This window comes from Lissotriton vulgaris, unplaced genomic scaffold (genome assembly GCF_964263255.1).
Source record: "Lissotriton vulgaris unplaced genomic scaffold, aLisVul1.2 SCAFFOLD_2376, whole genome shotgun sequence".
NCBI classification, from domain to species: Eukaryota; Metazoa; Chordata; class Amphibia; order Caudata; family Salamandridae; genus Lissotriton; species Lissotriton vulgaris.
The window spans coordinates 260,421-332,509 of record NW_028246622.1 but is presented as its reverse complement, the minus strand read 5'-3'; the positions used below and the strand labels follow the sequence as shown (position 1 = coordinate 332,509).

The window sequence follows — 72,089 nt, the reverse complement described above, 5'->3', positions numbered from 1 at the left end:
TTGTGGATGTCGGAGATCTTGCGGTGGAAGTACGAGGCGAGGGAGTCGCAGAGGTCCTGTGAGGGGGTGATGTCGTTGTTGCCGGTGCTGGGGTTGGAGAATTCCTTGACGATGTTGAAGAGCTCCTTGCTGTCATGGGCGTTCTTGTCCAGTCGTTCCTTCAGAGATTTCTTCTTTGTGGTGCGGATGAGCTGGTGATGTCTGCGGGTGGCGAGTTTGAGGGCGGTCATGTTGTCGGTGGTCTTGTTGAGGAGCCAGGTCTTCTCGAAGGTGCGGCAGGCCTTCTTGGAGTCCTTGAGTTCGTCGGTGAACCAGGGAGCCTTCTTGCTTCTGGGTCTGGTTAGTGGGTCCTTCAGTGGGGCGAGGTCGTCAGCACTTGTGGTCAGCCACTGCGTGAGGTTGCAGGCTGCTGTGTTAGGGTCCGTTGTTCTGACGGGTGGGTTCTGGCTGAGGGAGGTGGCGAGCTGGTCGGCGGTGATCTTGCTCCAGTTCCTGTGGGGAACCTGCTTCGGGTGGTGGTGGACCGTGTTCGTCGCGAAGCTGAAATGGACGCAGCTGTGGTCTGTCCAGTTGAGTACGGTGGAGTGACTGAAGGAGACGTGCTTGCTGGAGGAGAAGATAGGATCGAGCGTGTGGCCGGCGTAGTGGGTGGGGGTGTTGACCAGCTGCTTGAGTCCGAGGTTGGCGAGGTTGTCCAGCAGGGTGGTGGTGTTGCGGTCGTTGTTGCCTAACCACACATCTGATCTGATTGGCTGTCAGCACTTCATCCAAGAAGTGTTGGCAGCCATCTTGGGACCAATATACATGATAGCACCTCATTAAAAAGCATTGTAGTTAATAGAGGGTTTTAGGACTTTAGTTACATTATAAATCATTTGTTGATGGTACCATAATCGTTTTAGGAATTGTGGTGGGTTCCAAGGTGATTTTACCATGTGAAAAAACCTTCTGCTGTGATATCATGAATATTGTTTGAAAGAAAACTAATATCTCATGATTTTCCCACAGTGGTTTGGAAGGGGATCTATAAGCTAAACTGAAAGCATATTTTCTGTAAATTCACATTATCTTTCTCAGTCATGTGAAAATGAAGTCTGACATTCTCAGTAAAACATGTACATCCAACAAGGACAGAGACTGTCAGTTGATTCCTTTGTGTTCTACTGCAGCCTCCTAGAGTGTTCTAAAGAACAACTAGAGCGCTAACAGTCCTACTTATTACAAAGGTATGGCACACCTGAAGCCATCTTGATTGGAATAAAGTGGTAACTCTTAAAACATTTAATTTAAAAAGAAACAACATGATGGGGTATATTTTGCCATAGAAAGTATGATTAGTGCTGCAGAATGAAAAATTAGGGCACATTTTGAGTGACTTCTCAAATCCTTTTCTATTTCATTAAAACATTCTGACATGCAGTCTCCCAAAATGGCCACCAGAGACAAAAGAGCCCAAATGTAGCCCAAATATCACCCAGATGTAGCCCAAGTATAGCCCAATGACAGAATGTCCCAGAGTGTTCTAAAGAACAACTAGAGCGCTAACAGTCCTACTTATTACAAAGGTATGGCACACCTGAAGCCATCTTGATTGGAATAAAGTGGTAACTCTTAAAACATTTAATTTAAAAAGAAACAACATGAGGGGGTATATGTTGCCATAGAAAGTATGATTAGTGCTGCAGAATGAAAAATTAGGGCACATTTTGAGTGACTTCTCAAATCCTTTTCTATTTCATTAAAACATTCTGACATGCAGTCTCCCAAAATGGCTACCAGAGACAAAAGAGCCCAAATGTAGCCCAAATATCACCCAGATGTAGCCCAAGTATAGCCCAATGACAGAATGTCCCAGAGTGTTCTAAAGAACAACTAGATCGCTAACAGTCCTACTTATTACAAAGGTATAGCACGCCTGGAGCCATCGTGATGGGAATAAAGTGGTAACTCTTAAAACATTTAATTTAAAAAGGAACAAAATGAGGGGGTATATTATGCAATAGAAGGTATTATTAGTGCTGCGGAAAGAAAAATTAGGGCACATTTTGAGTGACTTTTCAAATCCTCTTCTATTTCATTAAAAAATTCTGACATGCAGTCTCCCAAAATGGCCACCAGAGACAAAAGAGCCCAAATGTAGCCCAAATATCACCCAGATGTAGCCCAAGTATAGCCCAATGACAGAATGTCCCAGAGTGTTCTAAAGAACAACTAGAGCGCTAACAGTCCTACTTATTACAAAGGTATGGCACACCTGAAGCCATCTTGATTGGAATAAAGTGGTAACTCTTAAAACATTTAATTTAAAAAGGAACAAAATGAGGGGGTATATTTTGCCATATGAATTATGATTAGTGCTGCAGAAAGAAAAATTAGGGCACATTTTGAGTGACTTCTCAAACCCTCTTCAATTTCATTAAAAAATTCTGACATACAGTCTCCCAAGATGGCCACCAGAGACAAAAGAGCCTAAATGTAGCCCAAATATCACCCAGATGTACCCCAAGTATAGCCCAATGACAGAATGTCCCAGAGTGTTCTAAAGAACAACTAGAGCGCTAACAGTCTTACTTATGACAAAAGTATGGCACACCAGAAGCCATCTTGATTGGAATGAAGTGGTAAGTCTGAAAACACTCAATTTAAAAAGGAACAACATGAGGGGGTTAATTTTGCCATAGAAAGTATGATTAGTGCTTCAGAAAGAAAAATTAGGGATCATTTTGAGTGACTTCTCAAATCCTCTTCTATTTCATTAAAAAAATTCTGACATGCAGACTGAAACATGCACTTTGAATACCAGCAGCAGACGTCCCTGGTGAGCAGTAGCTTTACTACAGTGATCTAATGTGCAACTAGAGTGATAACATTCAGAATTTATGGCAAATGTGTGACACATCTGAATGCCTTCTTGATGGAACCAAAGTAAACAAGCATTGAAAATGCAATAGATCTCGCCCTCGTTTAAGTTAAAGCCATTCTGTTTGTAATGAGGTGGCTTTTTAGCTTTGCTTTTATTAGTGTTTTTTCAACTTTCATGTAAATAACATGCATCTGTATGCATATAAGTATATGTATGCATGCATTTATGTTTGTATTTATATAGATATACAGATGATATATGTTTATATATGTATGTATATATATATATTCACTGAAAAAACCATAGGCTATAGACCATATATAGTTAGGAATTAGCATTTACAAAACCTTGAAAATTCACTGAAAAAACCATAGGTTATAGACCATATATAGTTAGGAATTAGCATTTACAAAACCTTGAAAATTCACTGAAAAAACCATAGGTTATAGACCATATATAGTTAGGAATTCGCATTTACAAAACCTTATTTTACTCACACAAAACCATTGAAATTCCATATATAGTTAGTTGCACTAACTATATATCGCGCACCCGCAATCCACTGCTGATGATGTCACATATTACATCATTCATGACATGGTCAGTGACATCACTGATGACATCACTGATGACATCTCAAATGACATCACTGATGATATCTCAAATGACATCACTGATGACATCATTGATGACATCTCATTTGACATTACTGATCACATCACTGATGATATCATTCATGTGATAATACGATGAACCTCTTCAGACTCTAATATAACCTTAGATACAATCAGTGTAAACAGACACTCACAGACTGTCACTCATCCATGGAGTTACTCACACACCTAGTCAGTCATGCAAAGAATAAATCACACCTCCATTTCCTCAACTATACAGTTATACAAACTTTACTTATTCAAACATATACTAACACATATTTACTCTCTTATACAATCCCTGATACAAGTTCACAATGATCCATACAGCCACTCACACATTCACTGGCTCTTATGCACAGTTATTTATATATGTCAACTCTCACATGTACTGTGTTTTACATATGTACTTACTTTGACATGTAGCACTGAGATATCCATTCACTCACCAATACACTCATGCACACAGTCAACCGCCCATACAGCTGTTTCCACATGCACTTTTGAAACCATACATCTAGTGAATCAACTGCTCACACATCTATGCACAGAGTCATACACCTCCCAGCCACCCACACACACACTCAGTCTCCCATACAAATACTTGGGCAACCAATCAATAACCCATATAGTTACTCATATAGCTACTTATCAACACATGCAACAGTTTACAGAACAACAGACATAATGATGCACAAATTAAGACAGTTTAATCACTAACCCATGCACTCAGTGAGACACATTTAATCACTCACTCATACAGTCAGTCATGCACCTACTAAATCCTTCATCCAGACACTTATACATCCACTCATTCTTCAATATGTAAGACATATTTTAACTTTACAGAAACATACAGTCACTGGATGTTGTCATCAGTGATGTCATCAGTGATGTCATTTGAGATGTCATCAGTGATGTCACTGACCATGTCATGAATGATGTAATATGTGACATCATCAGCAGTGGATTGCGGGTGCGCGATATATAGTTAGTGCAACTAACTATATATGGAATTTCAATGGTTTTGTGTGAGTAAAATAAGGTTTTGTAAATGCGAATTCCTAACTATATATGGTCTATAACCTATGGTTTTTTCAGTGAATATATATAAATATATATATACGCCGGAGTGGCTCGTCGTTCCTACCGAACTATGGTAGGATCCTCACCTCATCTTTATATATATACATGTGATCAAGTGCTCTGTGTAGCGCGAAACGCGTCGTGATGACTGGGAAAACCTTTTGCTGAATAAACCACCATTTGCACTTATATTTGGGTTCGAATCCGTATTTGCAGCTCTTTGGAACTCTGCGCCGTACGGGATTATCCCTGGAATATATATATATATATATATATATACATATATATATATATATATATATATATATATATATATATATATATATATATATATATATATATATATATATATATATATATATATATATATATATATATATGTATATATATATATATATATATATATATATCTTAGGTACAGGTAGGTATAGTTAGGACCTAGTTTCCTTTTTTTAACTCTTTATTTGAATGTTAACACATGTCATGACAAGCACAATATACAGAGATGCAGAAAGAAGAAAAAAATAAGCAAGGAGCGATAATACAAAAACTTGTCCAGAATAAACAAAATATACACTTATAAATCAATTGTGGAGCCTAATGAGCAAGACGACAACAACAAAAACAAACAAGGTATAGTGAGTATCTATATAGCAATACACCCTGCAATTAGTCCAACTCATCTATATCCATTATCCCTTGGACCACTCCTTGATAGGGGCCCACATTCTGGTGCCCATCTCCCGCCTCCTTTTCCCCCTTAAAAGATAAACAGAGGGCTCCAAATTTTACAATGTGAGCATCCTAGCTCTCAAATTAAACAAGCATTTGCAATGCAATAGATCTCGCATTAGGAAAGTTTGAGCTATTGGTATTGTAAATTACAAATTTTTAATTTATGTGTTGGTTTTGATAATAGGTAAATTAATGGCTTTGTCATTTACAATGCCAATAGTTTTAACTTTTGCAAATGTGACACCTGTAGCATTTGTAATGCAATATGTGTTGTATTTACGTGACTTAGATGTATTGATATTACAAATAAAAATGGCTTTTAATTTTTTTAAATAATTGATACTTAAAAGTTATTGAAATTTATAATGGCAATAGCTTAAAATTTTGTAAATAACTTTTGTAAATAATATGTTCAGTGTATTTTATTGTGACGAAAATCCAAAAACAGAAGTGAAATATTAACATCTATTTGTGACATTTGTAATAAAGCTTGAAACATTGAGAGGACATATTTGAACAAGTTGTTGTTGAATGGTTGCACAGAATGATGCTGTGGTGGCGCTGAGTGATGTTGTGGTGGCGACGAGTGATGCTGTGGCGTTCAGTGATGCTGTGGTAGCGCATAGTGATGTTGTTTTGCCCCTGAGTGGTGATGCTGTGGTGGGGCTGAGTGATGCTGTGGTGATGCGATAGATTGACAGAGTGAGTGCGATAGATAGATAGAGGGAGGGCGATAGATAGATAGAGTGAGGGTGATAGATAGGTAGATAGATAGATAGATAGATAGATAGATAGATAGATAGATAGATAGATAGATAGATAGATAGATAGATAGATAGATAGATAGATAGATAGATAGATAGATAGATAGATAGATAGATAGATAGATAGATAGATAGATAGATAGATAGATAGATAGATAGATAGATAGATAGATAGATAGATAGATAGATAGATAGATAGAGGGCGACAGTAAACATCCCGTATTCAAGGAATTTACTGTGTGCAATTTTAATTTTGAATCAACGTTTCGATGCGTCTACTCGAGCACCTATGTTATGCTACTAATATAAATGAATTTGCAGATGTTAATCACTGTAACCAAACAAAAGGAGGCGGACATGTGGCCTCTGGCTTCAAAGGCACAAAACCTGAGTTCAGATCTTAGTTCCTGCACATAGGCAAAGCGTCTTATCTGACAGTTTTGTGCTTTCTGAGCGGGCAGCCACAGTGAGTGCTGAGAAGCCAGACTACCAGTGTGCTCATTGTTTTGACTGCCTCCTAACAGTTGCTTTTCTATCCAGCCATGAAGTGAAGGCACCTCAGCAAGTTAACTACACCACATATTTCTGCGTGCAACGAGAAGTATCTCGGGTTTGATTCCAGTCGGGGCGAGTTAGACGTTTATCCTTTTTTGACCAACAAAGTCAGTTTGAAATGGACAGTAAAATAAATAAAACACACTGCACGCCTTCTGCTGTGGGCTCAGAGACGAGAATGGACAGGGAAGGAAGGCCCGGCAAAAGAGCTGTTATGTCTGATGCTTGTGGATGTCTGACGCTTGTGGATGTCTAATGCCTGATGTTTGTGGATGTCTGACGCTTGTGGATGCCTGACGCTTGTGGATGGCTGACGCTTGTGGATGGCTGACGCTTGTGGATGGCTGACGCTTGTGGATACCTGACGCTTGTGGATACCTGAAGCGTGTGAATGCCTGAAGCTTGTGAATGCCTGAAGCTTGTGAATGCCTGATGCTTGTGCATGCCAGACCCTTTTTGGATGCCTGACGCTTGTGGATGTCTGATGGGTGCTGCTTGTGGATGCCTGATGCTTGTTGATGTCTGATGCGTGATGCTTGTGGATGCCTGATGCTTGTGGATGTCTGATGCCTGATGCTTGTGGATGCCTGATGCTTGTGGATGCCTGATGCTTGTGGATGTCTGACGCTTGTGGATGTCTGACGATTGAGGATGTCTGATGCCTGATGCTTCTGGATGTTTGATGTTTGTGGATGTCTGATGCTTGTGGATGTCTGATGCTTGTGGATGTCTGATGCTTGTGGATGTCTGACGCTTGTGGATGTCTGACGCTTGTGGATGTCTGACGCTTGTGGATGTCTGATGTTTGTGAATGCTTGACGCTTGTGGATGTCTGACGTTTGTGAATGCTTGACGCTTGTGCATGCATGATGCTTGTGGATGCCTGATGCTTGAGGATGCCTGATCAATCAATCAATCAATCAATCATGGCATTTATATCGCGCACTACTCACCCGGAAGGGTCTCAAGGCGCGTGGGGAGGGGGGTCTGCTACTGCTCGAACAGCCAGGTCTTGAGCTGTTTCCTGAAGGCGAGGTGGTCCTGGGTCAGTCGCAGGTGGACGGGCAGGGAGTTCCATGTCTTAGCCGCTAGGTAGGAGAAGGATCTTCCTCCGGCGGTGGCTCTCTGGATACGAGGCACGACGGCGAGGGCGAGGTTCGCCGATCGCAGCTGGCGGGTGGGCGTGTAGAAGGTCAGGCGGTCGTTGAGGTACCTAGGGCCCAGGTCGTGGAGGGATTTGTGTGCGTGGGTGAGTAGTCTGAACGTGATCCTCTTGTTGACAGGGAGCCAGTGTAGGTCTCTCAGGTGGCTCGAGATGTGGCTGCGTCGGGGGACGTCCAGGATGAGTCAGGCGGAGGCGTTCTGGATGCGCTGGAGTCTCTTCTGAAGCTTGGCTGTTGTTCCGGCGTAGAGGGTGTTTCCATAGTCCAGTCTGCTGGTGATGAGGGCCTGGGTGACCGTCTTCCTTGTCTCGGTGGGAATCCATTGGAAGATCTTGTGGAGCATGCAGAGTGTGTGGAAGCAAGATGAGGAGACGGCGTTGACTTGCCTGGTCATCGATAGGGAGGAGTCCAGGATGATGCCCAAGTTGCGTGCGTGGTCTGTTGGCTTGGGTGCGGTGGCTAGGGCTGGGGGCCACCAGGAGTCGTCCCATGCGGAGGGGGATGTTCCCAGGATGAGGACTTCTGTCTTGTCCGTGTTCAACTTTAGGCGGCTGCTGTTCATCCATTCGGCGACGTCTTTCATCCCTTCGTGAAGGTTCGCTTTGGCGGTGTCGGGGTCTTTGGTGAGGGAGAGGATCAGCTGGGTGTCATCGGCGTGGAAATGATGTTCAGGTTGTGGTTGCGAGCGATGGCAGCTAGTGGTTTCATGTAGATGTTGAAGAGAATGGGGCTGAGCGAAGATCCTTGCGGGACACCGCAGATGACTTCGGTGGCCTCCGAGCGGAACGGCGGGAGGCGTACTCTCTGTGTTCTTCCGGAGAGGAATGAGGTGATCCAGTCCAGGGCCTTCCCCTGGATGCCGGTGTCGTTGAGTCGTTGGACTAGGGTGCGGTGGCAAACAGTATCGAATGCAGCGGAGAGGTCAAGGAGGTTGAGTGCCGCTGTTTCATCGTTGTCGAGCAGGGCTCGGATGTCGTCAGTGGCTGCGATGAGGGCGGTCTCGGTGCTGTGATTGGCTCTGAATCCGGACTGCGATGGGTCGAGGGATCCGTTCGTCTCGAGGAAGGCGGCCAGTTGCTTGTTGACGACCTTTTCGATGACTTTGGCCGGGAAGGGAAGGAGCGAGATGGGGCGAAAGTTCTTGAGGTCGGTCGGGTCCGCTGTTGGTTTCTTCAGTAGTGCGCTGAGCTCGGCGTGCTTCCAGCTCTCAGGGAAGGTGGCTGTGTTGAAGGAGGTGTTGATGGTGTCTCGGAGATGGGGTGCGATGGTGGGGGCCGCTTTGTTGAAGATGTGGTGGGGGCACGGGTCGGTCGGCGATCCGGAGTGGATGGTGTTCATCATGCTTGTCGTGTCTTCGGGGGTCACCTGGGTCCATGTCTGGAGGATGGCGGCTGGGTGCATAGGTTCGACCAGTGGGTGCGGGGGTTGAGCGCTGAAACTGTTGTGGATGTCGGAGATCTTGCGGTGGAAGTACGAGGCGAGGGAGTCGCAGAGGTCCTGTGAGGGGGTGATGTCGTTGTTGCCGGTGCTGGGGTTGGAGAATTCCTTGACGATGTTGAAGAGCTCCTTGCTGTCATGGGCGTTCTTGTCCAGTCGTTCCTTCAGAGATTTCTTCTTTGTGGTGCGGATGAGCTGGTGATGTCTGCGGGTGGCGAGTTTGAGGGCGGTCATGTTGTCGGTGGTCTTGTTGAGGAGCCAGGTCTTCTCGAGGGTGCGGCAGGCCTTCTTGGAGTCCTTGAGTTCGTCGGTGAACCAGGGAGCCTTCTTGCTTCTGGGTCTGGTTAGTGGGTCCTTCAGTGGGGCGAGGTCGTCAGCACTTGTGGTCAGCCACTGCGTGAGGTTGCAGGCTGCTGTGTTAGGGTCCGTTGTTCTGACGGGTGGGTTCTGGCTGAGGGAGGTGGCGAGCTGGTCGGCGGTGATCTTGCTCCAGTTCCTGTGGGGAACCTGCTTCGGGTGGTGGTGGACCGTGTTCGTCGCGAAGCTGAAATGGACGCAGCTGTGGTCTGTCCAGTTGAGTATGGTGGAGTGACTGAAGGAGACGTGCTTGCTGGAGGAGAAGATAGGATCGAGCGTGTGGCCGGCGTAGTGGGTGGGGGTGTTGACCAGCTGCTTGAGTCCGAGGTTGGCGAGGTTGTCCAGCAGGGTGGTGGTGTTGCGGTCGTTGTTGTTCTCCAGGTGGAAGTTGAGTACCCGAGGAGGATGTAATCGGTGGAGGGGAGGGCGTGTAGGCTGATGAAGTCCGTGATGTCATCGCAGAAATGTGAACGCGGTCCCGGGGGTCTGTAGAAGAGGGTGCCTCTGAGGGTCGCCTTGGGGTCGGTGTGGATGCCTTTGGATGTCTGATGCTTGTGGATGCCTGACGTTTGTGGAGTCTGATACCTGATGTGAGGGTGAGGGGGTGTGAGGGTGGGGGTGTGTGAGGGTGAGAGTGTTGTGAGGGTGAGTGAGGGTGTGTGAGGGTGAGGGGGTGTGAGGGGGTGAGGGGGTGTGGGGGTGAGGGGTGTGAAAGTGAGGGTGTGAGGGTGAGGGAGGATGTGTGAGGGTGAGGGGGGGTGAGGGGGTGTGAGGGTGAGGGGGTGAGGGTGAGGAGAGTGAGGGAGTGAGGGGGTGTGAGGGTGAGGGGGTTGTGAGGGTGAGGGGGTGTGAGGGTGAAGGGATGTGAGGGTGAGGGGGGTGAGGGGGTGTGAGGATGTGTGAGGGTGAGGGGGTGTGTGAGGGTGAGGGGATGTGAGTGTTAGGGTGAGGGGGTGTGAGGGTGAGGGGGTGTGGGGGTGTGAGGGTGAGGGGGTGTGAGGGTGAGGGTGTGTGAGGGTGTGGGGTTGTGAGGGTGAGGTTGTGAGGGTGTGTGAGGGTGAGGAGGGTGAGGGGGGTTTGAGGGTGAGGGTGACGGGGTGAGGGTAACGGGGCAAGGGTGAGGGTGTGTGAGGGGTTGTGAGGGTGTGTGTGAGTGTGAGGGTGTGAGGGTGAGGGTGTGTGAGGGGGTGTGTGAGGGTGAGGGGGTGTGGGAGGGTGAGAGGGTGTGTGAGGGTGAGGGGGTGTGGAGGGGGTGTGAGGGTGAGGGGGTTGGTGAGGGTGTGACGGTGAGGGGGTGTGAGGGTAAGGGGTGTGAGTGAGGGGGGTGAGGGTGAGGGGGTGGGTGAGTGGGTGTGAGGGTGAGGGGGTGTGAGGGTGAGGGGTTGTGAGGGTGAGGGGGTGTGAGGGTGAGGGGGGTGTGAGGGTGAGGGTGGGTGAGAGGGTGTTTGATGTTGAAAGGGTGCGCGAGGGTGGGTGTCTGTGGGTGAGAGGGTGACAGTGGATGAGAGGGTGAGTGAGGGTGAGGGGATGAGTGAGGGTGAGAGGGTGAGTGATGGTGTGTGTGAGGGTGAGGGTGAGGGGGTGTGAGGGTGAGGGGATGTGAGGGTTAGGGGATGTGAGGGTGAGGGGATGTGAGGGTGAGGGGGTGTGAGGGTGAAGGGGTGTGAGGGTGAGGGGGTGTGAGGGTTTTTAGGGTGAGTGTGTGAGGCGAGTGAGGGTGTGAGGGCGAGTGAGGTTGAGAGGGCGAGTGAGGGTGAGTGAGAAGGTGTGTGAGGGTGAGTGAGAGTGTGTGTGAGGGTGTTTGAGAGGGTGTGTGAGGGGGGTGAGGGTGAGGGTTTGTGAGGGTGAGTGAGGGTGAGAGTGTGTGAGGAGGTGTGAGGGTGAGGAGGTGTGAGGGTGAAGGGGTGTGAGGGTGAGGGGGTGTGAGGGTGTGAGGGCGATTGAGGGTGAGAGGGTGAGTAAGGGTGAGTGAGAGGGTGTGTGAAGGTGAGTGAGAGGGTATGTGAGGGTGAGTGAGAGGGTGTGTGAGGGGTTGAGGGTGAGGGTGTGTGAGGGTGAGTGAGGGTGAGAGTGTGTGAGGGTGAGAGGGTGTGTGAGGGTGAGGAGGTGTGAGGGTGAGGAGGTGTGTGGGTGAGGAGGTGTGAGGGTGTGTGAGGGTGAGGGTGTGTGAGGGTCCGAAGTAAATGGTAGCAGGGCAGGCATCATAAGACAGAGAGAAACACAATTGTTAGGATAACAGTGGTGGAAGGGGTTGTGAGAAGGTGGAAATGGGATTAAAGGAGAAAGGATGAAAAGTAGGAAGAGGCCAGAAAGGAGACACAAAGGAGTGGATATTGCAGCATGGGGAAGCAGCTTGGAGTGCAGCACTGCACAGCAGCTTACAATGGAGCACTGCGCACGTGGCATACTGGGCAGCAGCGTAGATTGGAACACTGGACACAGGGCAGCTTATAGTGCTGTGCCGCACACAAGGCAGCAGCTTGGAGTGCAGCACCGCACATGGGGCTACAGCTTAAGAGTGGAGCGTAGCGCACAGGAATTGCTTGAGGACCTTGGCAGGGAGAGAGCCGCAGTAGCCTCACATGCTGCTCTCTAGGGTCAGCCTCATTGATGCACTACTCTTTATGAGAGGCGTGGCATGCCCGAAAGCTGCTGGGTGACACCAGTCTAACAGAAACACTCAAGTGCGCAGCTTCCAAGGAACGCATGTTAGTCTCCCAACAAAGTGTCAGACTCTAGCGGCCATTTGCTATCTTTTCTGCTGCCATTGTCGTGCTCTGTTGCTCGCGCAATAAACAGACCACGCAGTGTGTCAGCGTAAAAGGCCATTTTATTAGACCAGGCTGCGTAATCTATACATAACAGTAAACATCAACAGGTAAATAACATCAAACCCCCACTCACACTCCCCTCTCATTCATTTCACCCATTCCACCTCATCACAAACCCCTACAAGCCCATTACCATACCTTATTCATGCCCAGCAATCACTTGTCATCCAGCCCGCTCCTTGCGTCCTTCCAGTCATGCCTCTATCCGCCATTCAAACTCCCCCCCCAAGGGATGGGTGTGCCCGCTCTTGACCCCCCGGTCCCTTCAAAGCACCGCCTAAAGCAGCTCTGGCCTAAACTGGCAACGCCATAGACCGACCCAAAACCACACCTCCAACTGCCGGGTGGGTGGGTGGCCTTTCTTTCTACCCTCCCGATGGTGCCAGGTGCAGGAAGAGGAAGTTCCCTTACTCCCCTGCGCCTATATACCCACCCCCTAAACTCCTCCCCTTCCCCTGCCTGTCCTATCCTGCGCGAAAGACCCCGGGGGAAGACTAGTCTGCGACTGTGCTTCCACGGGGCCCGGCATCACGCAATAAACAGACCATGCAGTGTGTAAGCGTAAAAGGCCATTTTATTGGACCAGGCTGCGTAATCTATACATAACAGTAAACATCAACAGGTAAATAACATCAAACCCCCACTCACACTCCCCTCTCATTCGTTTCACCCATTCCACCTCATCACAAACCCCTACAAGCCCATTACCATACCTTATTCATGCCCAGCAATCACTTGTCATCCAGCCCGCTCCTTACGTCCTTCCAGTCATGCCTCTATCCGCCATTCGAACTCCCCCCCCCCCAAGGGATGGGTGTGCCCGCTCTTGACCCCCCGGTCCCTTCAAAGTACCGCCAACCAGGGAACCCCCTGTAGGGCGGTTCCCTGCCCCACCCCTCCCACCCAGGTTTGTCAGCCCGCACCAAGCACACCCGCACTGACTCCCTGCAACACCAGATGGCCTCATTCCATAACTTGCTCACGACATCTCTCATCTCCATCATGTAATATGCATTGCCCAGCTGTGACAAGTGTACTCCATCGTCCCTAAAGACTAAAGGTTCCTCCAGTCGAATCCCTCCATGTGCAATCACTTTGATGTCCTTGTCACCACAGTATAGTCTCATTGCCCTATTGAGCTTCCTTCATGCCTTTTCGATTGCCCCATCCTTCATTGCCCCTCTCCACACTTTCCTGGGGACCAACTCGGTCCAGGCAATGCAGGTCCCTGCAAGCCTAGACTTCAGCACCTCCAGGTCCCTCTGCATAAGCTGTAAAAGCGCCAAACCTGACAGCTGCACCAAGTCATTTTCCCCCAGGTGTATTATCAACAAATCAGGGCATCCTCTTTGCGGGATCATCTTCGCGAGCCAGGGCAGTAGTGCCCCCCATCGCATGCCACCTTTGCCCCACCATTGTACCTCGTGCAAGTGTCCTTTCAGTCCCAGGTTACGGCTGTAAACCTGTTGCTCCGCATATTTGGATGCCCAATGCACGAAGGACTGCCCAACAATCTATGTCACCGTCTTATTTCCCTGGTCCACCCTCGCAACCTAGGAAGAAAAAGATGTTAGAACAAGAACAGCAAATCATGAGTCAACCAACAGCCTACCTGAGACCATCTCATTTCCTCACATACCTCTCACAACAACGTGACTTCCACCGCCCAATTCGCCGAATCCTGTCCCAGGACCACCCCAACCTGGCCGCAGCTGTCGCAGCCCCAATTCTGAAGGAGTGAGTCCTGTAACCAGATGCATCCAGCCTCAATCGTCGCAAAGCCTTGCGCAACACCGCCAATAATTGTCCCGCCATCATTCTCGCGACTGATGCATGACAAAAAATTTCCCCACACGCCACACTCGCCGTCCCCAGGAAAGTCCGCCATTCAACCACAGGGCACACTGTCCCACCCTCCGTCTCATTCAGCCACAGATAGTCAGATGGCAATAGAGGCACTGTGAGAGCTGGGGTTGGCGATTAGTTAGGTGATGGGGGAGGGGTTAATTTGCAAAGTGTGATGGTTTTGGAAGTCGGAACGGGGGCCCCCAGAAAACAGCGTGGTGCCTACACAAATGCACAACTAGTATTGTCTGAAGCTGCACTGGCAAAATATAACTCACACCACGTGACTGGCAGCTGGAAGAACAGAGTTGACATGTTACAGGGGACCGTACAGTGGACTAGACGATAAACAAGCCGTCTTAATGTCTGTGGATATGGGAAAAATAATTTTAAAAACGCATGTGAACATCTTCAAAATTATGTCACATTTCGAGCGTAAAAAGGAAGCAGGAAGAAATAAACAACGTTAAACACAGGGAATTGTGGAACTGTTAGCCTACACTCCAGCTCCATGAAGTCCTGTCCGGCGTATTTTTCACCCAAATGTGTGAATTAGTTGATACTCCCAAAATAATAATGTTAAAAAACACATGAAATTGTACGAAAACAAAAGAATTTACAACGCGCATTAGATATAAATGATTGACAGTCATGATCACGGAAGGCCTACCAAATCGAGGGAGCACTTTTTGCTGCACATTCGCTCAAAGGGATTACTCGACCAATTGATGAAACTATCCCATTTCAGACTACTTTACACTTGGAACATGCTTCTCTTTGATCTTTCGACTCACTGTTTACTATTTTCAGCGTAAGGATGAAACGCAACGTCTTCACGATGGAAATACTGTATAAATCGTATTTGTGCAGAGTGACTGAATATTATCACTATGAGGAAAGACGAAAACGTGTTTGAGAAGGCAACAGGAAAGAAGAATTATTGAATGGAGGGAAGGAAGGAATGCAGCAGGGGACTGAAGATATAGAAGAAGGATTTAAAGAACAAGGGTGTGCATTTTAGGGCCTGAATTAAAGGGGGAGCTGCCAAATCCCTACAAGCTGAGACTGCAGGATACTGTTGTAACATTAGGAATACATTAAGGTTGTTGCATTTAGCTATATTACAGCTAACATTAAATTATATGAAAAAGTATCGTCTCTGGACACAGTTAAACTTGTTTTCTATAAAGTGCTCAGATAACCTTCGTGTGTAACACAACTCTATCAAAACAAGCATTGGCGCCGCACTGCTGTAAATGTGACACCGCGCGGCAATAAGAAAATTAAGTCGGATGGGGTGGGGGGCGGGGGAGAAGGGGAGTGAGCGAGTGGGAGGGAAGCACTGGCTCTCGGCATTGCGTGGGTGGGGGGCGCATTCCTTTGAAGTGTGAAGCAGGCAGGCGGCTTGGGAAGCAAATGGAAAGCGCGTGCACGGACACGCATGCACTCGGCACAATCCGCCTGGTTTAGCTTTCCTGGTTTCAACTCAATAGTCTCGACATCTGCAATGCGCAAGCGCATTGGCAGAGGTCGAGACCTAAAAATGTAGGCGCTTCCGGACTTATCCATTGAGACGTGATGCACAGCCGAATCATTGCCATCGCTACAAACAGGAAGGCGGCAGTATGTCTAGATCCCCCAACCGTCCTGATGCCCTCACATCCCATTATCACCAGCTCTGGGGCGATTGCAACCTGGATTTTTAGATTCTAAACTGACCCAGCACCCGAGAAAATTGTATTCTTAAGTGTGTAACTAATATAGTGCAAATAATATTAAGCAAATGGAAACAAATTTCACAACCAGAAAAGACTTCCCGAACGAAATTATTAATCAGTCAGATGTCTTGATTGTAGTCAATTCAAATTCTATATTATTGCGCAGTTATCCTCCTTATTCTTATTTTATAAAAACACCACACAATTGCTTTGATGACCCTCCAAGTCAATGAAGGAGTGGAGAGCATTGTCACCCCACCCTTTCCCATCACGTCACAGGGGTGGGGTGGCACCCACCCTGTGACGAGATGGGAAATGGTGTGATTGGTCATTTTATTTCTGCGCAGACTCTCTCTTCCTCCAGGCAGTAACGGTATTCCATACTAGGCGGGAGCGTCGTGGAGATGGGAGCTATTCTCAGTACAGTGTACAATTCTGATTGACCTCACTCATCAGTATATGGAGTAACTATTTCCAATCTCTATCTGCACGCTTTGAAGGCCACAGTGGTGTCTGAAAATCAAGGTTCTGCGAGTGACTGTGCGTGCAGTGGCAAGAACCGTGTAAATGTAGAAGAATGTGGCAACATGGCAATGTTAGTTCATTATGATTTATGATATATATATATATATATATATATATATATATATATATATATATATATATATATATATATATATATATATATATATTATATATATATATATATATATATATATATATATATGTGTATTGCAAAATGTCAGCATGGGCACACAGCTTTACTTTCAGCTCAGAGACTGGTTAAAAATATACTAAGGAGACAGGATGAGTTTCACTGTTTCTATATTGCTCTGAGTTATTCAGAGCTTAATACCATCCACTACACAGTTCTACTCTTTTGCAAGGCCTGCATAGCCATGTGTCATGTTCTGTCATGGTGTTACAGTGCTTAAAACAATGTGTAATTGCTAACAGCGACCAATGTGAAGGATCCTGCATTGATGATAGTACCACTCCTTCTTAATCCCACAAGCACCATCCATGCTTCAATAATTCTCTTTCCCATATTTACTCACTTGGGGGCAGATTTACAATAACTGGTTCATCCCTAGGGATTCGCCAGTTATTGTGCGCCGCAGCTCCGCCACCCATGGTGCGCCGTATTTACAATGCGGCGCACCATGGGGCAAAAACGGCACAGATGCGTGACGCATATGTGCCGTAAAGATGACGCATTCCTGGAATTGCGTCGCAAGCGCGAAACAGCTCCAGCAATGCTCTCGGGGGCCCTATCTGTCCAATGCTGTCTCAAGCCTTACGCCTGCTTCAAGCAGGCGCAGGGTTTTGACGCAGCATTGGCCTAAAAGTGACCGAGTGAAATCTTGTAGATTTCACTCAGCCACTTTTAGTAGGCGTTCCTGCGCAGGAACGCCCCACCCTGCGCCGGAACGCCTCCTTATGGCGCAGGGCTTTACAACATGACGCATTTTCCAGATGCGTCACATTGTAAATACCCCGCACCATGGCGCATCTTTTGCATTGCCACTGCGTCACAAAAGTGACGCAACTGCAGCATAAAAGAGGCGCAAGGGGCTTGTAAATCTACCCCTTACACTTTACGTTTTCAACCTTCTTTAGGAAAAGGAAACAAAGACCTGTTCTGTTTTCGGTATTTGATTCTAAATCCACTCCTGCTACAGAGCAGCTAAATTATTATCATATTAAATGTCTTAACTGATGTCATAACTAAACTGTGGGAAGAAAATGTCAAACAGGTTCTTATAAAGACCATGCAATATATATGTACTAGCTCCCTAATTTTTACGCCCACCACACGCTCCTGCAACACATCATAGCAAACACTGGTTTGGATTTTGGAAGCAAGAGCAGGTTTCCTCCACAGTCCCCAATGGAGAGGCCAGGCCCCGGGGATGGGGTCCCTGGGGCCAAAAGTGGCCCCCCTCCCTATGAGAACCCCCCCCCAAAAAAACATGGCAGGCCGGCCCCGGGGTATGGAGCCCCCGGGGCCACAATTGTCCTTTGGAGGAGGGCCACGTGGTCACCCTCCACATAATTTAAAAAGAAACCAAGCTGCCAAGCCCAGGTGTATGGGGTCCTTGGGGCCAAAAGTGGCCCAGGGAAGGGGAACCACGCAGCCCCCCCCCCCCCAATTTGTTTAAAAAAAGAAAAGAAAAGGAACCAGCAAATCGCCGGAGGCCCCGTCCCTTCCTTGCACCACTGTGCAAACGCTCCCAGTGGCGAGTTATAAAGTGGGGAATTAGTTCCCCTTGAATCCTGAGAGTCCTTGGGGGCTATCTAGCCCACCAGGTACCTCCAGTAAGCGCCACAGGGCTGCTTTGCAGAGAGGTGGTCAGAGGCCATGCCCCTTTTTACACCTCTCTGCAATGCAGCTCTGTGGCGCTTACTGGAGGTACCTGGTTCGCTGGTTCGACCCCAGGGACCTTGAGTTTCAAGGAGACGTAAATACCCTAACTTACAATGCGCCACGGGGCGTATTTGCACAGTAGTGAAGGGAGGGGGCGGGGCCTGATGTGACAAGTGTGCAGAGGTACCCCGTGGTGCATTTTAAGTTGAGGGATTGAGTCCCCTTGAATCCTGAGGGTCCATGGGGGTCAACTAGCTGGTGAGCTTGTTGGCCCCCAGGGAACCTCAGGATTCAAGGGAACTTAAACTCCTAGCTTAAAACACGCCACGGGGTGCGTTTGCACAATTATCACAACAGGTCCGGCCCCCTCCCTGCACCACTGTGCAAACGCACCCACTGGCATGTTTTAGGTTGGGGGATTAATCCCCCTTCAATCCTTATGGTCCCTAGGGGCTAACGACCCCACCAGGTACCTCCAGTAAGCGCCACAGAGCTACATTGCAGAGAGGTGTTCTGAGGACATGCCCCTTTTTATACCACTCTGAAAATGCGACTTCTAATGCACTGCTGGTGGGGCGATGAGGTCCTCTTGTGTCCTGAGGACCTCAAGGAAATAAGTGGACTTCACCGTCCAAGCAGCAGTGCACCAGAAGCCACGTTTGCAGCGTGGTGTAAAACGGGGCATGGCCTATGAACCCCTCACTGCAACCCAGCTCTGTGGTGCTTACTGGAGGTACCTGGTGGGCTACTTGGCCACCAGGGACCTTTAGAACTCAAGAGGACTCAATAGGGATGTTATAGTTAGAAATTAGCATTTATAAAACCTTAGAAATTAACTAAAAAACATGGGAGTGAGGTGCATTATAATTAGAATTTTTTGTTTAAAAAACCATTGAAATTCACTGAAAAAAACATAGGTTTCAGGGACGTTATAGTTAGAAATTAGCATTTAAAAAAATATTGAAATTCACTGAAAAAAACGTAGGTTTCAGGCATGTTATACTTAGAAATTAGCATTTAAAAAACCTTAGAAATATACTGAAGAAAACCATAGGTTTCAGGGACGTTATAGGTAGTTGGACATTTCACTCTTACAAAACCATAGAAATTCCGCCGTTATAGTTAGTTCAGCAAACTATAACTCACGCCCCCGCAATGCACTGCTGATGACGTCACATATCACATCATTCATGACATGGTCAGTGACATCACTGATGACATCTCAAATGACAACACTGATGACATCATCCATGTGAAAATGTGATGCACCTCCTCACACTCTAATATAACCTTTTGATACACCCGCTGTAAAATACAGACTAACATTTTCGATGCAATCGACACACCAAAGCCAGTTACTACATCTGCACTCACTGATTCCTAGGTCTACACACTCATCCACTCATTCACTTATACAATCACTCATACATACCGTCACTCATCAATACAACACTATCATATGTGCTCATACAGCTATACAGACACTCACACACTGCCACTCATCCATGGAGTTACTCACACACCTAGTCAGTCATGCAAAGAATCAATCACACTCCCATTTCCTCACCTATATAGTTATACACACAACGCCTCACTTATTCAAAAATATACTAACACATACTTGCTCTCTTATACAATCACTGATACCAGTACACACTCATCCATACAACCACTCTCACAATCACTGACTCTCACATATAGTAATTTATGTACTCCAACCCTTACATACACTACCTTTTACATATGTAGTTACTTGGACATGTACCACTGAGACAAACATTTACTCAGCAACACACCCATTTACACACTCACCCACCCATACAGCTGTTTCCACATGCACTCTTGAACCCATACACCCAGTGAATCAACCACTCACACATCTATGCACAGTCACACACCTCTCACCCGCCCATACAAACACTCAGTCTCCCATACAAATACTCAGGCAACCAATCAATAACCCATATAGACACTCATCTAGCTACTGACCAACCCATGCAGCAGCTTACACAACAACAACAGACAGACTGATCCAGACATTCACACAATTTAGTTACTAACCCATGAATTCAGTAAGACACATTTATTCACCCACTTATACAATCAGTCACACACCTACTAAATCCTCCATCCAGACACTTATACATCCACTCATTCTTCAATATGTAAAACATATTTAAACTTTACAGAAACACACAGTCATTGGATGATGTCATCAGTGATGTCATTTGAGATTAGGACCTATTTTCCATAGGAAATCTGCAACATTCTATTTGGAATAACTTTGGCACCGATTGCTACTAAATCCTCCATCCAGATATTGATATTTATATATCCACTCATTCTTTAATGCACAATTCCTGACTAATAATTAAAGCAAACAAAGGCAAAAAGGTCATGTAACAAATGAATAAATAAAATACGATTTTCTTTAAAGTCCATTTAGTAGCCTATCCAGGCCTCTGCAGACACTCAAAACAACAACAAATGGAGGGCATTTTTCTCTTGAAAGGTGATAACCCTATTTGCATCCCAATAGTTAAAGGGGATCCTGAACATTCATGGGGCAGGACCCATCCTGTCCAGCAAGACCCTTCCCAGTTTCTGACCAGCATCTCTTTCACCTGCATGGTGCAGGACCCCTCCTGTGCTGCAATGCCCCCTTCCAGACGCTGACAAGCTTCTCTTTCACCTGCATGGCGCAGGACCCGCCCTGTACAGCAATGCCCCCTTCCAAACGCTGACAAGCTTCTCTTTCACCTGCATGGCGCAGGACCCCTCCTGTATAGCAATGCCCCCTTCCAGACCCTGACAAGCATCTCTTTCACCTGCATGGCGCAGGACCCCTCCTGTACAGCAATGCCCCCTTCCAGATGCTGACAAGCTTCTCGTTCACCTGCATGGTGCAGGACCCGCCCTGTACAGCAATGCCCCCTTCCAGACGCTGACAAGCATCTCGTTCACCTGCATGGCGCAGGACCCTTCCTGTGCAGAAATTCCCCCTTCCAGACGCTGACAAGCATCTCTTTCACCTGCATGGCGCAGGACCCCTCCTGTGCAGCAATTCCCACTTCCAGACGCTGACAAGCACCTCTTTCACCTTCATGGTGCAGGACCCGCCCTGTACAGCAATGCCCCCTTCCAGACGCCGACAAGCATCTCTTTCACCTGCATGGTACAGGACCCCTCCTGTGTGGTAAGGCGCCCTCCCAGATGCCAGGGCTAGACTGGGAACCACAACCAGCCCTGGCAGATTGATGTTCAACCGGTCCTGGGAGCAGGGGTGGGTGCTAGCTAGAAGCACCACTCCTGCTTTTGTTACAGGGGGGCGATATTGCAGTATCGCTGTAAAACTGGCCCCAGTGACAAAACTGGCCTCTGGGGCACAAAACTGGCCCCCACCCCTCTGGCCCTCCGGGGAAATGTCCAATACCCACTATGGCCAGTCCGGCATTGCCAGACAACGACACACATTACTTTCACCTGCTTGGCTGAGGACCCCTGCTGTGCGGCAAGGCCCCATCCTAGAAACTGACAAGCATCTCTTTCACCTGCATGTCGCAGGACCCTCCTGAGCAGCAAGGTCCCAACCCAGACCGTGACCAGCATCTCTTTCACCCCCATGGTGCAGGACCCCTACTGTGCGAAAAGGCCTCCTCACAGAAGCTGACATGCATCTCTTTCGTCTGCATGGCGCAGGACCCCTCCTATGCAGCAAGGCCCTTTCCCAGACTCTGACAATGTTAGCCCCTGGCGGAAGTGAAGTTGGCAGACCAGTCTTCCCCCAGGGTGCTCTGTGCGGGGCTGAAAGGACAAGGTGGGGATAGGCCAAGTTAGGGGAAGGGGAGGGTGTCATAGAGGGCTATGTAGGTTTCAGGAGAGGAGTTACCAGCCTCTTTCTGACACTAAACATCACCGAGTAGAGCTTCAAAAAGTTAGCTCCTTGGACTGCGACGAGGTCTGGGACACTCTTTTGAGTAGCTGCGCGCTTTATAAATACGTTATAACATGACATAACATAACACTAATCACATTAGGTGAGGCAGGTAGTGCCGATTTACTGAAGCCGGGCGTCCTCAGCCAGGCCTGGGTCTGGATGCGTCACCCAACGTGCTCTGCGTCAAGCGGGGTCGCTGCTGGGGTGGCGAGCCGCCACCTACACGGAAATCATTGGGAGGCTGTGGGTGGGGCACCAAGCTTGAGCCTGGGGAAGCGAGGCACGGAGGCAGGGGAAAAAGTCTCCCCGAGCAATCTCTTCGGAAATTAATTAGAGGAGGGCGGGGCCTGAGACAGCGGAACCTGCGCTGCAGCGGACAGGCGCTGTGAAATGCACTGGGGAAATGCCGCTCCCAGGGGGGAATGGGCAGGCAGGCACAATAGTGGAACCTGCAGAACTCAAGAAAGAGGAGGTAACAGCTGGTAGGTACCGGGTTCATGACGGACGGTACAGTGGTGGCAGATGGGATGGAAGAAAAGGAAGAGGATACATATAACAAGAAATTGGCCTACATGAGTTTGGCGATGCCGTTGGTGTCTCATTTGTCCGAAAAAACAATTTGGAATTTGGAAGCATGACGCGAAAGGTGCACTGGGTTTTTGTCAGGTGGGGGCAGGGAACCGCCCTCTGGGGATTTCCTGGTTGGCGGGGTGGTGAGTCACATACGGGCATCTCCAGCCCTGGGGGAGGGGTGCACAGGTGACGGACGGCAGTGTGCTGGGTGCAATGAGCAGCGGAAGGAACTTTAAGGGAGGATAACTGGAGGGCGAATGAAGGGAGATAGATTTAGAATTGTTGTTAAGTTTAATAAAGTTCATTAGCATGTTTGCAACCTTATCCTAATAAATGGCCTTTTACGCTTCTGTACAGCTTGGAGTGTGGTTATTGCACGAGCATCTCTTCCACAGCTCATCGGGGGCTGAAAGAGGGGGAGTTGCTTCTTCTTTGAAAGTTCCCTTCCCTTACACATGCCTAGGAATAATATCTGAGTGTGTTCCTAGCTGTTTGTGCTACTGCCTGTAGTCGAGCCTGTAAAGCCTATAGGAGGGGGTGTTTCACCCCTTGTCCTGTGCCAATGGGTATGTTTGCCACAGACGGGTCGTGTTAGTTCTGTTAATCTGTCACGGTGCAGAAAGGTTGCACATTTGAGCCATGACACCTTTTTAAAGCCATCTGGGTCAGAAGTCACTTGGCTGTGTTTTCTCTGAGCGGATTGCGACACACTGGGGCAGATCTACAAGAAAGTGCTGCAGCACGGCACTACAAGCCCTTTGGCTGCGCCACGCTGCGGCACTTTCAGAGCACAGGAATGTAGCATATCTACATTCCTGTGGTCTCCCCTGCGCTGGCGCAGAAACAGCTGTCATGCGCGGGCACAGGCACCCTTGCACCATGGTGCAAGGATGCCTGCGCCATGGGGAGATTGCTTTTGTGAAGGAAGGGAGCCCTTCCTGAACAAAAGCAATCACTGCAGGCATTTTCCACTTTCAATGCGTGCTGTAGAATGCAGCACGCATTGAAAGAGGAAAAAACGAGGAGAAATGAAAAAAATTCTCCTCATTTCGCTTGGCTACGCCACCCCTATGGTTTCGCAGCAAAGTGACGCATTTCCAGGTTTATGATTTCTTGTACATCTGGAAATGCATCAGTGGACATGGGTGTTGCGTGGGAACATCCACAGCAACACCCATGTCCCGCGCCTAACACGCAAAGTGTTGCGTGAACAGGTGCGATATTTACAAGCACAGGTTCAGTCACGCACGGTGACTTTACATGTGCATGTAAATATCCTTTAGCAGGCTGCGCCACTGGTACGTCACGCAACGTGATGCACCGGCGGCACATGGGGCTTGTAAATCTGCACCACTGTACTTTGATTTACTTCAATGACGTCATTATTGCGTCACTTTTAAGTGTTTCAGCTTCTGGCAATATCTTCAATAAGCACATCACTGGTTGTAAGACTTGAAACCCTCCTGCCGCCATCCGAGGGGCGCCTCCTCTTGTCTCTCGCGCGCTGCCGCCCTGAGTCACTGCGCAGCTCGCCCGGCTTCAGCCGCCACCGTTTCCCGGTGTTAAGAACATCAACATGGCAGACCTAGACAACAAAGAGCAGGCTGAGCTTGACCAACAAGACATGGAAGACGTTGAGGAAGTAGAAGATGAAGAGACTGGTGAAGATGCAAACAGCAAAGCTCGTCAGCTGACTGTACAGATGATGCAAAATCCCCAGATTCTTGCAGCCCTTCAAGAGCGATTGGATGGCCTAGTAGGCACGTCAACAGGATACATAGAAAGCTTGCCTAAAGTAGTCAAAAGGCGCGTAAATGCCCTGAAGAATCTTCAAGTGAAATGTGCAAAGATCGAAGCTAAATTCTATGAAGAGGTTCACGAGTTGGAACGAAAATATGCTGCTCTTTATCAACCCTTATTTGACAAGCGTAGCGAAATAATCAATGCAGGTTACGAGCCCACAGAAGAAGAATGTGAATGGAAAGCAGATGAAGAGGAAGAACTTTCAGAGGAAATGAAGGAGAAAGCGAAAATTGAAGAGGAAAAAAAAGATGAAGAGAAAGAGGATCCCAAGGGTATTCCAGAATTCTGGCTGACCGTGTTAAGTGACATGATTCAGGAACACGATGACCCCATTTTGAAACATTTAAAAGATATCAAAGTTAAATTCTCAGACGCTGGTCAACCCATGAGCTTCACACTAGAGTGGCATGTCACTGGGAGCAAGCATCTGGTGGGGTGGACGGACCCCTAGAGGTGAGTGACCCCCCCTGATGAAGTAGCAGATGGGATCCCCCCCCAGGTGTGGACTATCCGAGACCAGCGACATTGGGAACCCTGACCTGTCTGCGGACACTGCCACTGACATTTGGTGCCCCTAGACACACTGCCCGTGGTGGGGAGCCGCCACAGCTCTCTTGGCGACTTGAACTAACTTGCTTTACTCACGTGCTGAACTTCGTCATCCCCCCATTGAACTCACGGATTGATTAAGCTCGATAGAGCGTTTGGGCGGCGACTCGTTCTGTCGTTGCCCTTTTGGTATTATGTTTCTGTTAAAGTTCTTCCTTTTGAGACTAGTGTGGACATTGCAATGCTACAACGTGCATCCCTGGGACTGTGGGAGTGGGCGAGGAGTAACAATAGCCACTGTCCGCGGCCGCAGTGTGTGTGTGGGTGGGGTGGGCTGGGGGTTTGGGGGGGGGGGCCGGGTGCTTGAGCGCGATGCATACTGTGATGGCTACGGTTACATTTTGTACCTGGAATGTCAGGGGCATGCACACACCCTCACGTAGATACCAGGTGTACTCATATCTTAGGCGACATCAGGTCCAGATTGCACTACTACAGGAGACACACCTAGTCGCCGCTGAGGTGGCCGCACTTCGCCGCAGGTGGAGGGGGCAGATATACGCCACGACCTTTTCAGCGTTCGCGCGGGGGACCCTGATCTGGGTCAGACCTGGGGTTCCATTCGCACTAACACACAGCAATATCGACACCGAGGGACGCTACGTCTTCATACAGGGCAGACTAGACGGGCAGCAAATTGTCATAGCCTCCATATACGCACCCAATGTGGAACAGGGGAAATTCTTCACGCGCTTGTCGGCAGTAATTGCGCCCTGGCCAGATGTACCCTTGATGGTGGGTGGGGATTACAACTGCGTACTAGATGTTTCCCTTGACCGCTCGTCCCCCCCAGCAGCAATCGCCCCAGCGCAAGCGACTTCCAGGGCCCTAATCGATTGGGCGACGCAATGGAACCTGCACGATGCCTGGCGAGTCAGGAATCCCACCGCCCGGGTGTATTCCTATTACTCGGGAGCCCATTCTCTGCATGTTAGGTTGGACCGATACATGCTGTCCCGCGACCTGATTTCCTCCGTGACTGGCGCTGACTATCTGGGACGGACGCACTCGGACCATAACCCGCACACACTGGTCTATGGATGGCGGCGCCCACGCCCGCCCGTACCCACATGGCGCTTACAGCCGGACCTCCTACTCGACCCGCCATTCCGGGAGGAGATGTCCAGGAGAATCATACAATATTTTGAAGACAACACCGACTCGACCTCCTCCCCGAGAATTGAGTGGGACGCCTTCAAGGCAGTCACCCGGGGAGGCTGCCTTAGTGTGCAGGTGGGCCTACGAGGCCAGGTGGAGAGGGATCTGATAAGGGCGGAGGAGGCGCTACTGGATAAAGAACGGGAGGCGATGGGAGGCGATGATTCCCAGCTGATCTCGGCCAGGGCAGATCACGCTGCGTTGATGGAGCGCCTAAAGAACATTAACTTCGCGGCCCACTCCGCGCGCACTCACAACGCGGGGGACAAACCTGGCAGACTGCTATCGTGGCTGATACGGCAAGACACGCAGTCTGCGCCGGTCCTGTCGATCCGTACGACCCAAGGCGTCGAGGTCTATACCCAGACACAGATCCACGAGGCGTTCACGTCACATTACAAGTCCCTGTATAGCACACGGCTGCGGGCCACCGTGGTGGAGATCGTGGACTATCTAACGACCCTACAGCTCCCGACAGCTACGGCTGGCCACCAGGCGGAGTTGGGTGCTGCAATTACCGGTGAGGAATTACGGGATGTGATTTTCTCCCTTTCCAATAGCAAAGCGCCGTGCCCTGACGGGCTCCCGGCGGAGTTCTATAAAGCCTACTCACTGGTGCTAATACCAGAACTGCTGAGAATGTATAAGGCGGCATTGGAAGATGCTGAGCTCCCGGCGTCCCTAAACGAAGCTAACGTGGTCTCTCTGCTGAAACCAGGTGGGGAGGCGACCGAACTTGGCTCATACCGACCATTGGCACTCCTCAACACCGATTACAAAATATTGGCTGCGACGCTCGCCCGGAGACTTGCACCGCTGGTCCCCACGCTGGTGCACGCTGATCAAAATGGCTTTGTGCCCACCCGGAGCACGTCCTACAACCTACGCCGTTTTTTTAAGATCCAACGGTATGCAACCCCTACCTGGCCGCGTTCGGGGTGCATCGTGCTCGATCTGGAAAAAGCGTTTGACTCGGTGGAATGGCCGTATCTCCTCCGAGTCCTTGAGAAATACGAACTAGGCGAAGCCTATATCCAGATGGTGGGGCTCCTCTATCAGGCGCCCGAAGTGCGTGTCCGGACTGGGCGGTTGTTTTCCGACAGGATCCGCATTGGGCGGGGTACCAGACAGGGCTGCCCCCTCTCCCCTATGATATTCGCCCTGGCGATGGAGCCATTGGTGGAACTGCTCCGCACCTCCGGCGCCGCATGGGGCATCCCACTAGCGGACGGCATACACTCGGTGTCTCTATATGCCGATGATCTACTACTGTATGTCAGAGATCTCACATGCATACCTGAGGCAATCGCGGACATCTTCCGTACATTCGGAGATATGTCGGGGCTCCACGTTAACTGGGCCGAATCGGGAACCTACGCATTCAGTAGCGAGATGCCGCAATGTGAGGTGCGCATGATGGGGGAGACGCTCCGATGGCACCCGACGGTATTCAGGTACCTAGGGATCTTGATATATCGAGACCCCGTGGATCTCCTGGAGGGTAACCTGGTGAGAGCTATATCCTCACTCACGGCCCAGGTCACGTTCTGGAACTCCCTCCCGCTGAATGTGCCGGCCAGAGTGGCACTGACCAAAATGATAATGCTCCCCCGGCTCCTCTATTATTATGCTAACCTGCCAGTGTATGTGCCAGCGCGCATATTCAGAGGGCTGGAAACTCTCACCAGGTGCCTTATTTGGAACAAAGGGAGACCCCGGGTAGCGTTAAAGACTCTATATGCGGCCACGGACGCTGGAGGCTTAGCCGTCCCCAACCAGGAGCTGTATTACTTAGCAGCCCAGCTACAGTGGGTCGCTTACTGGCTGAGCGGCAAGAACCTGATAGACACGGCCACGGCTAATACCACTCTGTCCCCCGTGCAGGTGCTCACACTCTTCCACCCCCTAACGCAGGGGCGACACCCCACACAAGTCCATGTGGCGATCGCGAAGCGGTGCTTTGCGCGGGCCCTCAGACTTACCAAAGGTACAGTGCCCTACGCTCCGAACCTACCACTACTGGGAACTCCCTTAGGCACTAGCATACTGTCCGCGACTGCGCTTCGCAGCTGGACGGCGGCAGACCTGGACGACCTGAGCGGCCTATATAGCGACGGAGTGCTGCTGCCCTTCGAGACCCTTTCCACAGACACCGAGCTACCAGTGGGTCAATTCCTGGCACACGCCGGACTCCTACATGAACTGACGAAGGCATGAGGTGACATGAGCCAAGAACCGCCCACTCATCTTCTCATCCAGTACCTGCACGTGATGGGCAATGGGTCTCATATAGTGCACTGGCTAGCACAGGCACTACACACCCTTACTCAATTCTCCTCCCAAAGGCTGAGGGGGAAGTGGACGACCGACCGGGGCTCCGACTGGACGGACAAACAATGGACCGCAATATTAGCGGGCGCTAGAAATGTTCCCCGCAACGCGCGATTTAAAACCATCCAATATTATATCATTCATCGAGCATATTTGTCTCCTGACAAACTGAATCGCTATTTCAGACTCACTTCGTCGGCATGTCCCAGATGCGGCCTCCTAGACTCAGACTTCCTGCACGCACTCTGGAACTGCGCCCACCTCGCCTCGTACTGGTCAGCGGTCACTGACACGCTGACGGCGGCCTCGGGCGAACTCTCCCCAAGACGTGGGAAGTATGCCTACTGGGGCTCTACAGGAGAACCAAGCAGACCAAGCTGCGGGCACACTTTTGAGACTTAGGCCTCATTACGGCTAAACGCCTCATTACGAAACGGTGGAAAAACGTCAACCCACCGCGCCCTGCAGACTGGCGTCACTCTTTTGGCAAGTGGGCCAGTACGGAGAGTGTGTCACTACACAGAGAGGAGACCGCTGGCCTACGGAAATACCCGATCGCCCAAGACTGGGACGCTACCCTGATCGCGTACCACAGGGCATGCGCCCGGGCCGGTATAGAATGCCAACCTGACGCGGAATAGAAGGGGCCCTGTCACTTGCTGTCCATATAGGGCACGGAATTTGCCCCCCCCCCGCTGCCGCGTCCCCCCCCACTGCCGCGCCTCCCCCTCCCCCCCTCCATCCCCCCCGCCGCCAGCCCCGACTACCGAGATCTTGCACAACAAGCGATGTCCCCTGCCGCTCCCCGCCGCTGCCCTTCCCCCCCCCGCTGCCCCCTCCCCCCCCGCCTCCGCCCAGCGGCCGCAGCGACACCACATCCTCGATCACCCCCGCCCCTGCGCAGCCCATACAGGGTGCACCACACACAGCTAGGATTCAAGACACACTACCACACGCACATACACTAGTCCAGCAGTTGTTTAAATGTTTCTCCCTCCCCCTCCTCTTTTAATTCCCAGTTATACCTTTTGGTTGACGCAGAGACTGTTGATTTTGTACACGCACTAATGCTCGACCCCCCCCTCCCTGTTTCCGTATCATACAATGGCAACTGGGTGTTTTCATGTACAGGCAGCGGAAGCCCAGCGATCCATGTGACGACGGGGGATATGATCCTGCTCCAGCTCGCTACTGTACTGAACAGGGAACATAACTTACTGCAATGACTGTCGGATTTCTTACAACACCCTGGTCCTAGCGCAGTGCTATGAGCCGCAAGCGCTGCGGCACGAGACATTTCCTAGCACCGCTACTTGTGAACTAATGCATTACCACTGGCTACTGTTTATTTTCACTCGTATTTAATTGACATGTCATTATGTACTGATAGCCGAGTACCGCTTGTAGTAGTGGTTTATTGTTATGACACTGTGTGACTGCTGTTTAACTCATCTGTGAAACTAAATAAAGTTTGGGACCATTGGTCTTAAAAAAAAAAAAAAAAAAAATGAGCTTCACACTAGAGTTTTACTTTGAAGCAAATGAGTTCTTCACAAATGAAATATTGACAAAATCCTACAAAATGAAGTCTGAGCCTGACGAATCTGATCCCTTTTCCTTTGATGGGCCAGAAATTATGGGCTGCACAGGGTGCCAAATAGACTGGAAGAAAGGAAAAAAATGCAACTTTGAAAACTATCAAGAAGAAACAGAAGCATAAGGGGCGTGGCACAGTTGGAACTGTTACAAAGACTGCACCAAATGATTCCTTCTTCAACTTCTTCTCTCCTCCAGAAGTTCCAGAAAGTGGCGACCTGGACGACGATGCTGAAGCAATCCTTGCAGCAGATTTTGAAATTGGTCACTTTCTAAGGGAGCGTATTGTCCCACGATGGGTGTTGTACTTCACTGGTGAAGCTATAGAAGATGACGATGATTATGATGAAGAAGGCGAAGAAGCGGATGATGAGGAGGGTGAGGAGGAAGCTGATGAAGAAAATGATCCAGATTACGCATCGTGCTACACATAATCACAGACTCTGGTTGCAGTTTATTGGAGCTTTATTTGGTGCATCCTGCCCATACCCTGTCCCTACTCTAACTGCTCTGGTTCCTGTCCTCGGCTCCTCCCGTTCCTGCTCCTCCCTTTAACTCCACCCCCCAACCACTAGACTACATCACACAATCCTACGCCCAAGAAGGATCAGAATCCAGCAGAGTGCAAGCAGCAGTCAAGCCGTGTGTAAATAAGTGGCCTTGAGGATTTAACTGCACTGGAATAGCCTACACAATGAGTTACTTGCAGCCTTATGTTTTTGTATTTCTTGGTAGAATCAAGTAAATGAATTTTTGTTAAAATATAAATAAAACATTTAAAGAAGTTACAAATGTAAGACTCCATTCTACTTAGCATTTTAAGGCTCATTTTCTTGCATATTTAAAATGCAGAAAATCCTGGCATGAATGTTAGTTCACTGCTCCATTGTTTGGTTCCTGTGAAGTCTTGTCATGTAGTTTTTGACTGAAGCCTTGGAGGGGTCATAAACTGTTTTCCAAGATTTATTTTAGAAAGTCATCTCCTCGAACCAACCGAAGTATTTCAGCCCAGTAGTTGGGGGTTTGTCTGCTTGCACTAGTTGTGCATTTCCATTACATCTCTACAAATGCAGTACTCTGCGCTCACTAGGAGGCAGTGCATTTTCAATTTGACTATTTACAAGACTAATGCTCCTGGCAAAAACAGATAACACAAAGACAATGTCTAATGTTCATAACAGCTTGTTTGCAATGGTTTTTTGTATTTTATGTGATGGTGATCTACAAATAAAATCTAGGGGCATATTATCAAGGGATTTATCTCTGCTTTTTTGGCTTTAAAACCAAAGAAAGCGGAGATAAAATTATCTCCCTATTAGCAACAGGGTGCTAACACGCAAATTCGCATGTTAGCACCCTTTTTCTCTATGCTTCCCCTTGCATCTCTAATGAGATGCAAAGGGGGCGTTCCAGAGAAAAATAATAGGAGAAATGTTATTAAGCGACATTTCTCCTATTATCAAGGATTTCGCTAACCCTGTTAGTGATAAAAAAATAAGCAGCACTAACCGCGGTTAGCACTGCTTTTTTTACACCAGGGGGCATATTACCAACAACTAGCGATCATTTTTGTCTCTAACTTGTTTAGAGACAAAAATTATCGCCGCACATCGGCGATTTTTATCGCAGATAAACCTTGCTATTAGCAAGGTTTATCGCAAACGCGATAAAAAACGGCCGCAATGCATGAATATCGCTGAAAAGTCAGCGATATTCATGCATTATCGAGTAAATGCTCTTAGCCATGTTATCCACCTCCCATTGGATAACATGGCTAAGAACTGCTCAGGGCAGGTGTTAGCTTTTGGAGATATTCGCGCTTAGCGCGAATATCTCCAAAAGTTGGTAATAGGAGATAGCGATGTTAGGGACTGTTTCCAGACGCTAACATCTTGGCACGCCCACTTTGCATGTCATTAGTGATAAATATCACTGACATGCAAAGCGGGGCCCAAGATGGTCGCTGTCTCCTATTAGCTGTCACTAACTGGTGTTAGCGACAGCTAGGTAATAGGGAGATAATTTTATCTCCGCTTTCTTGGCTTTTAAAGCCAAAAAAGCGGAGATAAACCCCCTTGATAATATGCCCCCTGGTATTTTCCTGACTTAGCCATGATATCCTATGGAAGGTGGATATCATGGCTAAGTTTGTGAGCCCCTATTGTCAACCTAACGCCAAACTTTGAGAGATTATCGTTGGTTTTCCAGAGATAATCTCTCAATTGGCAGTTAGCGCGAGGATTTTTATCACTACTGAGATAAACCTTGCTAATAGCAAGTTATCTCTGCGATAATTTCCGGCGATGCTTAGCGTTAAAAAAGTCGTTGCTAAGCATCGTTAGCGGTAAATATCGCTAAACGTTGGTAATATGCCCCGTAGTATTTTCAGAAAAAAAAAAAAAAGAATGGGAGCCGGTTTATGAAAACAGACTGGTGGCGCCTGGAACTCTTACAGTGAGAGTCCAGGCGCTGGCTTCAGGGGGGCTGGAGTGTGCAGTGTTTGTTAAGGGAGGTTGAAATCCCACATGGACCAAGGCTAGAAAGCGCTCCTGAGATAACATGCACACATGACTAGTATTTACATAATCAAGAACTTTGGTAGCACATCAAGCGTCCATGAAGCCCGGATAGCTCAGTCGGTAGAGCATCAGACTTTTAATCTGAGGGTCTAGGGTTCAAGTCCCTATTCGGGCGGAAAAGATTTTTTTTCTGGTATTCAGCAGATTTGAAATGGAGGTTTTTAACAGGAAATGATTTTGCTTTTTACTCTTTTATTTCGATCGCTCTAACTTTCCTCTGTTGTCATCCGGGTTTCTTAAAACCAGTAGCGATTCCACCTGTTATAGAAGTTTCCACTTACATTTGAATCAATCGCTGTTTTCTGCCCACGCGGCCAACTGTGACGTCTAAAATTCTGCATTTAATACATTTATGGTCTCAGTGATTGGAAACGAACTCCAAAGCCCTCTGATTCAAGCAAACTTCTAATTTATACCAAACCCACCCGTCCTGCCAGTGCTGCCAGGGGGCCGGGTCGAGCTTTGACACCAGTTTATATTGTATTACCCTTAGTTACAACGATTGTCCGCCCGCTTTTCGTTGACACTCCTGCCTGTGAGTGATGGATGGCAGCGGCTGTCCTGCTGTCTGTCTGTAAAGGGAAGACAGAGTCCGAGTCTGTCTTTGAAGCAGCTGAATGTACAAGGACATTGGAAAGGAAAGGGCGTCGAACACGGGGGTCTCACGTTTTCAGCCCTAGATTGAATCAGAAAAGGAAAATAATAAAAAAATGAACTTTTGTGAGTTGCATTTTTGAAGAGAAAAAAAAAGTGTTTCCGCCCGGTCTCGAACCGGGGACCTTTCGCGTGTTAGGCGAACGTGATAACCACTACACTACGGAAACCCATGGGGGATACCGTGGGGCTCCTTTAGTTGCAATGAGCAGAGAGCGCTGGAGGCAGCTGGACAGCAGCGGTGGTATGGAGGCTTTTCTGCCGTTCTCTCTCTGAATGCAAAGTACTCAATGCTGCACAAGCATCGCCTCTCACTGAATACACAGCACTCAATGCTGCACAAGCATCGCCTCTCACTGAATGCACAGTACTCAATGCTGCACATGCATCGTCTCTCACTGAATGCACAGTGCTCAATGCTGCACAAGCATTGCCTCTCACTGAATGCACAGTACTCAATGCTGCACAAGCATCGCCTCTCACTGAATGCACAGTACTCAATGCTGCACAAGCATCGCCTCTCACTGAATGCACAGTACTCAATGCTGCACACGCATCGTATCTCTCACTGAATGCACAGTACTCAATGCTGCACAAGCATCGTCTCTCACTGAATGCACAGTACTCAATGCTGCACAAGCATCGCCTCTCACTGAATGCACAGTACTCAATGCTGCACAAGCATCGCCTCTCACTGAATGCACAGTACTCAATGCTGCACAAGCATCGTCTCTCACTGAATGCACAGTACTCAATGCTGCACAAGCATCGCCTCTCACTGAATGCACAGTACTCAATGCTGCACAAGCATCGTATCTCACTGAATGCACAGTACTCAATGCTGCACAAGCATCGCCTCTCACTGAATGCACAGTACTCAATGCTGCACAAGCATCGTATCTTACTGAATGCACAGTACTCAATGCAGAACAGCATCGCCTCTCACTGAATGCACAGTACTCAATGGTGCACAAGCATTGCCTCTCTCTGAATGCACAGTACTCAATGCTGCACAAGCATCGCCTCTCACTAAATGCACAGTACTCAATGCTGCACAAGCATCGTCTCTCACTAAATGCACAGTACTCAATGCTGCACAAGCATCGCCTCTCACTGAATGCACAGTACTCAATGCTGCACAAGCATCGTCTCTCACTGAATGCACAGTACTCAATGGTGCCCAAGCATCGCCTCTCACTGAATGCACAGTACTCAATGTTGCACAAGCATCGCCTCTCACTGAATGCTCATCACCGTGGGCTGCATGAGTAAGAGATCTCTCACTCAATGCACATTTCACTGATCGCTGCACAGGTAAACAGACTCTCACTGACTGCATGTCACTGAAATCATCAGCAATGAAAAGGGTAAGATGGACGCCTAGGGAGGACCTCTTAGAGAAAAGATCCAGACCTGCAACCCAAAGGATGGTGTGTGTATCCACGTTTGGCCCCCATACCAACCAACTCCAAAAAACCATCAGGAAGTGTTGGCACTTGGTGGAGGAAGTGCTTCCAGATGTGGGAGTACCGTTGTTCTCTCTCAAGAAGAACCGGTGCATCGGCCAGATGATTACCTCGACACGGCCCCCTGCGAAAAGAGACACTCAAAGTACCATTTTCGGGTCCTATCCCGTTAAGGGGCACCGTAAATGTGGTACTTGCACAGTTTGTGATCTTACGATGGAGGGCTCCCTCTTCACAGATGGCAATAAATTTTGGAAACACGACGAACACACTAATTGCAAAACCAAAAACACAGTGTACGCCATTCAATGCCCTTGTAAAAAGGTGTACATTGGGAAGACAACTCAGGAGGTTCGTCAACGAATCATCCAACACCGATCGAGAATAAACAATAAGATTCTAACAGCTCCTCTAGTTTCCCACTTCATACAACACAAACATTCAGCCAATGATATAAGATGGACTGTGCTTGCTGTCATCAGAGGTGGCAGTGTGGACCCGGATGCACGCCTCTCTCAAAAACAGGCATACCTCATATTGAAATTTGATACCTCAAACTCTGGCCTCAATGAAATGTCTGAACTCTGTAACAATGTCATTGACATGGCTTGGTAGTTCGGACTGGACTGTTTCCATGAGGCACAGGGTCAGAGCTGATTTGCATATAGCGCAATTTTCACCCCAAGTGGGCTGGGTATGCTCAGACGTGAGTCCCAGGCTCTCCACACCACTGGAGTCAAGCTACCCAGGCTGATGAAGGCTGATAGCCAGAAACCGGTCCTTGGATGCTTGATTCCGGTCTGGGAAAGACATGGCTTGGTAGTTCGGACTGGCCTGTTCCCATGAGGCACAGGGTCAGAGTTGATTTGCATATAGCCAGTGTCTAACCCAGGGTGGTGTGGAGTGCAAAAAAACGATGGATTTAGGCCCAGATCCTTGTACTGGGGTGAATGTATGACATTGTTCTACATTCTGTCCATCAACTGTGTTTTTTGCGTTAGTTTGGAAAGCACAGTAATGCGACATATTTACAAGAATATGTCGCATCTCTGTGCTTCCCCTGCGCTGGCGCACCTACTGCAGCCATGCGCCGGCGCAGGCGTCCCTGCGCCATGGTGCAGGATGCCTGCGTCGTGGGGAGATTGTTTTTGTGCAGGAAGCGGCCTCTTCCTGCACAAAAACAATCACAAGAGGGTTTTCCCTCTTTCAACGCGTGCTGTAGAATGCAGCTCGGATTGAAAGAGGAGAAAACGAGGAGAAATTAAATCATTTCTCCTGGTTGCGCCTCGCTCTGCCACCTCTAGGGTGGCGTAGCATTCACACGCATCTCCAGATTCGGGTATTCTCGTAAATCTGGATATGGGTGTTGCGTGGGGACACCCATAGCAGCACCCATGGAACGCCCCTTCCACGCACAGTGCTGCACGTGAAGCAGTGATATTTACAAGGAGAGGAAAAGTCACGCAGGGGGGCTTTTCCTCTCCTTGATAATAAGCCCCTCAGTGTGATGACTGCCCAACTGTTATTACATAATTGGTGCATGGGGTTGATTGCAGCAGAACGCTCAATGAACGCCCCTATCTACAGGAAACGACATGCGCCAGCCTTATGTGCCAGACGCCTCTATAGCAGCGGGTTCAAGGATTCCAATGAGATTATCTCAGATTTTGCCAGTTCTTCTGACAATTTACAGAAATATTAATAAAACGCGGCCCTGCCGTATTGTGCACAGAAAACCCTTAAAAAGCAACACCCCGCAGAGGCGAGTTTAAAGTGCACTGCAGACAAGTGAGGTAAACTGGAAGTAAATGTGATGCGTGGCGAAGACCACCCGTTCTGCCACTCGTGGGCACAACAGAGTCACTTCGATGAATGCCAAACTCCTACGACGTAACTGGGGCATGGGGCTGGGGTCTACATTGAACCCATGCATAGGGTGACCAACCGTCCGTAAATTTCACAGACAGTCCGTAATTTCGGCCGTCTGTCCGTTGTCCGTGAAGGATCCTTTAACGGACGCCATTTGTCCGTAATTTTAACCCCGGGCACCGGTCGCACTACCCTACAGCCGGCACAGCTTCCACCCACCTCCCTTCTTGACTCTGTTCCAAAGCTCAGATATCCAGCAGCATTGGAGAGGCAAAGCGGGATGGCAACCCTCACACCTTCAGCCCTTGATGACCCGTTAAGAGGTGCTTGAAGGTGACTGAGAGGGAGGGGCTGCAACTTCAGGAGCAGGGGCATCTATTCAGATGCAAACAGCCCTGAATGTGCCATGTCTCTGCGATTTAGGAGGGCTTCACACATTTCCTTACAGCCCAGGGCCCCAAACATCCTAGCACCGGCCCTGATTACACGATGGCGCAGCACTGGTTCTCTTCACAGAGCTTAATTAAATATTGTCACTACATTGTGAACAAACCTCGGTTCTTCAAACATGCAGTCTTAATGTAATAAAATAAAGAAATGGCACAATCGCACCCAGACTGATTAACAAAGTATGGAGGACAATCAGTCTCCTGGAGTATCTCCTGTAAGTACTGTACATCACAGTGGGGGATGGCAAAACTAACATTTTGGAAAGAGCCCTACCCCACCCTGGAAGAGACCAAGATTATACTAGAATACTGCATGTCCACCCTGGTGGATCCTGTTCCCCCTCCTGTGATGGCTCCTTCCCCGCCCCAGTGATGGCTTCCCCCAATCCCCCCCCCCTCCCGCCACCTGTGATGGCTCCTGTCCCCCCCTGTGGTGGATCCTGTCTCTGCCCTGGGTGGCTTCTATCCCGGTCCTGGAATGGCTCATGCAGTGAGGGTGAAGTTCTTGAGGGGCCTCATGTCAAAAAGGCTCGGCTCAAAATTAATATGAAAAGGTGGGCGAGTGAGTAAGTGAAGGGATTGGTGGATGGCTGGATGAATTAGTGAAAGGGTGAATGGATGAATGAAAGATTGAATAGATGGATAATGAGAGAGGATGGATGGATTGATGAGTGAGTGGAAGGAGGGAAGAGAGAAAAGGGAAATAGCTGGATGTATGGGTGGAAGGGTAGCTGGATGGGTAAAAGGGTGGATGGGTGAGTGAAAGCATGGATGAGTGAAAAGGTGGATGATGAGTGAGTGGGTGGATGGATGAGTGACATGATGGATGGGTTGATGAATTGATAAATGCAAGGGTGAATGGATGGACAAATGAGTGAAAGGGTGGATGCACGGATGGATGAGTGAGTGAAAGGGAGGGTAGATGGACAAAGGGATAAATAGATAAGTGAAGGAGTGAAAGGATAAATGGATGAGAGAAAGGATGGATGAGTGATAGGGTCAATGGATGGATTCATGAGTGGATTAGTAGATGGATGAGTGGGTGGATGGATGGAAGGAAGGATGGCTAAGTGAAAGGGTTGATGGAGAGAGAAAGGGAGGATGGATGGATGACTAAAAGGGTGAATGGGTGGAAGGGTGAGTGGATGGATGAGTAAGTGAAAGGATGGCTAGATGGGTGAAAGGGTAAATGGCTGGATGGATGAGTGAATGGATGGATGGGTGGAAGAGTGGATGGATGAATGTACAGATGGATAGGGTGAAAGCGTGGATGGATGGATAATGGATGGATGAGTGAAAGGGTGGATGGAGGGATGGATGAGTGAAATGATAGATGGAAGGATGCATGATGGATAGGTTTGCAAATTGTTGAATATGTTTGGATATGGCTGGGCTTACTTCTATACTATTGCGCGACCTCTGGTGTGTCTGTAAAACGTATCCAATTGTCCTGAATTTGTGTCCTGAATTTCGAACCTTTGTCTTGAATTTTTACTCTCACCGTCCTGAATTTGCACCAATGCCAGTTGGTCACCCTACCCATACACAAGCACACGACATGCACGAGCGCACGACATGCACGAGCACACGACATGCACGAGCACACGACATGCGCGAACTGTGTCAGACGCGTCATTGTCAACAGATTGCTCAACTGGGAATCACAGAGCAAACCTCTGTCCAGTGGCTACTTTCAGGAAGGGAAATATAATTTAAAACGAAAAAGAACAAGCGCGAAGAATGCGGCATCAATCCCGCTACCTCCCGCGTGCCATGCGGAAGGGGAATTAGCTCAGATGGTAGAGCGCTCGCTTAGCATGCGAGAGGTAGCGGGATCGATGCCCGCATTCTCCAGCCTTATGCCTTTTACTCATTTATTGGTTTTTCAGAGAGTGTCATGGGATTAAGTGCTCATTTAGTTGCTATTATTAAAAAAAGAAACTTCTCGTGCAATTCTATAGGTTAAATTTGCTAAAACCAACCGTCGGTGTTAGGAAAATGGTTCATTTGGTCATGTTAAACGTAGTGTGTAAAGAGGAGAAAAGTTTATGTGGACCGGTATGGGCTTCTCATGGAGTCAAACCCGGAGGTAGCGGGGCCTGTGCTGTCACCAACTGAGTTATCTTCCAAATAATCAGAAGGTGCCGCAGCGAGGAAACTGGACCCTGCCTGAGGATAGAGCTGGACCACTATGGGCCCTGCAAGCTGATGGATTGCAGGAATCCACAGTAAGGGCAGTTCCTGCAGGCCCCTGGCCCCCCAGGGACTGCAGCTGATGCCCACCTCTGTTAAATGAAGGGGGGACAAGACGTCTCCTCCCGAACCCGCGAGACACCTGCTCCCCTGTTGTGTGTATGGAGGAGAGTGGAGACACCTGTTCCCCTGTTGTGTGTATGGAGGTGAGTGGAGACACCTGCTCCCCTGTTGTGTGTATGGAGGTGAGTGGAGACACCTGCACCCCTGTTGCGTGCATGGAGGTGAGTGGAGTCACCTGCTCCTCTGTTGTGTATATGGGGGTGAGTGGAGACACCTGCTACCCTGTTGTGTGTATGGAGGTGAGTGGAGACACGTGCGCCCCTGTTGTGTGTATCGAGGTGAGTGGAGACAACTGCTCCCCTGTTGTGTGTATGGAGGTGAGTGGAGACAACTGCTCCCCTGGTGTGTGTATGGAGGTGAGTGGAGACACGTGCGCCCCTGTTGGGTGTATGGAGGTGAGTGGAGACCCCTGCTCCTCTGTTGCGTGCATGGAGGTGAGTGGAGACACCTGCTCCCCTGGTGTGTGTATGGAGGTGAGTGGAGACACCTGTTCCCCTGGTGTGTGCATGGAGGTGAGTGGAGACACCTGCTCCCCTGTTGTGTGTATGGAGGTGAGTGGAGACACCTGCGCCCCTGTTGTCTGTATGGAGGTGAGTGGAGACCCCTGCTCCTCTGTTGCGTGCATGGAGGTGAGTGGAGACACCTGCTCCCCTGGTGTGTGTTTGGAGGTGAGTGGACACACGTGCGCACCTGTTGTGTGTATGGAGGTGAGTGAAGACACCTGCTCCCCTGGTGTGTGCATGGAGGTGAGTGGAGACACCTGCGCCCCTGGTGTGTGTATGGAGGTGAGTGGAGACACCTGCTCCCCTGGTGTGTGCATGGAGGTGAGTGGAGACACCTGCTCCCCTGTTGTGTGTATGGAGGTGAGTGGAGACACCTGCTCCCCTGTTGTGTGCATGGAGGTGAGTGGAGACACCTGCTCCCCTGTTGTGTGCATGGAGGTGAGTGGAGACTCTCGCTCCCCTGTTCTGTGTATGGAGGTGAGTGGAGACACCTGCTCCCCTGTTGTGTATATGGGGGTGAGTGGAGACACCTGCTCCCCTGTTGTGTGTATGGAGGTGAGTGGAGACACCTGCTCCCCTGTTGTGTGTATTGAGGTGAGTGGAGACATGTGCGCACCTGTTGTGTGTATGGAGGTGAGTGGAGACACCTGCTCCCCTGTTGTCTGTATGGAGGTGAGTGGACACACGTGCGCCCCTGTTGTGTGTATGGAGGTGAGTGGAGACACCTGCTCCCCTGTTGCGTGCATGGAGGTGAGTGGAGTCACCTGCTCCCCTGTTGTGTGCATGGAGGTGAGTGGAGACACCTGTGCCCCTGTTGTGTGTATGGAGGTGAGTGGCCTGTGTCCTGTCATGGGGAGAGCAGGCGCTGAGTGCCTTTAACAAGGGCATGGTTCTCAAGTCACGGGGCCTCACCACGACTTCAATCTACAGCAGATGGAACAAGGTACTGTAAGGGCACACATCTTAAACAAGCATTGGAATAGCCAATAGGTCTCGCTTTTGGGATATTTAGTTATGCAGCACAATATATTTGGTACAACATCAACTGTTGCATGGCAAAACACTTTTAAGGTCCCGTAGGCGAGATCTATTGGCTATGCCAATGCTTGATTTTTTGTTGTTGCTGTTAGCGTAAACTCGGCCCACTGCCATTAGATCGCTTTAGGCAACAAACAGATTATATTTCACATTTTTGCCCAACAGTTTTGGTGGAATTGTCATCACCCTTCATAAAGTGCAGAAATAAAACAAAAAGCATTTTTAATTTGTATCATTTAACACTTTATTAAAGCCTTTCATTTACACCCTGCTGTCCCGTCTGTGTGTCTCCTTGTAAATTATCCGGTGTGAAGGGCGCTGGAGTCAGGTCCACACTGTGTGTGTGACTGTTGTGCAGCCACAGGAGAAAGGTGTCCACACAGGCACAGGAATGATAAAACACCTGTGTTGCCCAGCACCGCCTAAAGAGAATGTATGGATGTCCACAGAGACCAGGAGGAGAATGAAAACAGGAAGGGAGGGGTGTGTTAGAAATACAAATGCCCCACTACTCTAGACCCAGAATAATTGGAAGCAAATAACAAATACAAATGGCGCCCTGCTCAATACCTAGAATAATATAAAACAAATGAAGTGAATAATAATAGCTTCTCAGGTTCCACCGAGATTTGAACTCGGATCGCTGGATTCAGAGTCCAGAGTGCTAACCATTACACCATGGAACCGACTGATTGGAACCCATGTCACTTTTCAGTCAGATGCTCACTTTCTATTGGTCAACAGTGTCTGTTAAACGTCCAATCAAAGAAGTCTATTTCTCAATTAAATCCTTAAAACACCGCACACGAAACTTTGATTTAACCAACAGATGGAAAATGACACATTGATGCTTCAAACTGTCCTTTGGGGCAGCGCTTTAACTTACTCTTAAAGTTGGTGTAGTGCCGAGAAACGGCGCACACAGGAGCTGCCCCCACAGAGGAGAGAAAACAGGACCTTCCTAAATCCTCATCTCCTATAAATCAACACAGCGGGTTATTAATGTCACAACACAGACTCTAAAAGCGCCTCTTCATAGCACGGGCGGAGCAGGAAAGAAACGAGCATTTCACACGGTGAGAGCACAGGAAACGGGTGCCTACGTTTTATGCCACGCGCAATTTATATATAATCTGTACTCTTCGATGTGTGATAAAAGGCAAACATCGAACAGCCCTTCATAGTATCGATCTGTGGCTTTTTTCACTCCAGTTCTTTAATACTACAGCAGCTGTGCAGCAAGGGCTGGGGGGGCGGGAACAGGAGCCGAGGGGTCGGGGTGAACCACAAAGGGCTTTAGACTGATGGCAGCGAAGAGAAGGATGTGAGAGTTATTAAGACTTCCAGAGACATATTGGTTCGGATGGAATAAAATACTTTTATAATGTAGCAATAGCAAAAAACTGTACTTCCCATACCGGGAGTCGAACCCGGGCCGCCTGGGTGAAAACCAGGAATCCTAACCGCTAGACCATATGGGAGGCTGTTTCACATTGAGCAGCTCAGTTTTTGTGAGAAGTGTCTGTCCTTTTAGACTCCCATCTGTATTCTTGAAGTTACACTGCCACCCTTAGGGTCTGACCATCAATGGGGTCACAGAGCCCCCCACCCCTGACAAACCAGAAGGAATGAGAGGTCATGATTTGTGCCAGAACCTGCTCATGTCTCATCATTCACAACCCTGGACCTTCTCGAGACACTGAGCCCAGGAGCTGAGGACAGCAGCAGCCCCCGCATTGCCCCCCTCACCCCCTGGAGCCAGACAAAGCCACGCCCCTCTCCCCAGGACCCCCCTTCACTCCTGTGTCTCCTCACCGGGCTGAGGGCCCCACAGACCCCTCTCCTGTTACCGTCCACCTGCTTCCTTGATCCACCCCCTCACCTGTCACAGGCCCCAGGCTCCCTCCAGGGGGCTCCAGTTACACCCCCCTCTCCCCCTCCTATCAGCCCCGCCCCCAGTCCTGACACTCGATTGGTTCACACCGAGGAGGGAGGACCAGCTCAGGTGCGCCCTGGCTTCTTCCCAGGTATCTTCAGATGCTCAGGGTGACCGCCAGGGGGCAGCACCGCCACAGCACTCACAGCCCACAGGGCCCTGGAGCAGCAACGGGGCATCAGCAGCCTTGACAGGGGCAGACCCTGAATAAACCCGCACAGCATTCTGGGAGAGCGGGGGTGTAGGAGAGTAGGGTCTGCTATCCTATGGTCACCCCAATTTTTGCTTTTTGCTTCACTGGTTTTCGACTTACTGAGGCTGTGGGCCTGCTAATCAGACCCCCAGCCTGCTGTTCTCTCTCTAAATTTATAATACATGTGCTATAGGTACAGGCCACAATTGGAAATGGACTCCTTGTCAGCCCCTGTACTGTGCACTATAGGTGCTCAGGGCATAGGTGCCACCAAGGCCTACCAGGGGCTGAAGCATAGCTTTTGCCACCCCTGGCTGGTTCTTAAATTGACACAACTGGCTGATCACTCAGCTGGGGCAAGTGGGTGTAATCACCCCTTGCTTAGATATAGTATACCTATATCTAAACCTATATCTGGACACATCTATAGCCTGTAAGCCACTCCTATGAAAGGCCTCATCAATCCTGGAGGCAGAGTGCGTGGTTTTATGTGAGATGGAGCTCTGGCATGAGCTGAGCCTGTCTGCAGCTGTCGGGAACAACTCCCTAAGCTGATCCGGGATAATGCCATACCATATACTCTTAAGCGCCTTATAATCCTCGCGGTTATATAGCAACTTTGGTTTGGCTTTATCAAAACATGTCGTGTAAGGTGTCATACGAATTGGAATACTACCCCCTCGCCAGTTCTGGCGACGGGGGTAGCATTCCACCCTTCTAGAGGGATAAGACATGTTACTTTACTGAAACGCGGTTGATTTAAAATGAGCCTCAGATCCACAAAATGGATGCCTCTGCCACAGACACGGGTCTGGCCTCCTGCTGCTGACCGAAACTCAGCATATGGTGGCCTGGACAAAGAGTTTCCTGTCGCAGGGCGGTGTCAAACCACCCCAGACAGGAGATAGTGGATTGTAGTAGGGAGGTTTCAAAGAAACCAGACACTGCCTGGGGAGCACAAGGCTGCCCCTTGCATAATCCGGCCAAACCGGTTCTGGGGCCTCCCAGCCCCTGTCCCAGCGCGGCCTGGATCAAAGGAAAGGGGTGTAACCACCCCCTTCCTGGGTCCCACCCATAGGAGGGGACCTAGCAGGATGTCCAGCCCACCAGATTCGAATAAGAGTGGGAGCAGTGCCAATGCAACTCAGATCATCCTGAAGAAACATAAGAAACGAATTCTGGACCCTTCGACTTTCTACTCAACATAGAAGACGGAAGAATCTTCCTTGTGGTCAAGGAGTGACCACCCTGTGCAAACAGGTACCAACCAGCCCTCGACCCTTGCTTTGTTGCAGTTCCCGCCGGAACTCGAGCGACAGAGATCGACGAGATCAAGCTTGCCTGCCTTCTCCCTGCCTGATCCACAGTCCCTGCAGAGCTGAGACCAGTGGAGGCGACCGGAAGCGTGGGGCACGCCATCTTGAAAAGGCCACGAGACGCTGACCGTGCAGCCCACGAGTGATCCTCGAAGCTGTGCACCGGGGTTTGAGAAGCCCCCACCCCGAGCTACACTTGCACCAAAGCTACCCCCTCCACACTCGACGAGTGCTGCGTGGGGCCCTTCTGCTTGTTTTGGCTCGACGCGTTGGCCCGGTCACTTGCCAGCTGGCTTGTGGCCCCTGTGCCAACGAAACTTTGAATACGACTTGCTTTTCTGGTTGCTCCAAATCTGCACCAGCTCCTGTAAAAAGGAGCCCCCACTCTGACCCTCCTGGTTCGAGTGATAAGCAATCTCCCGGTTCTGCGTGGATTGCTTTTGCCAAGTGCTGTTTGCTGCAATCTTGAAGCCGACGGTGCTGACGGCGAGAGCCTACGTGGGACAGATCGTGACCTGCTCCTGGACGTCGCAGATGCCCCAGAGCCCACGTGACAGCGGAGAGAAGCCTATCGACAACCACCTGATTGCGCCCAACATTGCCTGGTTCCGTCCTGGTTCCACCCTGGTCACTGCTGAGTGACCCAGACTCTGTCCCCTCTGCTTTCAGGTACTTTCTACTTCGATCCACCCTTGGATCGCACCGGACACTTCTGCTTCACATCGCCTGCAGCTGCAACAGCTTCAAGCACCAAGAGCCTGCGTGTCAAAACCCGACGCCACTTCGACCCTGTGCACCCACGGCCTGTGGGTGAGGTAACATTGCAACGCCGGTGTTCCCACACTGGTACACACCTCTAGGGTCTGTGTCTAAAGTTTTGTTCCTCTAGGTTCAGCGGAAGTATCTTTTAATTCACTTTGTGTAACTTTTACGCACCATTGACATTGCATTGGTGCGAGCCGCACTTTCCGTGCTGCACCCGTCTCCTGTGGGCTACTCCCGACTTCAGCATTGCTAGTCCTGACTGCTCCCAGCGAATCTCTAGGCCCTAGGCCTAACCACTGTTCGATTGGTATCTCTTATACCACTTTTTTAGTATATGGTTTAAGTGGCCACCGGCCCTTATCCAAAATTGTGCAACTTTGTATGTCATACTGTGCTTTTGATTTAACGCTTGTGCCCCTTTCCTCATAAAGAGTACTGGGGAGTAATTTAGAAATAAATACATATATTTTTACAATATATACTTGTGTGGTGTCCTTTCATTTGATTACAGGATTGTATGTGGTAAAACAGCTCGCTTAACACGACCTCTTAAGTTAAGCCTTTAAGGCTGCTTAGTCCATGCTACCTCTAGGATAGCTTGTCTAACAAGGTTGACTTACAACCTGACATCTTTGGGGTTTGTTTGGACTGATACCAAGTGGTTCCAGAATTGGAAACACTACATATCAGGCCAACTTCTCACATTGGTGTGCAGCGGTGCGGATTTGAGCTTGCTGTTTGTTTTACCATTGCAATCTTTACATCAAATTGAAAGATCACATCAAGTACCTCTAGGTACATATAAATCAAAAGCTTAGCATATTAAGTTCTACTGAACTTAGTAGTTGTAGATTAAAGGGATTAGCACACCCTGACTACAACTCACTAGCAAGGTACAGTAGGAAAACACTCAGTGTAGGTAAGTGCATCACTTACACCTCACTAGCAGTCATGTCTGATACAGGTAGAGCCTCAGGCTCTGCTCCTGTAACAGTTGACCCTATAGGGGCAACATCCAGATATGACAACCTTAGCCACAAAGACCTGAGTGCCTTGTGCACAGCCAGGGGGCTAAAAAAGGGCAGAGGCCCTACCATTTCTTCCCTAATAGCTCTCCTAGAAAAGGATGACCTAGATAAGGTGAGTCAGGCTCCCTTAGAATCAGGTGAAGGGATACACTCCCCTGAGAATGAGGATCTTCCAGATGAAGAAGAAGAGGAGGAGGAAGAGGAAGAGGAAGGTTCAGATGTAGAAGAGCCTGAAGATCAGGATCAGAGGGTGACCCAGGTACAGGTTGCCAGGCTTAACCAGGCCAACCTAGACCTACATGGGAATGGAGAGGGCCAGCACCACTCCAGATCTCATAACCAAATTCTCCCAGGTAACAGGAGGGTGAGATCTCAATCAGGGGATTCTCATCTTTCTAGTGCCTCAAGAGAATCTCAAAGAGGGATGACTCCCTCCCAGAGGAAAGAGCATAGGGCCAGAATGAGGGCTGTCCAACTCCAAATAGAGAGGGAAGAGGTAGCCTTGGCTCAAGCTAAACTTGCTTTAGCAAGAGAAAGAAAATTGTGTGGCTTAGATGCCACTGGTGGCAGCAAAGTTCCTAAAGAAAAAGACAGGGCCTATGACAATAGAAACCTGACAAAAATTGTGCCCCCCTACAAGGAAGGGGATGACATCCACAAATGGATGACTGCTCTTGAGAGGGCCTGCATGGTACAGCAGGTCCCTGAGGATCAGTGGGCAGCAATTTTATGGTACTCCTTTTCTGAGAAAGGGAGGGACAGGCTCCTCACTGTTAGACCTGAGGATGCCAAAAACTACTCTGTTCTGAAGAGTGCTCTTATTGAAGGGTTTGGCCTAACCACTGAGCAATACAGGTTGTTGTTCAGAGACACCCAAAAAGCACAGACTCAGGACTGGACTGATTTTGTAGATTGTGCCACTAAGGCTCTGGAGGGTTGGCTGCAGGGAAGTAAAGTTTCAGACTATTAAGGATTGTACAATCTTATGATGAGAGAGCAGATCCTTAATAACTGTCAGAACCAGCTGTTGCATCAATACCTTGTTGACTCTGATTTGACCTCTCCCCAAGAATTGGGAAAGAAGGCAGACAAATGCGTCAGAACAAGGATTAAGCAGAAAAACCAGAACCAAGGTGACCAGAAGAAAACAGACCAGAAGGGTGGGAATCAGAAAGATAAAGAAAAGGACCAGGAGTCTTCAGGCCCCCAAACTAGCAATAAGGAGGGGGGTTCCCAAAATGGAAACAAGAAAAAGAAGAATGATGGCCCAAAGAAACCTTGGTGTAATACCTGCAAATCAGTTTCACACTGGGGTAGTGAATGCACTAAGAAAAATCCAGTCCCCACCACTGCAGCTCCTAAAGCACCTGCACCCCCTAGTACAGTTAGCAGTGGTGGTACACAGCCAAAGGGTTTAGTAGGGCTGACCCTGGGTACTGAGGTGGAATCTGGCCTAGTCAGAATCCCCACACAGGCAGTTCTCCTATATGATGTGGACTTAACTTTGCCCACTGCAGTAAGCCCCAGTAACCTGGGCAAATATAGGCAGACTCCCTTAATCAATGAGAAACTGGCTCAGGCCTACAGGGACACTTGTGCCAGTGTCACTATGGTGACACCTGACTTTGTGGACCCTGGTCAGATTGTACTAGGTGAAAGTTACCTAGTGACCAATGCAAGCAACTCCACTACTTCCCATAGTGTGGCTGTTGTGAACTTCTCCTGGGGAGGGGTAGATGGCCTAAAGAAAGTTGTTGTGAGTGCAGACCTCCCAGTAGACTGTCTGTTAGGCAATGATCTTGAAAGCTCAGTTTGGTCAGAAGTGGAGTACAGGACTCATGCAGAAATGCTAGGGATTTCAGCTCATGTCCTTGCAGTGACAAGGTCTCAGGCTAAGAAGTGCCTTCCTGAACCAGTGGTGGATCTTGAAACAATAGACCAACCACAACCCAAGAGAAGGAGCAAGAGGGTTAAGGCTGTGCCTTCCCACTTGCCCCAGGTTGAGGATCAAGTTTCACAGGAAACTGATTCTGCAGTCCAAGAGGAGACTGTCTCAGAGGAGCTTGAACCTGATCAGGTTGAGTTTCTGGGGACAGGGGGACCCTCAAGGGCAGACCTGGGGCAGGCCCAATTAGATTGCCCTTCACTTGAACCCCTCAGACAGCAAGCTGCTGCTGAGGCTGCAGGGAATGCTCAAGGTACCCATAGAGTGTATTGGGATGAAGGACTCCTTTATTCAGAGGCTAGAGACCCCAAGCCTGGCACAACCATGAGGTTGGTTATACCTTTGAAGTTTAGGGGTTTCCTTCTTACCTTGGCCCATGATATTCCCCTTGCAGGACACTTAGGCCAGAATAAGACTTGGGACAGGCTTGTTCCACACTTTCACTGGCCTCACATGTCAGAAAATGTCAAGGAGTTTTGTCGCTCCTGTGTCACTTGCCAAGCCAGTGGTAAGTCAGGTGGCACAACAAAGGCCCCCCTGATACCACTACCTGTGGTGGGGGTACCCTTTGAAAGAGTTGGAATAGACATTGTGGGTCCCATGGATCCTCAAACAGCATCTGGGCACAGATTTATACTGGTGGTAGTGGATCATGCCACCAGGTACCCAGAGGCAATTCCCCTGAGGACCACCACAGCTCCTGTGGTGGCAAAAGCCCTCATTGCAGTTTTCTCAAGAGTGGGCTTTCCAAAGGAGGTTCTTTCAGACAGAGGTACAAACTTTATGTCTGGATACTTAAAAGCAATGTGGAAAGAGTGTGGAGTAAACTATAAGTTTACCACACCCTACCATCCACAGTGCAATGGGCTTGTTGAAAGGTTCAACAAGACCCTAAAGGGAATGATAAAAGGTTTACCAGAGAAGCTTAGGCGGAAATGGGACATCCTTTTACCCTGCTTGCTCTTTGCTTACAGAGAGGTCCCACAGAAGGGGGTTGGCTACAGCCCTTTTGAACTTTTGTTTGGCCACCCTGTAAGAGGTCCATTGAGTGTGGTGAAGGAAGGATGGGAGTTACCTCTCAAAAAGCCTAAACTAGACATTGTGGACTATGTACTTGGTCTCCGCTCCAGGATGGCTGAATACATGGAGAGAGCATCCAAAAACCTTGAGGCAAGTCAAGAATTACAGAAAGCTTGGCATGACCAAAAGGCTGTTCTGGTTGAGTTCCAGCCAGGGCAGAAGGTGTGGGTGTTGGGCCCAGTGGGGCCAGCAGCTCTCCAGGACAAATGGACTGGACCCTACCCTATCATTGAAAAGAAGGGAGAAGTCACCTACTTGGTTGACTTTGGCACCCCTAGGAGCCCCCACAGGGTGCTCCGTGTAAACAGATTGAAAGCATTTGTTGACAGGGAGGACATGAGTCTCCTCATGGCCACAGATGGGGAACAGGAGGAAGAGAGTGACCCTCTCCCAGACCTGCTTTCCCAGAACCCTGATGATGGTTCAGTTGATGGAGTAGCCTTGGCAGGCAGCCTCACTGAGCAGCAACAGGTGGACTGCAGACAGGTGTTGCAGGCCCACAGACATATGTTTTCTCTCACACCCAGCCAGACTAATTGGTGCACCCATGAGGTGGACACTGGTGACAGTCTGCCTGTGAAGAATAAGATCTACAGGCAACCTGACCATGTCAGGGATTGTATAAAGGCTGAGGTGCAAAAGATGTTGGAGCTTGGAGTGATTGAGCCATCGGAGAGCCCATGGGCTAGCCCAGTGGTCCTTGTGCCAAAACCTCATACCAAAGATGGGAAGAGAGAAATGAGGTTTTGTGTGGACTACAGAGGTCTCAATGCTGTCACTAGGACAGATGCTCATCCCATTCCAAGAGCAGATGAGCTCATTGATAAATTGGCTTCTGCCAAGTTTCTGAGCACATTTGATTTGACAGCTGGCTACTGGCAAATCAGACTAGCTGAAGAGTCAAAAGCCAAAACAGCATTCTCTACCCCTAGTGGACATTATCAATTTGTGGTAATGCCCTTTGGTTTGAAGAATGCACCTGCCACCTTCCAAAGGTTGGTGAATCAAGTCCTTGCTGGGTTGGATGACTTTTGTGCAGCATATCTAGATGATATTGCTGTCTTTAGCTCCACCTGGGAGGATCACCTGATCCACCTGAAGAAGGTTCTAGAGGCCCTACAAAAGGCAGGCCTGACTATCAAGGCTACTAAGTGCAAGATAGGGCAGAGCAAGGTTGTGTACTTGGGCCACCTAGTAGGTGGGGGTCAAGTTCAACCACTGGAGAGCAAGATCCAGACCATACAGGACTGGGCTCCTCCAACTACCCAGACACAAGTCAGAGCCTTCTTGGGCCTGACTGGGTATTACAGAACATTTGTAAAGAACTATGGGTCCATTGTGACACCATTGAATGACTTGACATCCAAGAAGATGCCCAAAAAGGTTCAGTGGACAGTTAGCTGTCAAAAGGCATTTGATGACCTGAAGAAGGCCATGTGCTCTGCACCTATCCTGAAGAGTCCTGACTACTCCAAACAGTTCATTGTACAGACAGATGCTTCTGAGTTGGGGGTGGGAGCTGTGCTTTCACAACTTAATCAAGATGGTCAAGACCAGCCCATTGCTTTCATTAGCAGAAGGCTGACCCCCAGGGAGAAACGTTGGTCAGCTATTGAGAGGGAGGCCTTTGCTGTGGTTTGGGCCCTGAAGAAGTTGAGGCCATACTTGTTTGGTACTCACTTCGTCAGCGCCGTATCCTCATCCTGTTTCAACATTCTTCGCATGCTCAAAAAAACATTTCGCTGGATCCCCACCGAAACCAGGAAAACAGTCACCCATGCTCTGGTCACGAGCCGACTGGACTACGGAAACACCCTCTACGCAGGTACTACCGCTAAACTCCAGAAGAAACTCCAACGAATCCAAAACGCCTCAGCCAGGATCATATTAGACATCCCGCGCAACGAACACATCTCTGGTCACCTGAAAGACCTCCACTGGCTACCCGTCAATAAGAGAATCACTTTCCGACTGCTAACCCACGCACACAAATCACTCTACGAAATCGGACCAGAATGCCTCAACTCACGACTGTCCTTCTACACCCCCTCCCGCCAACTACGCTCTTCCAGCCAAGCCAAGCCTCTGTACCTCGCATCAACAAGACCACCATGGGAGGCAGATCCTTCTCATACCTGGCTGCTAGAACATGGAACTCACTCCCCACTTACCTTCGCCTTACCCAGAACCACCTAGCATTCAGAAAGCAACTTAAAACGTGGATATTTGACAAGTAATCCTCCTCCCCTTCCTAAGCGCCTTGAGACCCTCTGGGTATGTAGTGCGCTATATAAATTCTCTGACTTGACTTGACTTGACTAATTCAGACAGACCATAAGCCCCTCTTGTGGCTAAATCAGATGAAGGGTGAAAATCCCAAACTGCTCAGGTGGTCCATTTCCCTACAGGGGATGGACTTTACAGTGGAGCACCGCCCAGGGACTGACCATGGTAATGCAGATGGTCTCTCCAGGTACTTCCACTTAGAACATGAAGACTTATCTGGTCAAGGTTAAGTTTAATGTCCCTGCGTTTGGGGGGGTTTGTGTAGGAGAGTAGGGTCTGCTATCCTATGGTCACCCCAATTTTTGCTTTTTGCTTCACTGGTTTTCGACTTACTGAGGCTGTGGGCCTGCTAATCAGACCCCCAGCCTGCTGTTCTCTCTCTAAATTTATAATACATGTGCTATAGGTACATACCACAATTGGAAATGGACTCCTTGTCAGCCCCTGTACTGTGCACTATAGGTGCTCAGGGCATAGGTGCCACCAAGGCCTACCAGGGGCTGAAGCATAGCTTTTGCCACCCCTGGCTGGTTCTTAAATTGACACAACTGGCTGATCACTCAGCTGGGGCAAGTGGGTGTAATCACCCCTTGCTTAGATATAGTATACCTATATCTAAACCTATATCTGGACACATCTATAGCCTGTAAGCCACTCCTATGGAAGGCCTCATCAATCCTGGAGGCAGAGTGCGTGGTTTTATGTGAGATGGAGCTCTGGCATGAGCTGAGCCTGTCTGCAGCTGTCGGGAACAACTCCCTAAGCTGATCCGGGATAATGCCATACCATATACTCTTAAGCGCCTTATAATCCTCGCGGTTATATAGCAACTTTGGTTTGGCTTTATCAAAACATGTCGTGTAAGGTGTCATACGAATTGGAATACTACCCCCTCGCCAGTTCTGGTGACGGGGGTAGCATTCCACCCTTCTAGAGGGATAAGACATGTTACTTTACTGAAACGCGGTTGATTTAAAATGAGCCTCAGATCCACAAAATGGATGCCTCTGCCACAGACACGGGTCTGGCCTCCTGCTGCTGACCGAAACTCAGCATATGGTGGCCTGGACAAAGAGTTTCCTGTCGCAGGGCGGTGTCAAACCACCCCAGACAGGAGATAGTGGATTGTAGTAGGGAGGTTTCAAAGAAACCAGACACTGCCTGGGGAGCACAAGGCTGCCCCTTGCATAATCCGGCCAAACCGGTTCTGGGGCCTCCCAGCCCCTGTCCCAGCGCGGCCTGGATCAAAGGAAAGGGGTGTAACCACCCCCTTCCTGGGTCCCACCCATAGGAGGGGACCTAGCAGGATGTCCAGCCCACAGATTCGAATAAGAGTGGGAGCAGTGCCAATGCAACTCAGATCATCCTGAAGAAACATAAGAAACGAATTCTGGACCCTTCGACTTTCTACTCAACATAGAAGACGGAAGAATCTCCCTTGTGGTCAAGGAGTGACCACCCTGTGCAAACAGGTACCAACCAGCCCTCGACCCTTGCTTTGTTGCAGTTCCCGACGGAACTCGAGCGACAGAGATCGACGAGATCAAGCTTGCCTGCCTTCTCCCTGCCCGATCCACAGTCCCTGCAGAGCTGAGACCAGTGGAGGCGACCGGAAGCGTGGGGCACGCCATCTTGAAAAGGCCACGAGACGCTGACCGTGCAGCCCACGAGTGATCCTCGAAGCTGTGCACCGGGGTTTGAGAAGCCCCCACCCCGAGCTACACTTGCACCAAAGCTACCCCCTCCACACTCGACGAGTGCTGCGTGGGGCCCTTCTGCTTGTTTTGGCTCGACGCGTTGGCCCGGTCACTTGCCAGCTGGCTTGTGGCCCCTGTGCCAACGAAACTTTGAATACGACTTGCTTTTCTGGTTGCTCCAGATCTGCACCAGCTCCTGTAAAAAGGAGCCCCCACTCTGACCCTCCTGGTTTGAGTGATAAGCAATCTCCCGGTTCCGCGTGGATTGCTTTTGCCAAGTGCTGTTTGCTGCAATCTTGAAGCCGACGGTGCTGACGGCGAGAGCCTACGTGGGACAGATTGTGACCTGCTCCTGGACGTCACAGATGCCCCAGAGCCCACGTGACAGCGGAGAGAAGCCTATCAACAACCACCTGATTGCGCCCGACATTGCCTGGTTCCGTCCTGGTTCCACCCTGGTCACTGCTGAGTGACCCAGACTCTGTCCCCTCTGCTTTCAGGTACTTTTCTACTTCGATCCACCCGTGGATCGCACCGGACACTTCTGCTTCACATCGCCTGCAGCTGCAACAGCTTCAAGCACCAAGAGCCTGCGTGTCAAAACCCGACGCCACTTCGACCCTGTGCACCCACGGCCTGTGGGTGAGGTAACATTGCAACGCCGGTGTTTCCACACTGGTACACACCTCTAGGGTCTGTGTCTAAAGTTTTGTTCCTCTAGGTTCAGCGGAAGTATCTTTTAATTCACTTTGTGTAACTTTTACGCACCATTGACATTGCATTGGTGCGAGCCGCACTTTCCGTGCTGCACCCGTCTCCTGTGGGCTACTCCCGACTTCAGCATTGCTTGTCCTGACTGCTCCCAGCGAATCTCTAGGCCCTAGGCCTAACCACTGTTCGATTGGTATCTCTTATACCACTTTTTTAGTATATGGTTTAAGTGGCCACCGGCCCTTATCCAAAATTGTGCAACTTTGTATGTTATACTGTGCTTTTGATTTAACGCTTGTGCCCCTTTCCTCATAAAGAGTACTGGGGAGTAATTTAGAAATAAATACATATATTTTTACAATATATACTTGTGTGGTGTCCTTTCATTTGATTACAGGATTGTATGTGGTAAAACAGCTCGCTTAACACGACCTCTTAAGTTAAGCCTTTAAGGCTGCTTAGTCCATGCTACCTCTAGGATAGCTTGTCTAACAAGGTTGACTTACAACCTGACATCTTTGGGGTTTGTTTGGACTGATACCAAGTGGTTCCAGAATTGGAAACACTACATATCAGGCCAACTTCTCACAGGGGGCGTAGCCTCTGCAGTCTGTGTTTACAAAAGTAAACATCTGAGGTTAAAAGCAATAAACACACATTTTTAGGCATTTCCTTCAGTGTTGTCCCTTTCTGACATCATTTCAATTTAAAAGACAAGAATGTAAAAGCTTTTTTAAAAATCAGGTAGGATAAGAAACGACTGTAATGGGAGGGCAGGGTAAACATTCTGAAGTACAAATGTTTTCATGTTTATTCATGTCAAATGTAAACAAGTTCTAAATCAAAATATGTGTTGGTGTCAAGGAGCTGAGAAATAAGAAGGATCAGCAGGTGCATGCTACGGCATTCTCAGGACCACTCGCAAAATCCTCCCCTTCTCCCTCAAGACACTAGGAAGCTCATCATTCTGAGCCTATTATTATCTAGACTCGACTAAGGCAATGCTCTGTATCTCGGCGCCCCCAAAAAAGTCATTGCCAAACTACAGGGCTTTTTTTTTTTTTTTTATCCTCATATTGCGGTTTGGGAGAAAGAATGACAGGTATTTGGGAGACCAGCATCCAATGAGCCAAGTATTTAACTTGTGTTGCCCCTGATCGTCTAACGGAAGGTACAGAGGGCCTTGCTCTTGGTTTGATCCATTCTCCACTGCACACCTCCATCTTATTCAATAATTCCATCGTATCGGTAGATCTTGACCCATTAGGTAATTGGCAGACTTCAAGTCATGCCAGGAATCATTGTCCGCTTAATCATTGGAATCAAAAAGAAAAAGAAAAAGAAAAGGAAAAAAAAAAAAAAAAAAAAAAAAACAGAAAAAACACAGCACAGGGGCCTTTTGTACAGAGAGATAAGTTATTGTCTGGATTCGATATACTTTTCCAAAATCTCCCAGTATTTCATATTTTTGTTTTGTTTGCTTTTTCTATCTAGGTTACTAATTCTTATTGCAGTGTTTAACCAGCTTTCATGTGTTGGTGGAGATGGTTTTATCCAGTTAATACATATCTCTCTACGTGCTAAGAGAATCATAACAAATAATAAATTTTCTTGATGTTTATCTAGCTTTGTCTGGTTGGGTTGAGTATTAAAGTATATCCCAAAAATAATTAAAGTAATACTCACAGTTATTGGAGTTGCCAGCATTGCAGTCAGGGTCTTACCTATTTCTTGCCAATACGATGTAAGCGAAGGGCACCCACCAAACATATGTATATCATCCGCTTTTTCCTCTCCACATTTACTGCATGATTTTACTGCTGCTCCTCTGAATTTTGACAGTTTTTTAGGAGTCCAGTACGCTCTATGTATGGAGAAAAGGTGGTTTCTTTTTAGTGATGCGGCCTTTGCACAGCTCCAACATTTTTCTACTGATTTGTTCCACAGTTGGCAGAGATCTGAATCTTCGCTTTGTAGGTCTTTCTTCCATATCTTTTCAACAATTGTTTGATCTTCTTTTCCTGTCTCAATTAATGCCCAGTACCATTTTGATACTTCCTTCTTTATTGTCGTTTCGCTGATCATTTCTGGTTCTAAATTCTCCGGGTCCAAATCTCCTTTTGGAATGGTGCTTGCCCAGCTGCTCAATTGGTAATATTTAAACCTCGAAATTTTATGATCTGCTATTCTTTGCAAGTGGTCCCATGATAGCAAGGAGTTCCCAGATAAAAGTTGTCCCCATTTTTCAATTCCAGCTTGTCTAATTGGTTTTGATAAAGAATCTTTTAAGCAATCAGGGGTGCCTGGGGAATCCCATATTGGAGCCAAGTTACTATAGTATGGAATCTGTGTGATTGATCTTATTTGATTCCAGATCTTAACTGCATTGTTCAGAACTTTCAGTTTGACTTTTTTGAAAAATTTCGGATGGCCGAATTTGAAGAGGAAATGGTCCTCCCCCTTTGTCAAATGAAACAAATGTGTTGGGTATGCTTGATGTGCTTTTAATAAGACCCTAATGTTTTTGAATTGAAAAGACCTGTAATATTCATATATATCCGGACTTGCAATGCCCCCTTGTTCCTTCTTTCTCCTAAGTTTATTCCATGAGATTCTTGTGCCCTTGGATGCCCAAATAAAACTAGCTATTTCTCCTTGTATCTTTTTTAGGGCTTCCTTTCTAAATTCCAATGGAATATTGTTAAAAAGATATGTGAATTTTGGAATGATTGACATTTTGATTATATTGGATTTACCTATGAAGCTTAGTGGTAGACCTGACCAGGTTTTCAACAGTTTTCTCGTTTCATTCACAACACGTGTGAGGTTTGTTTCTACTAGTTTTCCAAGATCTTGAGTTATAATAATTCCTAAGTATTTTATTTTATCTTTCAAAAGTGGTGAAGATAATTGTGAATTCCAGCTCATTATTTCCGTTTTATCGATATTAACCAGATATCCAGACACTTTACCAAATTTATTCATCTCTTCCTCGATTGCCAGATTAGAGTTATTATAGTCATCTGTGAGCACCATTAAATCGTCTGCATAGAGCGCTACTTTTCTTGTCCATTGTGAGTATCTAAACGGTGTAATGTTAATATTGTTTCTGATAGAGCATGCCAAAGGTTCAATGTATAAATTAAAAAGTAATGGAGATAAGGGACAGCCCTGGCGTGTACCCCTTTGGATCTCAATATTTTCCGTGAGATTGCCATTAACAGCCACCTTTGCTCTCGGGCTAGAGTATATTTCCCTTACCATGTGATTAAAGTTAATCCCGAATTTACTTCTCTCTATGTTTTTGGTTAGAAAAGCCCAGTTAACCCGGTCAAAGGCCTTAGCTGCATCATAAGTAAGGAGTGTAAGGGGCAGATTTTCATGTATAGCTATGTCGATTGTTGCTATGAGCTCATGTGTAATTTCTTGTATCTGCCTTCCCTTAATAAAACCTTTTTGATCTGTATCAATTAATTTAGCCATAACCTTAGATACTCTTTTCGCTATTATATTCATGAAGATCTTATAATCACAATTTAGGAGCGATATTGGTCTGTAAGAAGCGCAGTTCTTCGGGTTTTTTCCTGGTTTTAATAATATGCTTATTGTAGCGTCGTGCCATGAGTCTGGGAGTCCTTCATGTTCTATATATGTTTTATTAAATATTTCAGTTAAAGGTTCGATTAATGTTTCTTCCAATGCGATATAGAATTCATTGGGCAGAGCATCTGGACCTGCAGCTTTTCCCTTCGTTAGATGACTTATGGTGCTCCTTACTTCTTCTACTGTAATTACGGCATTCACCGCTTCCGCTTCTTCCTCTGTCAGACACGGGAGTTGAATCTTCTCAAGATAATTTTTGATTTCTTCCTCCGTAGGATTTGTGTCTTCCTTGTATATTGAGGTGAAGAAATTAAAGAATTTGTTTCTAATTGCACTATCATCTGAGTGAGTGAGTGATTGATCTTGGTTATATATATTTGATATATTATTTCTGGATTGATCTGTTTTCGTTTTCCAAGCTAGAAGTTTTCCGCATCCTTCACCATACTCATGGTTTGCTAATTTACTGCTCTCCCATTTCTCTTTGATTATATTCTCTAAATAGACTGTCAGATTTTCTTTTGAGTTACGAAGTTTTTCTTCCAGATTTTCCTTTTGTGTTATTGGAACATCACCCTCCAAATGTAATTCATCTTCTTTGATTTCTGTTTCCAACTTTTGGATTTCCTGTTTTTTTTGTTTGTGTTTATAAGCGCCTAGACTAAGCAATTTCCCTCTGATAACTGCTTTATAGGCATCCCATATCATGCTATTTGCTGTGCTATTTGCGTTATCTTGGAAGTATTGTTGGGTAGTTAATATAAGTTCCTCCACGCATCGGTCTTCTCTTAAAATTGTGCGGTCAACTGTCCACCTGCTAGGCATTTGTAGTTGCGGTAGTGTTATGTTTAATTGAACGGCAGAATGGTCCGATAAGTGAGCGGGTAAGTGTTCGATACTTTTAACTTTATCTCTCAAATTTTTGTTTAATAGAAAGAAATCTATTCTTGATTTGTGCCCTAATTTTTTATTGTGGAAAGTGTACGGGTAATTCTTTATTCCTTTTAATTTCCACAAGTCTTCAAGCAGTAAGTCTTTTTTATATAAGCCTAACCACTCCCTCATCTTCGGTAAGTTCCACTGCTTTGTTGGTGGGGATCTATCAATCTTAGGATCTCCTATCAGATTAAAGTCCCCTCCCATTATAATTGGAGCTGGGTATGTTAGGAGCTCGGAGTAAAGTTTTTGGAGTGGCTCCGCGTCGTCCCTGTTAGGTCCGTAGTAACCCACAATAGTCAAAATATGGTCTTCAATTCTGACTTTGGCGATTACCCATCTACCTTTACTGTCCACCTTGTCCTCTTCTACTTTGGCTTTGAGAGATTTCTTTATAATAATTACTACCCCTTTTATATTACACTCTTGCGTGGTATGTATACTTGCTCCAATCCAGTTTAAGTTTTTTGCTAGCTGGGACCATTCCTCGTTTGTTAAGTGCGTTTCTTGTAAGATAATAACTTCACTCTCTGTTTCTTTGAGATATTCCATAATTCTTCTTCTTCGTGATGGTGTTCTGAGCCCATTAACGTTCCATGTTAAAATTTTTATAGATTTCTCTTTTGCCATTTCAACTTGATTTTGTATTTGAGCCCGCTCATTTTTTCTCCCGTGCCAATCTTTTCATGTTCCAATTTTGAGGATTTTTTTTTGTTTTTTTTCCCTACTTTGCTCCCCACCCTTGTGTATTTACAGTTCTGCATTTTTGTGATTTCCTTTCGGTTTCCCTCCCCGAGGAAGCCTCCCTTTTCTTCTTCCAGGTGTTCCTCCACCCGGTTTCGTGCTCCGTTTTCTCCAGGTGATTTCTTCTTTGAGTTTAAATTAGTGATTGCTTCAACCCATACATTTCTATTTGTCTTTTCTTTTCTGCGTCTTTTGAATTTTGGTTCATTCTTGTTTTAAATATGTCGAACATATCGAGTGTGTCTGAATCAGCCCTTGATTTGGTGATTATTCCTTGTTTTGTTTGTCAATTTCAATTTGATCTTTTATTAATTGAATAAGGTTCTCCACCTCCTTTGCGTCCCTTAGGTTGTGCATTTTGTTTCGCCACATTATTCTGAGCGAAGCGGGAAATTTTAGCTGTACGCTTGCTCCAAGTGCTTTTAGCTCCTGCATATACTGCCCCAATTCCCATTGCCGATCTTGTGTTATTTTACAGATATCTGATCTGATGCGAAATGACCAGCTCATTTTGTTGAAGCTTCCAACCTTTAAACCCTCGCTCAGTATTTTTTCCTTCAAGGTGTATGTTCTGAAATTTACCAAGATTTTCCTCGGGGTTTTCCTCTCTTTGCTTTTTCTAAAAGGGTCTCTATGTACTCTCTGGATATCTTCCGCTAAGTTGTGTTCTTTAGTCCATGGAAGGAATTCTTCTAGTAGAGATATTACGTAGGTCTTAATGTCCGTACCCTCTGAATTCTCAGGGACATTCAGCATGCGAATATTATTTCTCCTTCCCTGATTTTCCAAAGATTCAAGTTTCTCTTTGACTATTTTGTCGTTGTCTTTCAAGTGTCTTATCTCTCTTTGAGTGTTGTCAACTCTCTTGTTTAGTGAGCTCAACTCGCTCTCTACTGCAGTAACTCTGACCCCTAAGTCATTTATTTTTTGGTCTAGACTTTCTACCGCTTCTTGTATTTTGTTCTGATTCGTCTCAGAAATTGCGAATTTTTCACGCATTTCCCCCATTATTTTATCCATCATTTTGCCCAAACACAGCTCTAACAGGTTTCCTGCAGCACCTCCGTTTTCTTGCTCGTCTTCGTAAAACTCTTGAGTGTCTCGGGACTCTTTGTCATTTTCGCTTTCAAATTGTGGTGAAGCACTCGTACTTGGTTGAGCTGATTGGGTTAATTGAGTTGTTAATAGTGGTTGTTCCATTGAGGAGTTCATATTTATGAAAGGGTCAGGTGAAGATACCGACTGCATACTTCCTCCTTTCAAAGCTTGCTCGCCTACAGGCTCCCCAACTTCTTTTCCCAACTTGAGGTTAGTATTTAAGGTGCCTGTTGGAGTACTTGAAAATTGTGAAGACAACGGTTCTAGTATGCCTTTTGAATTTGTTGCGTCGATCGTGTTATTTGTCTGATCTTGGTTTCCCCCTCTCACTTGTACTACTTGTTGTACTTTAAAATATGATCTCAGCGAAGGAGTAATCTTTATTCTCTTCTCTTTAGGTTTTTTTGATCCTCTGCTTTTTATACTCTCCGTTAAATCCTCTAATCGCGGAGGAATTTTCACAGCCTTTTTTGTGTTCTTAGGGGTCATACACTTCTTCTTTGTTGGCAGTAAAAGCTTACTTAGACCTTGATTCCTGAGACAGTATGCTGATTTCTTTTTCCCCTCTTCCAACCGTTCTTGTCCCGAAAGGAGAGGCCCTTGAAGATTCCCTGTATCCTTCCTTGCTCTGGATCTAGTGAAATAATTGATGTTCAGAGGGGTTCCCTCCTTTTTGTTATTTTCACTAACCCCTAGTGTTGAAATAGTGAGATAATTGTGGGTATTATCAGTGTTTTTAATTTGTGGGGCTTTATTTTCTTGAAACTCTGGTTCTGGGCCTGGTTCTGGTGCTTGTGTGGCTGATTCTGCTTCAATTGTGCAATTGGGTAATCCTCTCTCTTCCACTAGAGGGCACCAAAGACTTTCTTCGTTTCTTTCACACATCCAGCAAACATATGTTGATTTTCCTGCTTTAACTTTATTCCCCCTCCAAAAACGCCCTTTGCTATAAAGTATATTGTGAAGGATGTCAGATATAGCCCTGTTTTTGAAAGTATGGGCTTGAGTGTCCTCTCCTGAAACTGACTCGATGCACTTTTCGTCAGCTCTTCTCCCCTCTGTTATCCTACAACCGTTCTCCACACGCACTGAAACTGACTCAGCGTGACCCCACTCGCCGCAGTCACCGCTGCAGTTACCGCTGCCTCTTCCACTCTTGCCCCGGAAGCAGAAGCGTGCTGTGAGATTCCTCTTTCTGCTCTCACCGGCGGCTTCGCGAGCTCTTTTCCACTGGAGGGGCTGCAGCAAAGACGCGACCGGGACCGACACTGAGACCGAGACCTGCGCTGAGTCAGATTGCAAGCCTGTCATGGGAGCTCCCCTCCACTCGCACGCACAGCTCCCAGGGGAAAGAACCCGTACTGCAGGTAACGGGAAAGCTGTCCAAGAGCTTCCAGTGTCGGGTGGCGAGGAGGCGGGGGGAATCAAATCAGATGTCAGGGAAATACAGTAACGCTGCCGAGACCGAGACTTAATACTGCTCGTTTCTTTACATGTGTATTTAAACCTTTTAAACCGTCACCATTCTACTCGCCTTTACTCATTCTGCTTCTATGGGTTGGGAAGCATGTGCAGTGATTACCTGGAGACTTTTCACGGAGCTCACGACCAGCGTCTTCAGCCAGCCGCCATCTTCCTCCTCCCCAACCCAAACTACAGGGCTTACAAACTTTTGCAGCTAGGCTCTTAACAGGCACCAACCGTAGGAGCTCTGCAAAACCTTCCCTGAGATCAGTACACTGGCTCCCTGTGCAGGAACGGGTCTATTTTAAAACGCTCTGCACGACTCATAAAATCCTTCATGATAAGGGCTCCCCCATTCGAAAACATCTGATTAGACATCATGAAACCCCAAGAAACCTGCGCTCTTCCCATTCCACTTGGCACACGTACCTAGGATTAAAAGGGCTCGATCAGGGGGTCGCTGTTTCTCTTATATCTCCCCCAAGTTATGGAACTCCCTTCCCCCCCTCTGCGTGCAGAACCCAACCTTCTCACGTTCCGCAAGCTTCTGAAGACCTGGCTCTTCCCCTAACTCTCCTCCTATCCTTCTACCTTGTCTCTAGCGCTGGGACGCTCAAGGGCAGCCATGCGCTCTTAAATCCTGCTTTCATTTCATTTCATTTCATTTCATTGTTAACATGGGGCTGTGGATCATAACGCTGATTCCACCCCCCCATATTATCAATGCACACATTAGCGCATGAAAACAACGTTTGTTTTCATGCGCTAATGTGTCATATCGCCGATTATCGCCGGATTTCATTTCGCCTGCGTGATGCGCATTGATAATTGCGCGCTATCACGGTGAAAAAATCCAGCGATATGGGAATGTGCGTTGTGCGTTTTCTAACGCACTTCTAGGTAATATGCCCCAATGTCCGTGCTTCAGTGGGACCAACAGCCAGCAGCCCTCACTCCATCCCCGGTAGGGTTAATGGCGCAGAGATATCACCATTTCAGGAGGGATCATTTCTTCCCATTTACAAATTTACAAACATACGACGACGTGAGCATTTCAGTTGCATAAGTCTATCTACCCAATTTCATGCAGACCTTGCCTAGCTTTATAATTGTGCAGCAGTAACTGCTGGCACTGATAGCGCCTAGAAACAGACGAACACTTCTCTACAGCTGTCAGTTAACACTATGTGCAGGTCCAAAAATAAAGGAGTCCAAAAATGGCAAAAACATCTGTACTGGAATGAGCTGAAAAAAGAGAAGACAGAGCCGAGCTTTCAGTCCCTTCGATAGCCCAGTTGGTAGAGCGGAGGACTGTAGAGGCACGGCTGTCATCCTTAGGTCGCTGGTTCAAATCCGACTCGAAGGACTTTTTTTTTTTCTTTTTCCATGTTTCCTATGAGGTGCAATGATCATCACCATGGGGGATCCTATAGTTTTTCACGAGTCTCCCGGTAACGTGTCTGTGGCAGGTTTCATTCCTTTCCGGGCCGGGTGCGGGACTCGGAGGAGGGCGGGCGCAGACGGGCAGGAGAGGGGGCGCAGACACCGCAGGACTAAAGGGGACGTGTAGCTTTTCCTCTAACCCGACTGACAGCGGCCCCGACACCCCAGTGCGGAGAGGGGTGTCTGCAAAGCCTGGACTGGCCGGAGTGTGCAGCACGGCACTGCATGGATGGCAAGGAAGGGACACCGCGGACAGAAGCGCTGCAGGGAACCAGCGCCGCGAGCATCAGAGACACACAGCGTGACCCTGGGCGAGGACTGCAGTGAAACCATGGAAAACCTATAACCATATAAATGAACACTAAAACTACTGTCTACATCATGCTCTCCTATATAAGATCCGGTGGAAAACTTTCGTTCATCCAGGGGATGTAGCTCAGTGGTAGAGCGCATGCTTTGCATGTATGAGGCCCCGGGTTCAATCCCCGGTATCTCCAATTGCTTTTTATTAATTTGGATCTCAGAATAAATATACTTATAGCTCTATGTTCACCACCCGGATAATGTGACACCGTCTTTTAGTATTTGTGAGAAAAAAGTGACATCCTACAACATTCCTTCAATGCTTTGAATATTTCTGTTCTGTGATCTTTTATAACGAAGGAAGTGGATCTGACTAGATTAGGCCCACACTGCTCATGTTTGGGGACATGAGTAAAGTAGTTCTTGGATTGTAAAGCACCACAATGCTGCTGCGCGTGGTAGGCTCCGCCCCTTCTATTGAGTGACAGCTCCTGGTCTCCTCCTCCCCTGAACGGCATTATAAACTAGGAAGGAGGGGTGAGGCGAGATTCAATCAATCAATCAATCAATCAATCAATCAATCAATCATAACATTTGTAAAGCGCACTACATACCTGTGAGGGTCTCAAGGCGCTAGGGGGGCGAGGAAGCAGCTAAGGGGCATGAAAAAAGGTGGGGCTCTCTTAAAGGGGAGTGGCTAACCGCCTGGTGTAAACACGTGAGGTACATTTCTGCCATTGCGGATAGGGCGCCACCCAACCTGTATTTTGCCTCCTCCCCGAGCTTCTGTTATTGCATCAAAATATATAAAACAAAAATTGTTCTACAGCTAAAACCAGCCAGGACTATTGGATTTATCAATGGCTGTTAAACGTTTAAAATAATGAGTAACAGCAATGATTTTCTATTTAATAATTAAAATTGAAAATGCTTAAATTCTGAAATTGTGAGACTGTGAATTAAGCATTACTGAGTCTTGCGGCCTCCAGGGGCGGATTGGTAAATCGGACACTCGGGAAATGGCCGAGGGGCTACTATCGTAGTTCCAGCTGTCGGCTGCTATTTGGGCTGTGTCAGGTGTGTTCATATGTCGCCAGGCATTACCTCACTTTTATCAACGGGCAGAGGTGTTGCTCCCTTTCTCTCTCTGGACCGGCCAATTATTGTGTGGATATTGAGCGGGGGCAGACGGCCGGAGCAGAAGTGGCCACACTTGTTTTCAGGTGTTTATAAACCTTCGCCAAAGCAGTGTTTTGAGGAGAGGCAATATGCAAATGTTGGCCACTTTTTTTTGCTGATTTCTAATCAAAGTTCAAAGTTCAAAAGTTTATTATGATTTGGCTCTCATTGAGGGCCACATAAATAACATACGTATTAACATAGCAATAATACATAAAAGCTACATACAGCAACAGGAATAACCACTAATTATCTGCAAATAATGCAATCATCAGCATCTCCCGGAAACACATTAATATATATCTAAAAACTCTTTAAAATATTTAAAAATTCTAGAACAGAACATTTCGTTAGGGGGGCAATAAAGTGCATGGAAGAACATTTTTACATTCACAATTCCCAATTGTAAACAAACTGGTTTTATCCATTTTTGGCGCATAAGGCGCAATACCGGACAAATAAACAGTACATGGTTAAGATCTTGAACAGCATTATTACATAAATTACATAAAGGAGAAACTCCATACCATTTTGCTAGGAGTGTATTAAGTGGAAGCAAATTATGACGCAAAAGGTACCATAATCTACGGACACCATGAGGAATGTTCCAAATTAAGTATTGTTGGGCTAGTTTTGGTGTATAGGTTAGAACCAGGGCTTCCCTTTCTTTATACTTCTGTTGGGCAAGTATATCCAGCTTATAGCAAAGTTCCCAGGACATACTTTTTAACTTTAACTTTAACTCTAGTGGAGAAAGCAAAAATAACGTGCTTTCATCCAGTTCAAGCAGCGAAACCGCTTTTCTAAAATTTTTTACCAGCTGCGAGAACTCATTAAAGTTGCCCAATAATTCCTTTTTTAAGATTTCTCGTAAGGTGCCCGGTTTACCTCTAGCCAAGCAGGCTACCCATCTTACGAGGGCAGCCAACCCCTGAGCCCAACAACTTCGAAGTCCGAATTCCAGCCTGCATGAAGATGTAGAGCAGGCTGAATTAAATGAGGAGATTTTCCTTAGTACCTTTCCCTCCATTTTTTGCATAAAATCCCATTGTTTCAGATCCACTAATTCCATTCCATAAAGGAGGGTAGCAGGAATTTTCGCTCGGAATACCTCCAAGCATAAGGAGAAATGCCTCTTCCCTGTCGCTTTATACAAAGAACATAATCCCCTACCATGAGCCATTGCTTTTCGAGAACTATGTTCGATGTGGGGCTTCTCACTAAGATTAGCAGATATTATTTTGCCTAGAAACATGTAGGAATTAACTACCTCAAGTTTTTCTCCGCTTATTGTCCAGTTGAAGCTACTAGATCTGCACTTCTTCTTACCAAAGATGCACATGATTTTACTTTTAGAGCTATTAATTTTCATATAATGTGCATCAGCGAATTCATTCAATGCATGAAGACGATTAGCGAGACCTTTCGGGGTCAGATCTAAAACAAGTATGTCGTCCGCATACATTAGAATTGATATAGCTGTCCCTCCAATTTTCGGGGCTAGTCCCTCACAATCTGCAACAGTAGTTGGCAAATCGGCCATATACAGGGAAAACAATATGGGTGCCAATATACACCCTTGTTTTAGTCCGTTCCGGGAGGGGATAGATTGAGAAAGACCCCTTTCACCGCCTTGTAACACCTTACACCATGTGTTCCAGTGTAAGGACTGTCGGCTGCTATTTGGGCTGTGTCAGGTGTGTTCATATGTCGCCAGGCATTACCTCACTTTTATCAACGGGCAGAGGTGTTGCTCCCTTTCTCTCTCTGGACCGGCCAATTATTGTGTGGATATTGAGCGGGGGCAGACGGCCGGAGCAGAAGTGGCCACACTTGTTTTCAGGTGTTTATAAACCTTCGCCAAAGCAGTGTTTTGAGGAGAGGCAATATGCAAATGTTGGCCACTTTTTTTTGCTGATTTCTAATCCCAATCCAACCCTGGTGGCCTCTACAGTGTCTCAATCACCCTTGTTTGGTTGACTGTGTTAGACATGTATTCCCTTTTCTCTCCACCTCGCCTCATTTTGCATATCTTGAACCCATCTTTCCTCTTCAGCACCGTTTAGTCTTTTCCCTCTCTCCTGAATGCACATTCTTGCCTCTCCTTCACTTTCTCACCCCTAAACACACACCAGCACCCCCTCATCTATCAGCACTTCATTCACATTTGTATAGAATCAGAATTACAACCAAAATACGTAACCATTTATTATTTATTTATTTTTGCGTTTTCTACAGCACTGGCTCGACCCAAAGGTAACAGAGCACTTTACATGTTTAGCGGTTACATTTGCACAAGTAAAAATAGGAGCACATGATATTCAAAACATACATGGTGAAAGTCAATAAAGTCATTCGGTGCTGGGGAGGAGGACCGAGCATGAGTTTGCCTGGTACGAGTCCGACTGGAAATTGACCAGGAGAGTTGGGTCTATGGGAGGTGAAGGTAATCTCATGCTCTACTTGGGGTACTTGATAAGCATTAGAGACTTGAGGTCTCATTTGAAACAGGAGAAGGAGGGGTTGCAGAGTAGTTCTTTAGGGAGGGAGTTCCAGATTTTAGGGGCGTTACCTGAGAAGGATTTAGTTTGGGATTCATTTTTTTTTAGTTTAGGGGTGTGAGGAGGAGCACGTTGGAGCATCTCAGAACCCAGTTTTCCCCTGCTCGCACTAGATTAGAATCTAGATATCTGGGGGTTGCAGCGTGTAGAGCTTTGTGGGTGATACATGCAGTTTTGTAGATGCATCTTCCTTCGATGTGGAGCCAAGACAGATGTTTGAGAGCTGGGGAGATGTGGTCGAAGCTTTTGGTTCCTGTGATAAGTCTGGCAGCCGCATTGAGGATTGAGGTTACTGGCTTGAGGTGGTATTTGGGGGTTCCTGTTATACTGGCATTTCCGTAGTCCAGTTTCGAGAGGACTAGAGATTTAACAACTTTTTTAAAGTCTTCAGGTGGGATAAACTGTTTGATGTTTTTTAGATGCTTTAGCGTGTAGCATGCACCTCTGGAAGTGTTTTTGTTGTGATCATTCATTGATAGGTTTGTATTTAGTGTGATACCTACGGATTTAGCAGATTTGGATAGTGAGATACAGTTGTTTAGTGAATCTAAGTTTTTGAGCCATTCAGGGATGGGTAGTGGATTGTTCTTTGGGGAGATGAGTGGGAGTTCAGTCTTGTTAGTGTTTAGTTGCAGGTGACTTGTCAAAAGCCAGGTTTGAATCTTGGTTAGTTTAGCGTTAAGATGGTGTATATCGCGGGGGATCTTATTCTGTAATAGAGTTGAGTGTCGTCTGCATATAGGGGATATTTGATACCCACTTGATTTAGGATGACTGTGAGGGGTTCCATGAATAGATTGAAGAGGGCTGGCGAGAGCATGGAAGCTTGAGGTAGTCCTTGAGTTACTGGTGCAGGGACCAAGAAACATCTGTCCTTTTTTATTTCACCATTGCTCTGGGCACTCTGCAGAGAGGGCAAGGAATGGTTGGCCATGTATTCTGAACACCTTTATGACCTATTGACCTTCAGCCTCAACTCCATGGTGTTTAGTTGTGACCCTGTTGCAGGGATTCTGGGCATACACAGAACTATGCGCAAGAATACTGGACTTCAGTGTATAGGGGCTGAGCCTTCCTCCTGCCTAGGGACCCACAATCCCTGAACTGACTAGCTATAGTGTCTCACTCGCTCTCCTAAACAATCACAAAGAGACAAATGTTTAGACACCCCAGAACACAACACTCTCAACTCTCCCAGGAATCGCGGTAACAAGACATACCCTTTCGCTCAATCACTCGTACTTGTCCACAATAAGAATTGACAGAGACACTGTTATAGTTGAAAATGTTTTTGCTCTATAACGCAGAATACGAGCCACTACTAGCAGCAAAACGCATAAACCTAAAACAGTTAGCATTATAGAAAGTTCATAAATTATTAAGGGAGATGCCATTTTATGTAGACAGTAGATAAAGGACAATAAGGCCTAACCAACCTCTCCTTGGTAAGAGGAAGTATTTTTATATAACAGAAAATCTCTGGGCTTTGTCAGCAGACCCCATACCTTAGTGCCTAGATGGTATATCTACATCATAGGAACTGCATGGCTCTTCTCCCTTTAAAGGTCCCTCTCCAAGAGTGTGTTAACCAAACATGCATTCCCATAATATCAAAGCACAAGTCTTCAGCAGCAGCAGCGGTGTTAGCGTGTTTTGTCTAGGTGCTAGGGACTGACCAGAACAGAATAACAATGGGCATTTTTTATCGACCTTGCTCACGCCTTCAGACTAAACTCCAGGAATGGACAGAGAACGCACAAAGCAGACTGTTCTCAGGTGAAAGGCATAAACAGAGTCTTGCAAAAATAAAGTCATGTAGTAACATGTGCAAAATCGGCATCATGGCAATAGAGCTCATGCTAACTTAGCGATGTCGACAATGTCCCTATCGGCCATATAAGTACATGAAGGGGACTCAGTTGAAAGTATGCACTATACAAGTGCAATATGCCTAGGCTTTCCTGTTTTCAGTTTCTATTTTTGGTAAATTCTGGTGGTGTTTTTTCAGTGTTTTCCAGTGATTTCAATACCTCAAAAAACAGTACTTTTCAAAGGTCACTCATTTTTTCGCCATAAAAACAACTGAAATAGTGTTTTACCGGTCTTTTTGGAACGCTTTGCTTTTATTATTGCTTGCTTTTTTCATTGATGCATGGTATATAGACAGTGTTATATAGACAGTGTATGTTCAGTGTTTATGAGGTCCAAATACATTTTTACAAGTCAGACTTATTGTAGTACACCACACAATATTTCTTCAGTGAGTCTTTGATCATTCGTACTCTCTCTTTCCTTCCCATATAAACTTTTATTTGTGAAAAGGCCCTCTCGACGTTGGCATTTGAGACTGGCAAAACAGTCAGTACACAATTTGCCAACTCTGACCACTGACATAGCTTTCCATGCCAATACTGGTGCACCTGAAGGTTGACATTCTCTCGGACAGGTTCTGCAACATATGAGTTGAACTGGGTACATATGCCCGCAGAGGAATTAAACCGGTCAAAAATGAAGCTAACACTTGTGCAGAGCACCACAGTGAGGCTTCATTGACTTCAAACGCCATGGTTGGAGAAGGGACATTTCTATTCTAAAGGAGAAGCAAGAACCTAAGTCTGCAGAGGCCCGGACATAGTGAACACTCTCAAATTGTCTCTATGTCCACACAGCATGAGCCACAGAAAAGGCCCTAGTTGCTGTGATGGCTCTCAGCCTAGGCCCGCAATTAACTCAACTGAAGTAGGTGCCTCTACGGATTAAGACCACTTTGCCAGCTCAGGCAGGAGCTCCGAAGGGGGTGACCTGACAAAAGTTACCCCACAAAAACAGAAAATATGTTCTGATCCCAGGCTGAGCAACAGAACAGGCAAATGTAGGCTGTGAAACAGAGCAGAAATGTTTGCCTACACCTGCGCAGACTGATTAACACACTAGCTAATATTTGTATTGCAAACGTCTGCTAGAAAACTCCCCAATCCAAGCCATTTAAAAGGGGTCTCCACTACATAGCGTTAGTGGGGCCACCATAGAAAACATTCTAGGCAGTACAAGGCAAAAGAGATTCAAGGAGGGGACGAATCTCCAACGCAACACTGGCTCGAAGTTTTCGCCACGAAGGAGCCTGCTAGAGTGCCTCTCACTCCATATGTGGGGTCCCCCTGGATGTACTGCACAGGCCACCTAACCACATGGTTTCTCGAGCTAACCCCGGAAGTTGTTGCTCAATAACCCGTTAGGAGTTCCTCTTCTCTCACAAGATGGGGTCAAAAATAAACAATCTGGGCCTGATTCACAGAACTAACTTAAGACAAAATCCTAAACTTACTACTTTTGGTATTCACAGAAGTTAGGATTTTGTCTTAAGTTTGTCTTAAGACAGACTTAAGACAGACTTAAGACAAAATCCTAACTTAAGTCTATCTTAAGTCTGTCTTAAGACAAACTTAAGACAAAATCCTAACTTCTGTGAATACCAAAAAGTAGTAAGTTTAGGATTTTGTCTTAAATTAGTTCTGTGAATCGGGCCCAATGGCACCAATGACAGGGCCTCGCATGCCTCGACATAATTGTAACTTGGAGTGCCCCTCCCCGTGACACGTAACCCAAAGCTCATATTACAATAATCCCACCGAATAAACAGTGAAATTGAGTTTCCCACCAACATTTCAAATTCTTGGTTTAACTGCCAGATCACGTGGACAGAGCTTCAGCCAGCACCAAAATATTTGACTACACAAGCAGTTTCCAACATTAATGGGGAGGGGCTGCTAATGTGCAGGGCACACATTGAGGGGTGCTCAAATGGGTAACATTCAAATAACAATAAAACACAATGTTTAGCCAACTAAGTAGACGAGGCCTGTGTATGGGGCTTGCATACAGATAACATGCCATTCTGTAATGCTTTATTATGTCAGCTATTGACAACTTTCCTAAACTTCACAATTTCAAGGGAGCGAATGCGAATAACACCAGTCACACCAAAACAGGAGAGACAGCACAACTGATGCATAGGGAAATTAACAAATTCTCCAAGGGATGACTCCAATTCCCTGATCAGACACCAAAATAAATCCTAAATATCCACCATGAAATAAAAGTTTGGGGATCTCAAAGGCGGGGGTGGGGGAAGGAGTACCAAGCATGACGTAGAATATGTCCTTGTTACGTCACGTTCCCCAATGGTTTGGCATGACACATCTGTCATGAACATATGTCTACTGCTGTGCTGGTCATGCATTCTACCTACCTAATGACATAACCAGTTGGGAATATTCTATCCGCACAGACACTCAAATGTTATGTACTCCATGCATGCAGATCTGTACACAAAATCATGTGTACTTACACATTTACATTCAAATCAAATTTAGAATGCAAAAATTGTATGCCAACACCATTAACCTTCACATATAGTAAGACGTTATTTTACAGAACTTCGTGCAACACAAGTGAGTGACCATGCATTCCTTGATCATATCATGACAAACATTTTTAGGCCAGATATCGCTGCAATCAAAATTTACAGCTAAGGAAAATCAGAAT

At 47.4% G+C, this 72,089-nt stretch overlaps 6 non-coding genes and 1 pseudogene across 6 annotated transcripts; 4 read left to right on the top strand and 3 right to left on the bottom strand.

Annotated features, from left to right (window-relative positions):
• Positions 1-24,355: 24,355 nt before the first annotated feature.
• Positions 24,356-30,816, top strand: LOC147665827 (nucleosome assembly protein 1-like 1 pseudogene; annotated as a pseudogene).
• A 2,896-nt stretch (positions 30,817-33,712) lies between these two features.
• TRNAV-AAC (transfer RNA valine (anticodon AAC)) lies at positions 33,713-33,785 on the bottom strand. Its single transcript has one exon. It is a non-coding gene; the product is annotated as a tRNA-Val (tRNA).
• Positions 33,786-39,180: 5,395 nt separating this feature from the next.
• Positions 39,181-39,253, top strand: TRNAA-AGC (transfer RNA alanine (anticodon AGC)). The gene has a single exon. It is a non-coding gene; the product is annotated as a tRNA-Ala (tRNA).
• Positions 39,254-41,870: 2,617 nt separating this feature from the next.
• Positions 41,871-41,942, bottom strand: TRNAQ-CUG (transfer RNA glutamine (anticodon CUG)). Its single transcript has one exon. It is a non-coding gene; the product is annotated as a tRNA-Gln (tRNA).
• A 723-nt stretch (positions 41,943-42,665) lies between these two features.
• On the bottom strand, positions 42,666-42,737 carry TRNAE-UUC (transfer RNA glutamic acid (anticodon UUC)). Its single transcript has one exon. It is a non-coding gene; the product is annotated as a tRNA-Glu (tRNA).
• A 20,601-nt stretch (positions 42,738-63,338) lies between these two features.
• Positions 63,339-63,424, top strand: TRNAY-GUA (transfer RNA tyrosine (anticodon GUA)). The gene is given in 2 exon segments: positions 63,339-63,375; positions 63,389-63,424. It is a non-coding gene; the product is annotated as a tRNA-Tyr (tRNA).
• Positions 63,425-63,926: 502 nt separating this feature from the next.
• TRNAA-UGC (transfer RNA alanine (anticodon UGC)) lies at positions 63,927-63,998 on the top strand. Its single transcript has one exon. It is a non-coding gene; the product is annotated as a tRNA-Ala (tRNA).
• Positions 63,999-72,089: the final 8,091 nt, after the last annotated feature.